Raw genomic sequence first — 71,315 nt, forward strand, 5'->3', positions numbered from 1 at the left:
TAGAACGTCACCGATACTTACAACAACAAAGCTGAATAATAAGAATAAAAAAATAAAAAAATAAATTATTCAAAATTTAATTTTTTATTAGATAAAAAATAAAAAATATAACGTGAAAACCAACCCGTGTTTTACACCAAAGAGAGGAAGAGAAGAAGCTACAAATCTCCTTTGCAAAATTTGCTACGCTCACTGGCGTGCCTCGAAGCCCGCCCAAACGACGGGAAGCACCGACTCCCGCCCCATTCGCCACCTAGCTGTACCCCACCACTCCCCGCTTTTAGTCGACAAAAACAAAATCAAACCCCCGGGAAAAGAAGAGCAAAAAAGATCGAAAAGAGCAAACCCTAGGTCCCCGTGGCGTCGACGAAATCCCAATTCGCCCCCATCAGATCGGCCTGCGCAAGGGGCTTTTGCCACAGATCGGCGCTCTCCCGTCCTCGGATTCGATTCCGCCGCCGAATTTGGCCCCGACCCGTGGTTGGATCGCCTCCGCCGCCCCATATTACTCTCCCTCTGCGAAACGCGCCGCCGCCCGTCGTCCGACCCCGACCCGGACGCCCCTCCTCGCGTCCCCCTCCGCCGCCCGTCGTCGGGCCCCGACGCCGCGCGCCACCGACCCCCGACACCGCTCGGCCTCCCCAGGTAATTTTTTTTCCCTGCACAGATCTGGAATTTCTTTTAATGATTAGATGGTAAAACGGATCGATGAGGTGATTGTGGATGAATTGCAAATGATGCTGTGGTATTTGTTGATGAAATGATGCATGGACAAATTTTTCTTTCTCTCCACTCCATCCAGTTACTTGTGGACATTTGTGCTGCGGATGTGCAGTGTTGCCCTACTAATCCAATCCTTTCCATCCATCTATAATTTGACTAGGTTCCTCTTTTTCAGCTTGCAAGAAGCCAAGATCGACAACAGTTGCCACCACAGGGCTTCTTGGTGCCCAATCAAGGCTCAGATGCTGTTTATTTTCCAAAAGTTTTGGCTGAACCCCCATGCTCCACGCCAAGTCCGCCCCTGATCTGGGTGTGGGACTTTATGTATGATGGAAGGTGAAATTCTGCGAAAATCTGTCCTTGTGATTCCTGGGTCCTTGAATGGAATCTAGTGGCAGTGATAAGCCCACTGCAACAGATGCTACTGAGTCAGTGCTGGGATTAGATGGTGAGGAGACTTTATCTGAGAGGGAATCTGTTGGAGCGAGACAAGGGCCTGGCTTACCTAATGAGGGTGTAAAGGCTGCTCCTTCAAGCAGTTCATCTGCAGGGAGTAAGAGGAGGCGCAATTGCTTGGGCTCTAATCAAGTGGAACTTAATGGGCCAGGGGTGTCGAGTTCCAGTTCTGGTGATTCCACGTGGAGTATAGATAGTTGGAATGACCGTCACCCATTCTCATCGTCGAGAAATAAGGATGACCACTCAGAGCGTTCAGTTACTTCTGCTGGAGTTGCAGTGATCAGGCAGCCTCGTGGTGTCTTGAGGTTGAGGAAGCTAGCTCAAAATGACGGTACTGAGAGTTGGACTGGAAGTCGTAATGTTCCACTATCCAATGGAGTTCCTAAGTTTAATCAATTTCCTAGGAGGAACAAGAGAAGAAAATCAAGTGTGCTCAGGGAGAACAGAGTTGATGGTGATGACCCTGTCAGTTGCTTGAAAACTGGGAATGGTATTTGTGATCAGGATAGTGGCACAAAGTTTTGTTCTGGAAATGAATTCTCAGGTGAAAAGCAGTCACATCTTTCGGGTGATGCCCCTAAAGCTGTTCATGTTGACAAGGAAAGCCGCGGGCATGTAAAAGGCGATGATGATGTTAGTTTGGAAGAAAATGCTGCTAGGATGCTCTGTTCTCTATCAGATAATAGATGTGCTGGACCACCAAGTACGAGAATGAAATCACCGAGTAGGTCGTCGAAGAGATATTTTCTTCAGCATTCAAATCATGTCAAGAATTCGTGCAAAGAAATCAAGGATCTAGCTGGTTCTGCTAGGTTGCTGCGGAAGCGTGATGGTAAAGTTCCATTCAGGAAGCGCCGTCCACGTCGGCATTTTTATGAAGTCAGTCCTCGTGATGTGGATCCATTTTGCATTGTAAAAGAGAGGATCAGGGTGTTTTGGCCTCTCGATGAGACTTGGTACTTTGGCCTGGTCAAGGAATATGACCCTGTGACAAGGTTACATCATGTCAGGTATGATGATAAGGATGAAGAATGGATCAATCTTCAAAATGAGAGGATCAAGCTCCTGCTTTTGCCTGGTGAAGCTCGCAATAGATCTAATCATAATAATTCAAGGTCACTATTTAAGCCGAGACATGAAGAGAGTGAGAGAGAAGACACAGATGGAAGTAATACAGGACGTTCGGAGTCAGAGCCCATCAGCTCATGGTTGGCTCGATCGAACCAAGCAAGATCTGCTACATCTAGTAACATCAGCAAGCAGGAACGCACTCATTCCGATATTGTTCCGTTGTTGTTTGACCAAAAGCAGTTCCAGGAATCCAATGTCAAGGAGGATAAGCTGCTGTCTAACGATGCTGTACCAGGTAGTTCACCAGAGGATAGGAGGTTTCGCTTTGTTTATTCTAGGATGCGATGTTGCAGGAAAAAGAATGGTTTTCTCAGCATTTTAGAAGAGGACTATAATCCTAGAAGTATAGCAAATTCTTCCATTATTCTTGCTGCGCTTCCTGGAATGGAGTTTGGTGCTAAAACTGATGCTTCAGTGACATACGTCATACTGCTATTGAACCTGCCACTGACACTGGTTCATAAGTTCATTTCTGAAGCCTGTAGCGTCTGGCTTTCCAATGCCCTCTTTCTTCTTTGGCATGGTACATTGGTTGCCTTATGGCCTATCGTGCATCTGGACATACTTTTTGTTGATAATGCTTTGGGTTTGAAACATTTGCTTCTTGAGACTTGTTTGAGATCAGCAGTATCTCTTTTCTGTTTACTTGTTGGAAGCTTCAATCGGTGTCCTAAGCAGAGTACTCCCAAGGAGTTGAAAATGCCTTGCACCTCAATCAGATTTCAGATATCTGGTGTGCATGGTAGGAGCCAAGTAGTGTTTGTGTTGTTCAGCTTGGTTGGTATGGGGAAATCAAAATGGAAACACCTGCAAAGAAAGCTTCAATATCACTGTTCAGGTAGCCAGTTGTCTAAAGCTAATTGCATGTATGCTAACATCAAACAACTTACCAATGGAACTGGTCAAAGAGTATTACCTTCAATGGATCTCTTCTCTAAGGTACCACACCTGCCTTACCTATGCAGATTTAAGTGATCTTCCCACATTATGATTGTTTCCTTTTGTGATATATTCTGATTATTAGATTCCCTAAAAGTTATAAAAATAACTTACTGCATATGGTTTCCACTTTATGGTCACTACACTCATGAACGAGAGGTATTACTCACCATGCAGCTGCACCCCCTAATAGGGCTGTATGTTGAGACTTAGTTCTATCTGTATTAAACAATGTGGGGATGTTAACCATTTCTTGGAAGCCAGAACATCCACAGAAGAAACCTAGGTCTGGTATGTTATGTTGCAAACTGGAATTCATCAACTGTTATGTAAAATGTCGACTTCTATTGTCTTCCCTCTACACTGTCAATACGGGCATTGTGTGCCAATTAGAGTTTAGCCAGTGCTTGGCTGAGAATTATCAGCTGAGCATCTAACTTGCACAGCGTAAAGTAGATACTGCTCAAAAGCATAATACAAGCAAGTTAAGATCGACCTGAGATTGTTTGAGCAGCGCCTTGCTTTTAGAGACCCTCAATGAGGTTTTTTTTTTCCAAATATGATTGGATGTATGCTTTGATGAATTAGATCAGCCAGCTTTCTGAATCTGCTCTAATGTTTTCTAGAATAGCAATAAAATGGTTTCATTTTTTGTTAGTGCTCTTAGAACTTGCGAGGTGACGAAATGCCAACTTCCTCTTACTGTGTATATGACTATATGTTGTGCACTTGCATGATAGTCTTTGCCCCAGAATAGCTAGGAAGACAATCATTGGTTAAATATTGCAAAAACATAGTTTGGTCATTCAGTTTCATTACACTCAATTGAATTAATATTACCCAACTGTAAATCTGTGTAAGTTGCATTAAAATCTCTACAACACTGGAATTCCCTTTATTTTTTGTGTGGATTATTGTGCAATTGTTCTGTTTACTCATTAAAGTTGAAACAGTACATGTGCTTTATTTCTGAAAGAGAGATCACAGTCAACATTTTTTGTTCATCTAGCAGGGCTTTCTACTTCCGAGTCATTGATTGAATACTGTCGTCAATTTCATATACTGTTATCTGGTTTAATCACTTTATGTGGCCCCTCAATACTATCTGCCTGTTTTAATCAAAAGTCTTCTCTTTGTTTTTGGAGTTGGATAGTGATCCATCTCTGTTATTTTTTTGCTAAATGTATTTGTGACTCAATAATCCTTTTCCCCCCTCACAAGCTCTCCATGCAGTCATGCACAACTTTTTTCCCCCTGCGTATAACTCACATGATTCAACTTATATGGATGTGAATCATTGTTATTCAATGTAAATACAATGTTTAACTGTTCGTCGTTTATTCATCTGTGCCTTTCTGAGCAATCCATTATTCTGTCTTCGACGTCTTATGTGTAGTTGTTAACATCAGTGAACATATTGCTTGGAAAATATTGTGCTTAATTTCTGCTTTCATAGTTAAAATCTTCTCTGTTAAACAGGGTTTTGATCTCCGGGACACTTGGTTCCTTTTGGAATCAAATTATTCAGATATCAACCCTGTCATTTGCTGTCTTGATGCACGGTGTGAATTTCCTCTAAATGATCTGGACGTGGTGGCTGCACCTTCACTACTGCTTTGCCGCCATCTAAAATTGCTCACTGAAAGCAATCTGACTAATGGTTCTCATCAATCCATGACATTTACTTTAGACAAGGATAAGCAGCAGTCCACAGCACAACATACATCTGATCCGGTTCATCCGGCCGCCCCTTCTGGAATTTGTTCTTTTAATCTTAGTTCATCAACTGATGGTCCCTTGTATACCGTTGAAACCACTTTAAGCTCAGAATGTAATGGCAGCCATATTGGTGATGCCAAATCAGCATGCAGAAAGTTTCCAGAACAAAATGGGCCTAATGTTTGTGCTGACAAACCATGTTCTTCCAATCTTAGGGTTATTTTCCCTTCACAAAAGTCTGAAGAGAGGCATCTTTCCATTAAAATTCCTCAACATAAGACATCAGATGCATCTAATGATAAGTCACTTAACAAAGATGAAAAAGACATGCAATCGGTATCTAATTTGGTCCAGGAATTGAACGAATATCCAATTGGTTGTGCTACACCAACTGCCCCCAGGACTACCTACCATCGGAACCGGTTTACATCCATATCACGCACTTTTGGTGATGGTTCAAAATTATTGCCAGAAGATCTCACGATGACTGGTTTTACTGGTGGTTCTAAGAGGCCGCGAAGTCAGGTTTCATACTCAGTTTCTCCTGGAAGTGAGGAATTTGGCCTAAAACACAAAGGCCATTTCCGCAAGATGCAATCTCATAGCAGTGCTAAGACAAATGATGCAAAGAGGCTTGCTGATAATTCAAGAAGCGGGCAGAGCAGCCCAGAGTCCTTGACTTGTGTTGCAAATGTCCTGGTTACAGTTGGTGATAGAGGGTGGAGGGAGTATGATACTCAGATCACAGTGGACTCTGATGGGCAGAGTGAACACAGGATATGTGTGAAGCTTGCAGATGGATCCAAGTATGCTCACAAGGTTTGTCAAGTTTTGCAGCCTGGGGCCACAAACCGCTATACACATGCTATGATATGGAAAGGTGGGGCTGAATGGTGCCTAGAATTTCCTGACAGAAGTCAGTGGTTGATTTTCAAGCAAATGCATGACGAATGCTATAGCCATAACATCAGAGCTGCGTCTGTGAGAAACATTCCAATCCCTGGTGTCTGCTTGGTTGAAGCTCATGATGATAATGGTGCTGTACCGTTTGTGCGATCCCAAGGTTATCTTGGCCATATTGGAACAGATGTTGAAATGGCTCTTGATGAATCTCGTGTTATATACGACATGGACAGTGATGATGAAGCGTGGAATTTAAGTTGGAGGAAATCCTTAGCAGGTGAGAGCATCATTGCACACGAGTTGACAGAGGACTTGTTTGAGAGGGTTATGGACAAATTAGAGAAGTTTGCATATAGCCACAACTGCAATGAGCTCACCATTGATCAGATGAAGGAACTAGATATTGATAATGTATCTCTGGAAATCATTCAAGGGATACATGCTTATTGGCAAGGCAAGAGGCAGAAAAAGGGAATGCCGCTCATTCGACATTTCCAGGTGAACATATGTTTCAACATCCTTTTTTTTAGCTAGTTGTCTTTACCTTTATATTGCTTTCATGGTGCTTTGGTTTATGTAATGCAGAAAGCACGTGAAATTGGAGAAGAGTTATCTAGTTATGTTATTTATGTTTCATGTGATGATAGTAAGCAGTCTTGGCTTCTTTATGGTCCAAGTTCCCAACATAAACTTAGATGGTTGCAGTAAATATTTAAGTAGTTTTATACAGGTGCTAATCTACACCTAGGGTGTACAAAATTTCAGTAGTAACTACAGGATGGTGACTACTGAAGGCCTATTAGTGAACCATGTTCAGTGGTAACTCCTTTCGGTTCAATATTTCACATTTTTTTCAGTAGTAACTACTGGGTTTAGAATAAAACTCTACACCTAAGGTGTAGAGTAGTTTTATCTATGTATGTATTTATTAGCTAGGCGAATAGTGGAGAATTATCCTTAACATGATTTTCCAAAAAAACATTTACATCCATTTTTTGTTCCCAGCTTTGATAGTGCCAACTAAATGAAGTAAAAGAAAGGAATTTTTTTGGCAGTTTTTATATTGATTGCTAATTAGTTGTGTTCCTGAGTATTGTTCTGGCCTTAAGTACTCATAAAAATAGATCCTCCTGGGAATTTAAGGAGCTTCCGCATTGTTTAACTAGATATGGAATTTCTATTCTGAATTGGGCCCAAATAGAGTGTCGATAATGCAATTGTTTGGTCATTGTTAATTGTTTGTGGTAACTATTTTTATGATTTCGATTAGAATTTAGAGAAATGTGAACAATGTAATTCTTCCAGGGAAGTGTTTGGTTATGTTTTTCGCAGTTATGATGGTCCACCAAATAATGTTTCAGTAATGAGTACATACTCTCTTAACTTTTATATCATTTTCAGTCTGCTATGTGGAAAATTTACGAGCAGAAGCTACATGATTGGGAATCTACAGTATACAGAATGCATGGTTCATCAAATGGGTACCAAGAAAAGAAATTGCCCCCAAAACCTGCATTGTTTGCCTTCTGTTTGAGGCCTCGTGGACTCCAAATGCCGTACAAGGGACCAAAGCAGCGTTCTCATAAGAAACTTATGTCCTCAGGGTGCCATAGCTTTTCAAGAGAGCAAGAAAGCTTTTACCGACCAGGTACTCTTCCTTAATGTCTTCTAGTCTAATATTTTTTTCTTTCCTTTTTTCCCGGTTTGCTTATGTCTATTTCTCTTGTCCAATATCAGGCAAGAGATACAATGAATATGTTGGGGATGGGAGGACATGTGAATTGTATGATAGTGGTTCTCTTTATTCACCAACAGGATATTCTCCTAGGTTCTCTATGAGAACAGATTCCCCTCGAGCATTCGATGCCACAGAAAGAAGTTATACACCAAGATACTTCAGGACCAATAGTACCAAAAGGAGTGCAAGCTTTGCATTCTCTGATGATAATCAGCCATCACCTTCCTTCCGCCATCAGAAAGTGAAGCGAGGCACCCCTGATCATTGGAACACTGCCATTCATGAATGGCAGAACTCGAAGCACCTCTTCCCGAGTGCATCCCAGAGCCACCGCGTTGATTTTGAGGAGCTTAAGCTGTGGGATGCCACGAGCGCCGCGCAGCACGCAGCAACCATGGCAAAGCTCAAGAGGGAAAGGGCCCACTGCCTGATGCACCAGGCTGATCTTGCCCTCCATAAGGCCGCCGTGGCCCTCATGATGGCTGAAGCGATCAAATCATCCAACAGCGACACATCCCGGGATGGTAGAGGGGATTTCAGGGACGAACAACACTAACCTTTTCCATTTTTTTGCCACGAGCCCATGCGCATATATGCAACTTGCTCTCGATGCATCTTTTGTTGATAGAAGGGAGTTTGTTTGCTCCATTCAATCAACTCATTAGATAGCATCCCCCTCCCTTTTTTTTTTCCTTTGATCCCTTGTACATAGGTTTTCTTTAATATCCCTTCTCTTATTTAGACCTCTCGGTTATTGCTGGCGAAGAATGGGCCAGAATGGTAGGTCAGCTATCTGTTGGTACAATCTGGCTTGTTGTCTGCACAACGGCTCTGTTCTCTCATGGTTGAGTTAGTCCATGGAATGCGACTGTTTGGGGGCTTCTGGCCGCTACGGCGCTACCCCAAAGAAACGATGGAGACATGAATGGAAGGCATAGTACAGCTTGTGCTTCTGAGATTGACGTATGGACCCCTGGTATGTCTTACTGTGTTTCTGTTTCTGTTTCTGTTTCTTTCATGGGTGCTACACGCTACAGGGATACATTCTACTATACTTAAATAGTGTGACCCGAATGCCGACACGCGCACGGTTTACATGCCACATGTAAACTGTGTGCCCAGACAACTTATGGCTTTAATGAATTTAGAAATATCCACATGGATATATGTGGCACGAAATTGGATGCTTACCGTGTGACATGGTGAGCAGTGCCAGTGTACACCACACACGGGCCACATAGGCCATGTCCATACATGGCTATCAATGAGTCTGGTAAGCTAAAGCCAATTACTTTTCTGGACGTCGCTCGTTTTTTTTCTTTTCTTCTTGAATGTATGCCCTTCATCTGAATGCATCTTCATGAAAGGGAAATGTAAATCATTTGTGGTATTAGCAAAGGTTCACTCACCTTTCCTTCTCGATCTTCCTGGTATCTGGCGAGAACAATTATGTTTGCGGGGAATCCAGGCTTGGGTGAATAGTGCATCTTCCTCGGCTTTGGTGGCTGCGAAGCTAGGGTTTAGTTCATCTGAAGCCCTACCCCTAAAGGGATATGGGTGGGTGAAGGACGGCGGTGGTGGCGATGGTTGTTGCATGGAGGACAACGATGGGTGGTGTTGGAAGCTGGCACTATGACGACAAAGGAGCAGTGGTGAACGCTAGTGGAGGATACAACATCGCTGTTGCGGAGAATAGGAAGTAGGACCATGGGGGAGGTAGAGAAGGTAGTGGACAATGCCAGTAGCTGGGTGAAGGTGAAGGGTGATGGCCTCGGGTTGGAGGGGATGGGATTAGGGTCCCATTAATGAGAAGCGGATGACATCTATATATGTCGGAAGGATTGGCTAGGGAAATGAGCATGATTAGATCTTAATCTAAATGATGAAAATAACAAAAACAAAGATTTTTTTCGGTGTGTGCCTGATGCAGAGGCTGGAACTTTATTCCAAGTTCCTTTGTTCAGTGTCCGGAGAGACTCACTTACCGAGGGCATTTGTAATGGGAGCGATAGGATTACCCGAGAATCCCAGAGGCTTGGTGATGTCCGAAGTACTGCCATGATACCGAACACTATAGCTTACCATGACAGACATAGGCCACAACAATTGTCTTATATGTTGCCTTATAGCATTCACACATAAGATTTTATATGATGAGAAAAAGACGTTTTCTCACGAAACATCTCATAATATAAAATTTAGCACTATGCGATTGACACATGCGACACATCATTGTACTGTATGTTGTCGTGATGTGTTTTCTTCATGTTACACCGATCCACAAATTAAGGGTTTGTGGATTTACTAAAAGAAAAAAGAGAACAAGTTATAGGACATTTTGCTAAGCCGTCTCAAAGATTACATGGAGGCTAACACCTATAAGACGACATCATAATACTAGTACATCAACAGTGAGTAATTTGTGGTGGTTTCTTATCCTTTACTTGCCACTTGAATATTCCCCAAACGGAAGTAACGAGCACCACAGATCAGGGATGAGTAGCTAGAATATAGAACAGCTTATGTTTAGCGATAAGCCTCAGATATCTGGGCCAGAGCAATCTGCGAAAATGTATCTCATTCGGCGAGCCTTCAGTCCTGGCCACCAAAACCAAAACAAGAAAATGACGGCACGTTAGGAAATCGTCCCGACTCTCGAGTGACCAAGAGTCCAAGATGTACTTATCAAGTACCATTCACAGCTGCTTTAGTTGACAACAAAATGTGCATATCAAATAAGGCTTTCACTCCCGGGCTCCATTTTTGAAAAATCAATCATTGCTAGTCCCTAGTCTTAACTCGAAACATCAGCTGGGTTATAATCTCAGGACAATTTTTTATTTGCCATTGCAAATTGCTCTAATCCGGATCTGCCATCACACATAGGCTAATCCCGTGCATACACTTGTGCACGGAATTTTTTATTTGCCATTGCAAATCTTATATTCACTAATTAAAGGCTCTTTTTGGTGCCTTCACGCTAATCCTAAAAAAATCCTAGAATTTTTCATAAAACAGCAAAGCATCCAACCGTCAAATTGATTGATTGACTAACTATAACCATAGATCAACAATCAGATGAAACAATATAGAAGATTAAAAAATAAATCATAGAGTTCAACCACAACACTACTTCTTCACTTACCTTTTCTTCCTTTTTTTAGATACCCTTTGTCCAACAAGTTTATGTTAGCAAACTTCAACTTAGTTACGTTAGCAATCAACACACTTTTCCAAATCAATTAAAATATGCCAATTAAATATGCGTGTAATCAAACATTACAAAATTAAAATAACAGAACGCAAACATATTACGGATTATCACATAAAAATAATATCAAAGAATTTATAATGTATTTCCAAACATAATAATATGAGATACGATGGCGAGATTAAAAATAATAATAATTTTAAAAAATCAAGAAACAAATAAAAATCAATTTGCATAACACATAAAATGAAAATTATAAATTAGATCTATTCACAAATAATAAACATGATTCTAATATTATGAACAAAAATTACATTTATATTTTACATTTCAATATTTAAATATAAATAGCTGATGTATCTTAGCATATAATCATTATTAACATAAATATCTATAATTTAACTGTAAACTAAATTTTTAGCCTATGCAATCGCATAAGTTGATGTGCTAGTTGCTCTGATCCGGATCTATCATCGCACATCGGCTAATCCTGTGCATACTACTTGCGCAAACCTAACTCTTATTTGTCATTGCCATTATGCCCATTATGCCCTTGTCTTCTTCCTCTATCCCTCAGCTATGTTACCCACTCCATTTGACCGCGTGTGGTAGTGTGTGCAGATCATGAAGGGATAGTGTTTGGGGGAGATTGCAGAAGGGGAGACCTTGAAAGATGCAGATCCTGCATAGGTCCTACGTCGGCCACGCCTCGGCTTGCTCCTTCATCTCCCTCCCCTCTCTATTCCTGATCCAGGCTAACACCCGAGGAAGCCGCTGCCGTCAATCCAAATCACACCGCTGCCATGGAGATGCTTCAAATTTTTATTTTTTATGTGAAATGGATCAAACCAAATCAAAGAGGAGAAACAAGGCTGGGGTAGACAAGTATTTTTACACTCCGCTACACGTCAATAATGGCATGTAAGGGTAAGATTTGCACGAATGGCATTTAGTGGCATACACGGAATTAGCTGATTTGCGATGGTTAAAGAAATTTGCAATAGCAAATAAAAAATTATCCCTATATTTTTCATGACCATTGTAAAGCTGTAATTAATTTTTTACTCATTCTTAACATCAGTGTTAGGCTAACGGAGAGCTCGAGTAAAATTCTAGAACCGTATCCAGAAAAAAGGCAAAATTCTAGAAAATCTACAATAATTTTACATCAACTTCAAATGAAAATGTGCAAGGATGCCTACGACGGATTGGAGGTTTGCAACAGCATTTCAATTCTCAAAATAGCCAATCCGATCGAACGGCAGCACCAATGCTCATTGTACCGTCTCGATCGGATAATCCATCAAGAACACACCGATATTAATTTGATCTTTCTTTCCCAAATAGTTACCAGAGCGGCGTTTAATCAAATCGAATCAAGATTGGCAGCAGCGTTAATACAATACTACGTCCTTGTGGACTCCATTCTACTTGGCAGCTGTTTTTTGCGGAGAGCAATGCATGCGACGTCGCAAACCAGCTAATTGCCGGCGGCCACCTGCTGCGCGACGAACGCCCTGAGGTTCCTCTCCGACGAGCCGCCTTCCGCCGCGGCGGCGCGCGCCGTCTCCCTCCACATCGCGGCCTTGGCGCGCACCATCTCGGACGTGGCGAAGTCGAGGCACCTCCGTAGCTCATCGGCCTCCAGCACGCCGTCCTTGTCGCTCACCGCGACCCTGACCCCCGTGCCGAGCCGTTCCACCAGCCACGCGTTGGTGCCTTGGTCCGTCCACTGCGGCACGCCCACGACGGGCACGCCGCACGCCACGCTCTCCAGCGTCGAGTTCCACCCACAGTGCGTCACGAAGCACCCCACAGCAGGGTGCGACAGCACCCTCACCTGGTCGCACCACTCCACCACCATGCCGCGCTCGCCGCCGAGTGCGGTGGCGTCGTTATCGCCGCCGTCTTCGATGCTGCGGTTGTCCTTACGCAGCACCCACAGGAACGGCCGGCCGCTCTCAGCCATGCCGCGCGCAACCTCCTCGATCTGCCGCTTGCTCATCACCGACAGGCTCCCGAACGAGATGTACACAACCGAGCCGGCCTCCTGCGCGTCCAGCCACTCGAGGTAGCCCTTGCCGTCCTGCTTGAACAGGTCGTTGTCGGACGGCGGCGCGGTGCCGTTCTTGGCGCCGGCAGCCGTAGCGTCGTTGAGAAAGGAGAGCACGGGGCCGACGGGGACCACGTCGAGGCCGTGCTCCCTCAGCGACGCCACCGCCCCAGGCTCCATGGCGTCAAACGTGTTGGCGAGCACGGTGGGCCTGTCCTCACGGCCGAGCGCGTCGACGAGGTCGCGAAACGCGGTGACCACGAAGGCGTAGGGGTCATTCTCGGAGGTGATGGTGATGAACGACGGCAGGTCGCGGATGCGGAGGGGTGGGAGCCCCGGCACGCGGACGGTAGCCCAGGGGTCACCCCCCGCCGCGGCAATGGCCTTGTCAACGCCGTCGGTGCCGCGGAAGAAGTGCACGTAGGCGGCGAGCACGGTGGCCGGCTGGATCCAGTAGAGCGCGGCGGGCACGCCGTGGTCGCGGGCGACGTCGGCCACCCACGACAGCAGCAGCGTGTAGACGACGCGCGTGACGGGGCGCCCCGCGTCGCGGAGGCGGTCGAGGACGCCCGCCAGCGTGCGGGAGCCCACGACCTTGATCTGGGACATGTAGTGCGTGTGGTCGTGGACGGCGCTGTCGAACCCCGCGTCGTAGCCGTCGGAGTATGGCACGTACCACACGCCCCCGGCGTCCTGGTGGCCCTCCCCCGCCTCCTCGTCGGCCACCGCGCCGGGGAACATCTTGCGGTACGCGGACACGGCCGTGGAGACGGTGACCCGCGCCCCCGTGGCGCGCAGCAGGCGGCGTGCGAGGTGGCGCGCCGGGTTGATGTGGCCCTGCGCCGGGTACGTGGCCACCAAGAAGTGCGGCTCGGGCGCCGCCGCCGAGATCTCCTCCATGGCCGGCATTGTTCGCCTATGCAAATCGCGCAACAGCCCAAGGCTCAGGACAAGCTGTTTCTGGAAGGTAGTGAGGCTGATGACGGTGGCAGGCGAGCTAGTGAGCTGGTGAACAACGATGTGGTCGTGGAGGCAGAGCGGGCGTGGCTTGCCGCGTATTTATACGGAGGGAGAAGACGCGATGACGCAAGCGGTGAGGGTAGCCGCGCCGGAACGGCCGCAGGGCGGTGCGGTCAGTAGATAAGGCTGGCCGTTGGCCTTGCTTGCTCGGTGGCGGGTGCACAGCGCAGGTCTACAGCGGCTACAGGCTACAAGTGTTTGTGTGGTGCCTGCCTGGAGCAAAATGCCAGCAAGATATCCATTTGCTGCAACTCCAAACGACTGGAGCTGACCACATGTTTCCTAGCGGTGTTACCAGCACACAGCACATTACACGAGTCTCGGAATTTGACTTGATTTAAATATACAATTTACCCAAAAAAAATAGATATACGAAATTAAATTCGACATCTGACACATATTAGGCTTAGTCGTCGATTGTCCTGTGGCGCTCGAGTCTGTAGCGTAGCGTCGTAGCTGACCTGCAGAGAGCTTAGTGTTTGTGTTTTGCCTTTGCGAGTCTGTTTACTGTGTTGCTGGGGCGCTCAATCTAAATTCTAATCACAATTTACTTTTTATGTTTAGTATTGTCCTGCGTAACAGTATAGTATTGCACTACTATTGCTATGTTTCGTAAATATATTACATCCGAAAATAGTAGCCCTCGTCCGGTGAGTTATTTGTTGATTTTTCTGAATTTTGTCCCGGTAGAAACTGGTTAGTTTCTTACTGAGCCTTCGGGATGATTTGTACAAAGTTATTTGCTTCAAAAAGACCTGAGTAATTTATCATCGGACTATCTAGTCAGTGCACAACTTATAAACTTTTTTTGAGAATACTCCGATGTGTATATTTTTCATCAACACCATACTATCTGGTGGCTTCATCTGTTTTGCTCTTTTCTACAGATTAGCTCCGGTGTGTACACTTTCTTTTACACCGGACTATACGGTGAGGGCTTTTCTCCTGTAGCTTCTCTAATTTAATCAAACTTTATTCCGGCTATTTGACTTCTTTATGTATTACATCTATGAGACCTACTAAAATATATACTTGATAAACATGTTAGTCTTATTAACTATGTTGTTATTAATAATTAAAATCATATACATACTTTAAAGATGTTTCGTTACAATCTCCTTAAAAGCATGTTCGCTATAGGGATGGGCAAACAAATATGGACATCAAAGTTGGTGAAAACTACCTGTAATTGCCAATAAATCACCTATACCGATCCCTCTCCCTTTGTACCACCCTCTGCTCCTCCTCCTCCTCCCGGTGTTCTTCCGTGTCGCCCCGTCCATCCTCCTTCGTGCCGCACCCCATGCCTCCCCCGATGCCGCCACCTTCCACATCCTCACCTCCGCGCTCTGCCACGCCCACTGTCCCTCCGCCATCGCAGACATCCTGCACTGCATGCCCGCCCTCCTCCTCGACCCCGAAGAGCACCACTGTCGCGCGATCCTCGCCTCCCTATTCCAGTGCGACCTCCCTCAAGACACGCTGATGTTCTTGGATGACATGCGACAGTGGGGCGTCTCACCGAGCAGGTCGGACCATCACGCTGTCCTGGTCGGACCATCATGTTGTCCTCAATGCGCTCCTGCGGGAGGGGATGGCGGCCAAGGCGTACGAGGCAATGGTGAAGCAGATGGATGCCGATGGGGATGTCGGTGCGCTGTGCAACAAGGGTGACCTGGCAGGCGCAGGCATGATGGTGGAGTGCATGGAGCACGTCGGCTGCCTACCGGACGTCAAGATTTTCAGTGTCGTAGTCACCGGGTGTGTGTCTTCTGGTGACACGGATGTAGCGAGGGTATGAGGAAGATGTGTTGCAATTTGCGGGAGAGGAAGACACATAGTTAATTGCATTTGGCATGCGCTAGCACTAGAAGAGTAGAAGTTAGCAGCCGCCGCCGGAGCCGAACAGGGGCTGTTGCGGGTGAGGTCACTGTTTCTGTTGTTGATCATCGGTGAGCATAATTTGTATGATTGATGTATTAGTTACTACTTGATGGTTAAAAAATAATACAATATGAATTATGTTTTATTTACTATTTTATTCTGCAAATTCGTATTTCTAAAATAGATACAAAGGAATAAACTGGATAAATATTTACTACAAAAGCTAAGAGCATTAGAGACATTACAAAACATAAGCTGTTATCTAACTCTCTCACAATCCAAATAGCCAAACAGTCATTAACTTTTGATCTTTCAACTTTTCACAATCCAATTTTCACAATTTAGCATCTAAAAACTATTTTTTCACCCTGCTGAAACCGACAGAGCTGACTCCTCTGTCGTCCTCTCCGTCAGTAACGGCCAGGTTCTAGAAGGCGTGGGCGCAGAATACAACCCGCTGCCGAGCAAGAACAAGGCACGACGGCGATGGACACCCGACTACCCAACCCGAACCCCCCATATACGCATGAGCTGGATACGGAAGACGTGACATGCGGGGTTACAATCGCAATCCAGTAACCCACACGAGGCCGGCCGGGTTAGCTGCATCTGCATGGTTGGTTCGGGCAGGCAGGTCGCCGGTGACGTGCGCGATGACGAACAGACAGAGAATGCACACGTGCACTGCAGGGTTGGCCGACCTGAGCCTGTCCGTGTTCGGTTCACTGCCACGCGCGGGCGCGGCGACGTGGAGTTCGGCGTCGGCACCTACGGCTTGCGTCTCCGGGGGCTGCTCCGCGCGCGGCCGGCGGACGTGCCGTGCCGGCCGCACGCCCAGCCGCCCGGCGACGTAAGCGCCGCCGATCGTGCTCAAATTGGGAACCACCGGTCCGAAGCTTGACGTTTTGGATCGCAAGAGACCGTCACGCTACGTGCAGGCTAGTTTACTTGGCTTGTGATCGTAGTTAAGAGAAAAAAAGTTTAAGAACGAATTTTTTCCACCTTTTAGTTAGTGGGTTTAAGAGTAGGGTTAAAACATAAATTCTAATTAATGGTGAAGGTGTAATTATTTTTTATTGAATATGTATCCCTCATTTAATTATCACTCCTCTCTCAATAAGATATTGGCGAGAATTCATCCATAAACTCTCGTTCCCGCAAAACAAACAAGAGATTTTCAAACCCTTTGTCTCTAAACTCCTATTATCTCTCACCGATTACCCCGAACCAAATCATGTTTGGTCCTACGAGATCGATCGATCATCAACCCACCGGCTGATACATCGAGCGGCCAACAGTTTAAATTTTGATCTAGACAGGTAAGCATGAACGGCAAGTGCAGACCGGGCAGTAAGACGATCTGGTCTGATCAGACAGATCTGATCTGATCTCCAATGGCTGCGCTGTGGCGTCGAGTAAGGCCACACTGGTCACATGACTTGTGTACTATGCAGGGCAGTATCTGATCTGGAATTTGTTGCTCAAGATGCGTAGTATTATTACTAGCAACAACAAGTATGTGTTCTGTATATATAAATCAATAATATTATAATAAAAATTAAAAAATTATAGAAAAATAATTAAAAAATAGAAGGTTGGACATGCATCTCTATATATGGGGAAAAATAATGATGTATTAATACTATTTAATATTGATAGCGTCTATGTTTTTAAATTAGTTGAAAGTTTCTAGATAATTGAGATAAGAGGAGACTAGTGTCCAACTTTAATTATAAATTATTTAATCGTATAAGATGTATGATATATATCGTTTAAATATATCATAATTTGTTATTTTTATAAGAGCCTAAGTTATAGATGGCTTGGCGCTCTTGTTCCAGTTTCTGACATCTTTATTGATTTCCTTCAATCATGTTCTGCATGATTGAGGCATGGAAGCGGGATTAAACTACTGAGCAAGTCGGGTTCTTTCTTACACTTCTAGAAGCCTTCAACCAGCATCGAAAGCAGCAGATGCGACGCTTCTAGAACTTGAAGCTTCCACTGATCGTCTCGTATCGTTCCACAAGAATCGTGGCGGAATCTCCATCGACGGGTACTGTTTGTCAGCGTCGGTCCAGTTGGGCTCCTCTTAACATACTCCAAAGGTCCAAATAGTGCTGGAAGCTTGAAAAACTCAACAGGTAGACAACTATTATTTCAGGTGCCCTGTATTTGTCTGTCCTTTTAGATTTGATAATCCGTGGCGCGTCCAAGACCGCAAGTATGGAGGCTATCCCTACTCTTCTTCCTTCTTCTCTTAGCGATTAAATCTAAATACCAATTAGAACGAAATGAATAAACAGTTTTAAAATTAATTATTTAGTGATTAATAAAACTTATGACAAATAACTAAAGATCACTAGAACTATGTCAAATTTTACAATCATAAGATGATATGCAACAATTTATATTTTAAAAATAAATTACATAAGGTAAATTGCATGAATATAAGTAACACAAGAGATGACATCCGAATTTTATCTTGTATATCGATGATTTACCGATCACACGTAATCCACATTGAGGTGAGTTAAGCTTCTAACTGCTTCTGTATCAAATATGCAATTCTCACACAGAGAAAAGACTTACACCGAATAACTTGATCTTAAACTAGAATAGAACAATAAACTATTCAATACCTTGATTTCACTAGACTAACACTTTAACGCTCCGATAAGACGTGCTCTAAGCCTTTCACAATTACCACCGTGACTCCTTCACAAACTTCTTGGAACGACTCAACGATGCAACCACCTCCAAGCCATCTAGAAGGAGACAATCTTCAAGAGTAACAAATCGACGATGCTTGCTTGAATGATCACTAGTGCCGCAAAGCTCAACCACTATAATGTAATACACTAGATGCTCTCACATTCTCAAATATGCAACCCCTAAGCCAAGAGAAGGAGAGGGGGAAGGAAAGTGCACAAGAGTTCAAAAATTAGATGCTTGCTTACCAATTTGTACCAGCAATGAGTCTATTTATAGCTCATAACTATAAATGCGGCCATTGCCCAAGATTTGACAACTCTGTGCATTTGGTGGTCAGACCGTAATTCACCTAGCAGTTAGACCATAGCCAATACAATGGCTATAAAAGGTGTAATAATGACTCTGACATCACTCTAGTGGTCAGACCACCACTTGTCTCGATCAGACCGCGAGCCTAGAATAGACTACCAAAACCCATTGTTCCCTAGCGGTCAGATCGGCCATGCCCGTTGGTCAGACTGCCAGACAGAGTAGAGAGTCCGAACCTCTCTGTTCCTTGACGATCAAACTGGAACACACCGCGGTCAGACCGGGTCTGAGGTCCTTCTAGAAATCTAACTTGTTTCTATAGCTGTTAGATCAGCCAAGCTCGGTGGTTAGACTAACACCTTGAACCTGAAAGAAACTACCTTGTCTATACAACGGTCAGTTTTTCTTCGACTGCCACCTCATTCTAGATGAAATACAAGTTTGAACAATTATGACACTTTTGATATCTCAAGTAAACGAACATCAACCCCTCTTAATAGTACGTCACTTATCATATCAATTTAGTTATTTCTCTTCTCTAATCACCATTAATTGGCAAAAGAAAATACCCTACATTTTACACATTTGCTTTGAGATAGCTATTTGTATATCTTCTACACATGCTTTTTCTAGCTTCACAACATCTTTGAGACTAATCTTTTAAGCCTAGATGCTTTAATCTCTCTCTTTTTGGTAATTGATGACAATAATACTAAGAAGTGATGTGATTTTAGTTTTGAGCTACTTGAAGATGAGTTTCAATAGCAAATAATTAGAGACAACAAAATTAAATAGAGATAATTGCTATCAAAACTCAAGGTGATGTAAGCTCCCTCTACACATGTGCCCATAATATTAGAGAGAAAACAATATGACACAAGTCAAATATTTGAATAAAATTTTGGCAGAGTTTAACTTGTATTTTTGGATCCGAGGAAAGAGATATTTCGATGAGATTACCATCACTAAAAACAATTTCCTCAAGATATCCAACAACAATATTAGAATACAGAAATAGAGTTGAACAAAAAGATAAACAATTTGACATAGTTCATCATATTACAATACTTAAGATTCTTAATCAACATAAAATAATAAGATCACACACAGTTCACATGCAACCATAAGAAAAATAGATGTGAGAAAGGTTTATGAGATACGATAGAACAATAGAGAGTCTCATCCCCACAAAAGCTAAACAAGGTAGATAGCTGAAAAAAGAAAAGTAGCTCCTTCTTGCGCTTCACTTCTTCCATCTTCTCCTCCGTTGGCATCAAATACTAAAAGGTCTAGTCATCCTAAGACGGAGATGGAGAAGACCTAGAATAGATGTTGTAAAAAGGATCGGTGAAGCTGGTGAACTGACTCTAAAAGCTCTACTGTTCAAGAGATAAGTTGTGAAATATGTCATTTAACTCTTGGTTTTGTTCACTAGGAGTAGCAAAGTCTTCTCGAGCAAGAGAGATGGCCTGTCGAGTAGACTAGAACTCTGTCATCATAGGCTGATAGTAGTTCTGTTGAAAGCTTGCCTGAAAAAAGTCCAAGTTTTGTTGAAAACCCTACTAGATAGATGCTATGTAGGGATCAAAGAATCTATTTGGAGGTGCCCACTAAGGTGGAACAAGCTCTGAAGCTGGCAGTGCCTAAGAAAGAAGAGGTTCCTCATGCTAATCTCCTTGAGCTGCAGGAACACTCTGATTTCCCTGCCCTCTATGAAGAATCCTAGGATTCACCCTGAAACGTCTATATCTCATATTCTTTGTCTCACAAGAGATTGGGCAAAGATATCTGTCAATTGATCTTCGGCCCTCACATTATCTACAAGGATGTCACATTTGCTCACATGATCTCTAAGAAAATGATGGTGAATATCAATATGGTTGGTTTTAAAGTGTTGGACCAGATGTGTAGCTATTTTCATGGCACTTCATTATTACACAAAGGATACACAATTTTGAATTTAACTTCATAGTCTAACAAAGTTTGTCTCGTCTATAGCAAGTGAGCATAATAGCTACCCGCGAAAACATATTCTGCTTCGGCGGTGATAGAGCTACGGAGTTTTATTTTTATGGATGATCATGAAACTAGAAATCTTCTTAGAAACTGGCAACTTTCTGATGTGCTTTTTCTATCTACTTTACAACTCGCATAATTGGAATTCCAATATCTGATCACTTCAAACTTAGCACCTTGTGGATACCAAATCCATATACTATGAGAGTATTTCAAATATCTTAAAATACACTTAACGGCTATTAAATTTTATTCTTTAGGTGATGCTTGAAACCTAAAGGTGATGGCGAATATCAATATGCTTTAAATCTACCGGTCTAGATGTGATAAGGTAAAACAAACTACATATTATAGATCTATAAAGTTTTGAATTTGGCGGTTTACCTCCCTCATCAAGATCAAGATGACTATTTGTCGCTATATGAGTCTTGATAGGCTTTTTATCCTACATGGCAAACTTATTTAATAAATCATTTGCATATTTGGTTTGGCTAATAAATATTCCTTCGTTAATTTGCTTGATTTGAGGTCCAAGAAAGAAACTTAATTTTCCAATCATAGACATTTTAAATTCCCTAGACATCATTTCTCCAAATTCTCACAAAAATCTTAGTTAGTAGAACCAAAAAATGATGTCATCAATATAAATTTGACATACAAAGAAATTATTTGCAATAGATTTAATGAACAAAGTAATATCGACTTTTCCAACTTTGAAGCCTTTTGAAACAAGAAAATCTCTAAGTTCCTTATACCACGCACGTAGGGCTTGTTTAATACTACATAGAGTTTTAGATAGTTTATACATATGATTAGCCTTTTTAAGATCTTCAAAATCGATTGGTTGTTCATCAAACACGAGTTCACAAATTTTACCATTTAAAAAATATTTTTCACATACATTTGATATAACTTAATATTATGAGATGAAGCAAATGCAAGTAAGATGCTAATAGCCTCAAGCTTTTCTATGGGAGCGAAAGTTTCACTAAAATCGAAACATTCGACTTGAGTGTATCCTTGTAAAATCAATCTTGCTTTGTTTCTTACAACAATTCCTTCTTCATCTTGCTTATTTAAAAAGATCTATTTTATTTTATGTCAATCACATTGTAATCTTTTGGAGTTAGTATTTCTACTAGTTCCCATACATCGTTGCGGGTGAAGTTGTTTAACTCTTCATGCATTGCATTCACCCAATCTGAATCATCTAGTATTTCTTCTATACGGCTAGGCTCAATAGAATATACAAAAGAATAATGTTCATAAAATGAAGCAACACGAGAACGAGTTTAAATACCCTTACTAATGCCACTAACAATTTAATCAACGGGGTAATCATTGGCAATGACATGGTGAACTTTTGGATGAACTACCGGCTCTTGTGATGTAGTTGATGAAGTGGTAGCTCGTTGTGATTGATCTTCCTCATCTTCCACATCATGAACTTAAACTTGATCATTTGTAGTGGAAGTAGATGGAATATCCCAAATTAAGGTAGAGGGATCATCTTCTTGTTCACTTTCATCTTTTGGCTTAATGCCACATATTGACATTTTTTATAGATCTTCTCAAACCTTCATTACCTATATCATCTAAATTTTTTTCTTCTTAAGAGTCATTAGTTTTTATCAAATTTAACATCATACGTCTATTCAAACATATCCGAATTTTAGTTGTAGACACAATAATCTTTACTATGAGAAGAATAATCAAGTAAAAACTTTTATCATATTTTTTTTTAGAATTTTGATAAACAAGTACCTTTCTTTCGAATGCAGCATTTGCAACCAAATACCCAAAAATATGAGTTGTTGGATTTTCTTCCAATAAAGAGCTCATGAGGTGTTTTCTTCAACAAACGGTGACAATATAACCTATTAATAGCTTCGGCCAAAAAGTTGTCCAAAATATTATATTCCAAAAGTATTGATTTTGCTATATCAATTAGAGTCCGATTCTTCTTTTCAACTACTCCATTTTGCTTTAGAGTGTATTTAGCTAAGAATTCATATTTGATTCCCTTTTCTTCAAAAAAATCTCAACCTTTGTGTTCTTGAATTCGAAGCTATTGTCACTTCTCACTTTCTTGACTTTGAACTCAAATTCATTTTCAGCTCTCTTAGCAAAACTTTTAAAAGTGTTAAATACAATAGTTTTATCATGTAGAAAGAATACCTAAGTATATCTAGAGAAATCGTCAACAATGACAAGACAATAACTATTACCTCAAATACATATATGTCGTTGAGCCAAATAGATCCATATGTAATAATTTCAATGGTCTTAATGTTGACATGGAGCTTTTGTACGGATGTGAATTTCCTACTTGCTTTCCGGCTTGACAAGCACTACATAGGTTGTTCTTCTCAAATTTCACATCATTCAATCATACTGCTAGATCATGCTTTAACAAATTTATACCAATTATGACCAAGCTTTCTATACCAAAGCCAATATTTCAATGACTTTGTAAACAAACGTGTGCTTAGGATTGCATCATTAGAAGACAAATCAACTATATAAATATTATCATGTCTAAAGCCTTTAAAAACTACACTATTATCCTTCAAACTAGATATTATCACATCATTTGGAGAGAAAATGCATGAAAGATCAATATCACATAATTGAGCAACGAGTAATAAATTTAAATTTAGAGATTCAACTAGCAAGACATTTGAAATAGTCAAATCATTTGAGACAACAATTTTATCTAGTCCTTTTATATTTCCTTTTGTATTATCTTCAAAAGTTGTTTGTCATATTCCAATCCATCATTGCTTATAGATATGAACATCATTTGATTTTCGGTCATGTGTTGAATCCATCCACTATCTAGCACCTAATATCTCTTACCGGACTTGTAGTTTACCTATAAAACAAAGTTAGGCTCTTTTAGGTACCTAAACTTGTTTTGGTCCTTGGATGTTAGTTATCAAATCTTTAGGCACCCAAATGACATTATTTTTATCACCAATTATAGAAGTGCTAATAAATCTAGCTTTAACACTATAATTTGAACATCTTTTAAGAATAGAGCATGAATCAAAAGATGCATATGATTTATCCTTAATGTTTTTGCAATTTTTTTCAATATGTCCGATTTTCTTGCATTTTATACAATAACAACTACCCTTCACAAAAGTAGTTTTATGATGGATGAAAGTTTTCTTACCCTTCTTGAGAATATACCCAAGACATTCCTTCTTGGTGGAAAACCTTTAACTATCTAAGACTTGTCTAATTTTAGACTCTCTAACATAGCATCTTGCTAGATCAGTGATTAGTTTTTCAGCTTTTTCTTTTAACTTGTTACTTTCATCAATAATCAAAATATCATTACAAGAAATAGTTTTAGGCAAAGTAAGCAAATTATTATGCAAGGTAGATGCAATTATAAGAGATAAAGTAAACATATCATCTAGAATATTGCAAGATATACTCATATCTAATTTAGTTTTGTTGATTTCATGAACAATAAGAGAGTCATGAGTTCCTTAATCATCTCATGAGTTTCTTTTAGACCATCATGAGACGTCTTTAGCTTCTCGTAGGATTCTTGTAGAGAACCGTGTTTTCTCTTCAATTCATTAAATGTTGTTCTTTCTTTGCTCATAAAATCATCAAAACTATTTATTAGCTCAACTAGATCACTATATGAATATTCATCGTCATCACATAATACCTTAGAGTCACATTTTACCATGAGATAAAAAGGTTTGGAGAAGAGTGAAGGTGCCTCCTTAACGGCTACACCGATAAGATCCTTTTGAGATGGCTTTTCATCATTGGAGTCAGAGCTTAAGCTTGCATTCAAATCCCACTCAACACAACATGCTTGATCATATTTATTCTTTTTCTAGTATTTCTTGAATACCTTATTGACATCACTCTCCTTCTTCTTCTTGGTATATTTTTCTTCTTCCTTAGTTTTGCAATGTGTGGCAACGTGTCCTTTTTCATCATATTCAAAACACCTCCTTTTTTCGAAGCGAACCCCTTTGAAAGATTATCCCTTTTTGCTATATCTACTTTGATATCTTATCTTCTTCATTAATTCCTTGAATCTTCTCACAAAGAGAGTTATTTTTCATCATCACTCTCTTCATGATCATCTTTGTCTCTTGATGCTTGAACCTTGAATGCAATATTTTTTTCTTGGCATCAGTAGCATCATCATGAAGGTCTTCTTATGAATTCTTGAAAATGTCATGAGTGAGAATTTTATTTAACATTTGCATTGGAGTTGTATCATTCAAATTATATCTCACAAGCACAGTCACAATAGTGTCATATTTGTTAGGCAAAGCTCTAAGAAATTCATGAGAGAAATCAACATCGGTTACATCCATAAAAAACCCCTTGATCTTATTTATTATGTTGTTTAAACGATTGAACATTTCGGCAATGCTTTCGTTTGGCAACATAGTAAATTTCTCAAGTTACCGTTTGTAAATAAAAAGTTTTACATCCTTAATCATGGTTGTCTCTTCATGAATTTCTTTTAGCCTTTGCTAAAAAATTTCATTAGCGATCTCAAATTTACTATTATGATTAAACACATTAAGATCTAAAGCACCATAAAGAACATTCCTATCTTGAGCATTTGTAAAAGCATTATCCCTATCTTCATTTGTAAGATTAGTACGATCAAGAATTGCAAAATCTTTATCCAGTATATCCCATAGCTTACCGCTCATAGTCGTAAGATAGACCGTCATTTTAGCATTTTAATAGGTATAGTTTGACCCCTCAAAGAATGGTTGCTTCTCCACATTGATATGAGCGTCACTAGTCACAATACTACTTCAGGATGGTTATATTCGCTATAAAAAGAGTCATAGGCTTTGATACCAATTATAGAATCTAAGTATACCGATTAGAAAGAGGTGAATTAACATTAATTGCTTAGTGATCAATAAAACTTGCGGAAAATAACTAGAGATCACTAGAAAAATATTTAGCAACTTAGAACTATTTTAAGGTTTGCAATCCTAGGATGACATGCAACAATTTTTTATATTCTAGGAAAATAATTTGTATGAGGTAAATTGTATGAATATAAATAGAACAAGAGATGCCACCCGAATTTTATCCCATAATATCGGTGATTTGTCGATCACCTATAATCCACGTTAAGGTGAGTTCAAGTTTCTAACCGCTTATCTATCAAGTATGCAATTCTCACACCGAAAAAGGATTCACACTGAGTAACTTGATCTTAAGCCAGAATAGAATAATGAACTACTCAACACATCGATTTCACTAGAGTAGCACTTTACCGTTCCGGCAAGGTGTGCTTAAAACCTTTCACAATTACCATCGTGGCTCCTTCACAAACTTCTTTGAATGACTCAATGATACAACCACCTCTAAGCTGTCTAGAAGGTGGCAGCATTCAATAGTAACAAGTCGACGATATTTGCTTGAAGGATCACTAGTGTCATAAAGCTCAACCGCTACAATGCAATGCACTATATTCTCTTACACTTTCAAATGTGCAACCACTAAGCCAAAAGAGGGAGAGGAGAAAGGCAAGTGCTCAAGAGTTTAGAAATAAGGTGCTTGCTTATCTCTTTGAACCAGCAAGGGGTCTGTTTATAGCCCACAACTCGAAATATGGTCGTTGTCTAAGATTTGACAACTATGCGCATCTGGCGGTCAGACCGTAAACCGTGAGCCAGGAACATAGTACTAAAACTCTCTATTCCTTAGCCGTCATACCAGCCATGCTCAGCGGTCAGACCAGGACTAAGGTCCTTCTAGAAATCTAACTTGTTTATACAAGATCAAACTGGCCATGCCTAGCGGTCAGACCATCACACCTAGAACCTGAAAGAAACTACCTTGTTTATATAGCGGTCAGACCGTCATGACACAAAACACACAAAAGACAGTTTTTCTTCGGTCCACCACCTCATTCTAGATGAAATGCAAGTTTGAATAATTATGACACTTTTGATATCTCAAGTAAATAAGCATCAATCCCTCTTAATAGTACGTCATTTATCTTATTAATTCGATCATTTCTCTTCTCTAATCACTATTGACCAATAAAAAAAATACCATATATTTTACACCTTTGTTTTGAGCTAATCATTTGTATATCTTCCACACATGCTTCTTCTAACTTTACAACATCTTTAGAACTAACATTTATATAGCTCAATTAAACATGTTAATTTATAAATTTTATATTATCATTAATTAACAAAACTCGAATTAAACGGCGAGATGCTTCAAACGGGAAGAGGGGCTTGAGTCCCCTCCACCCGCATGGTGGATCCACCACCGGAGATAACACAACTACATGATGAGCCGAAGCTAGACCAACAAGAGACCAAATTAACCAATTGTAATCTCTAAAAGCAAATATCTTGTGAAGTAAGTATAGTTCAGTTGGTTAGAATTTTTATGGTGTAATCTGTTCATCCAAGTTTGAGTCTCATGCTTGAAATATATATTCACATTTATAAAATGACTATGTATATTCTTGACATTTTAACATCTTGTTGGCATAGAAGCTAGAAACTATACTTCCTTCATCTTTTTTTTAAAAAGCTAGCTCATCTCTCCTGGTCAAGGGTGGCAAGTGCTTCGTCTTGGGCGTTCAATTTGTACAAGCCCATTTTTCAATTTGTTTGGTCAGAAATCTCACGCTTGGATCACAGTTTTACCCACACATGGCCATTTTTAACTTTCCCACCTCTCTGCTCGCGGTTATGCCGCTGATCCGCCGTTGGCGCCAGGCGCCCGTCGTCGCGCGCACGTACGCACCATCGCATTAGGATCGCGCGAGGTGCGTGCACGCATGCCCAGGCAGCCCAGCTGAGCAAAGCGTCGATCCGACTCACAAGCCAGACACTAAGGATGCCAATGGGTTAAGGTCGGGTAGAGCAAAATCAGATCTAATTTAAAACTTGTTAGATCTAATCTGTTCCGACCTTAAAATGCCAAAAAAAAAATAGAATCTGAACTGTACCCATGGGGTGTGACGCCAACGATTGCGATAGGAGCAGCAACGTAGATCCATCAGATACAGAAGCCATGGATACCTGAACCTTGGGTGCTATTGCCATTCCTACGGGGCACCGTGACGTCCGCATGCAGAGGCAAGGCTGCCTGCCCTGCCCCTCCTCGACGTCTCCTCTCTCGTTTCTCAGTGCCAGCGCTGAGGTACGAGCTGGAACGGATCTGGACTCATGGACTTTGTGAATTGTGATCTACCATGTATTCATGTAACGTGCTGTTTCCCTTTAACGACGCATCTCATTCGAGTGCGAATGCAAACTTGCCAAGACATGAATCAGATCAAGTCCAAACATCCGCCTCCGCAAACCAGCGGCGACAGGCAAAAAATGGCGGTCGTCTGTACAACGATGAGCTCCCTGAACTGAACTCAGCTTCACTGAACCTTGATCAGGATCTCTCATCTCTTCACCTTCTGCATGCTTAGCAAAAGGAGACAGGTGACCACCAGCTACTTCATCTCGAGGAACGCCACGCGTCACCTGAACTGATACATATAGCATCAGGCACTTCGTTTCTTTCTCTTTTCTTTTCTTCCTAGTTCTGATGCAATGCGAGTGAGGAACATCCGCGTCTACGTTGACGATCCCACCTGCCTGCTCCTCCAGATGACGGGAGCAATCATCATCCATACTGCAAGTGCAAGCATCCGTCTGTCAGTAAACATAGCGCGTGGTGGCAGTGCAGGAAAAGCGACTGCTGAAATCTTTGTGCTGCGATCACCAAACGTTCTGGCAGCGTAGGATCCAGGGATCAGTTCACTTACTGTACACGATTGCCGCCAGCCATTCGTTGCCAACACGCACCCACGTACTCGCCCAGCCGACGTCTATCGTCCACCTGAAGTTGAAGGATCGTAATGTCATCAAATGAACAAGGTGAAAATTCTCTTTTTCACTGGAAACAGAGGGAATGCTGGGTTTGCTTTTTCTGAACGAACTTCTCCATGGTTTGATGCGCGTTCCAGCCTACGAAGATCATGGCGAAGTACATGGCGCCCATGGCGAACACAAAGTGGAAGAAGCCGAAGCCGTAGGGGATGTCGTCCTCCTCGGACGCGGCTTCTGCCGTCTTGAACTGCAAACGTACGTTTCAGGCGTTTCAGTTTGAGCGGCACACCCCTGACCATATATGATGAACGATCCAGTCGAAATGAGAGCACACCTGCAGGCATTTGGAATCGATTCCGGTCGAGAAGGTCGCCGCGACGATGACGATAACCGCGATAACAAAACTCTGCCAAAGACATTACCCTTGTCAGATTCAGATGGATATTGATTCATCGGACTAGGCAATTAAGCTAGATGTCTACTATGTCCCCCCTGAGTTTGGTTAATTTCCCCTGAACTACAATTCGTATCACTAAAGGAAGAACAATCAACAAAGAGAACTACTTTACCGCGATGTTGACCCAATCTGCACTTGTTGCAACTTCTGCTTTCTTGTTGCAAATCTCCGTGTGCGGCTCACTATTAATTTTGGGGGTGAGAAACACCATATGCAATAAGAAGGAAAGAAATTGTATTACGAAAATTGAAATTTACTACTTTGATATGCAATCAAATAGCTCAGAATTTCAGATTTTGGGTCACCATCTCACCTTCTGATCGCAGACCAGCACAGAAACACAACGTACACCCCCATCAGCCCTGGAGCCAAATAGCCTGCCTTGACCTGATTTCGAGGACGAGAAAATGCGAATTTTACCATACTAACTTGGCCCATAATTCAACAGCTCAGTTGAAGACGCCATTTTTAGAGGAGTATATATACCTTGGAGCTCATGGAGACGAAGATCATGAACTGGACGAGCACCAGGGTGATGGTGATGAACAGAATGTTGAGCTTGCAAGTTGGGCTCGGTGCGTACCAGACGTACATCAGAACGATCCCCAAGATAGACCCGATGTATGCGCCAATGGAGACCACAAGAATCTGCATGTGGCTGCATGCAGGCTCAATCGTTAGATCCCAGCATCGGACGGTGACATGCATCGCAGTGACCTGAATAGTTGAGCAAGAGCAGCATGAGCAGGTTGACAGGACAAACTTACCATCTTTTCTGGTTTATCTCTGACAAGCAGCAGTCGTTGAGCCACGCGATGAATCTGGTCACGCTGACGAGCTGGATCACAAGGAACGCCCTGTGTTTGATTCCAATGCAAGTTAGGACATGTTCTCTGGAATCTGGATGCTGCACTGAAGAACAAGAAACGTCTGAAAAAATAATGCATGTACCCTGCTCCGAAATGCGCGACCTTCCCTGGAAAAAATTCAGAGAAACGAACACCACTGTCAGAGACAGCATGAGAGAGCTGTAACTGAAAACAAGATCGTCGAGGTGATCGACTGGAGACGGGCAGGTCTGCCGACCGGGACTGACCGTAGAGCTGGACGAGCGGCGACGGCGCGAAGAAGGGGATGGCCGTGAAGCCCATCCAGAGGACGATCTTGGCCGGCCACCACTCGGAGTGCCACGAGTTCCGGCAGTCGTGCACCTTCCTCGTGTTCACGGTGGACAGGAACATCACAAAGAAGAAGAGCTGAGAAAAATCAAACATGGTCAAGGGCAACATGTTCTGCTGTGCTCGTCCAAGAACTGGAAATCAAGCTTCCGAGAATCGAAACATTTTGATTCCAAGGATACAAAGCAGCCGAGGCTGATCCGCAGCACTCCTTCCGCTCCGAGGCAGTACCGCGCGCCCTGGCAAACCTTGAGCCCTGCACACGCACGCCGATGATCAGAGAAGCGAAGAATTTCTCGGCGTTTGAACGGTGCCAGCGTGTGATGCGATGAATTTGTCAGTGTGCGTGCATGGGTACGGACGTTGGAGCTCGGCGAGGAAGGAGTGGCCGTAGTCGCGGACGGTCCAGGCGAGGAGGTTGGTGACGAGGAAGATGAGCGCGTACACATAGCGCGCCATCATCGGGTTGGGCCCGAGGAAGAGCCGCGCGCAGGAGCAGCACCAGTCCTCCATGAACCGACCGCACCGCTCGTCGGCGGACCCGGCCGTGCTGCTCCGGTGATTGCCGTCCCTCTCCCCAGGCGGCGGCACGCTGTCGGCGTCGTACCCCGCCGTGCCGGCCTCGGGGTCCATGCTGCTAAGCCTCGTCCCAATTCAAGAACACCACAGTTGATGCTTCCTGCGCGCCCACACGTAGAAAAAAATATATATAAGAAGAAAAACAGATTGGTTCACACGCAAATCGTGATGCGGCATAGCTCGTAGTTCGTTACGTACGTCTCGCTCGACTGACATCCTCGGCGCGCGCGATCGAAAACGATGTGTTTCTTTGTGCAAAAGCATCATGATGCATCCTAAAGGAGTGCTCTGTTCTTGTCTTGCGTTGTGGGCAAGACTACCGCATTTTTCGACACAGTGCTCCCGATTTGACTCGCACTGACCAAATTTGTACTACGGATTTATAGTAGCTCCCCATAACTAACTAATAGAAATAACTATTTCAGTTGTACCAAAAACTAAAGCTAGTAATTTGCACGAAACAATGTTATGTTCTCCCATTCCAACATCCTTTTCTCTCAGTAGTTATGATCAGGATTATCGCGTGCTTAACTGCTAAAGAAAAGAAGCGTCAAAGGTTTCTTCCCAAAAGCCTTGCAAGCACTGCAAAAGTTATCAAATTGTGGACTCTGAATTCACTATCTTGACAGGGATAGAGGATAGATAAAGATGTGAAAGGCATTTGAAAAGCAATGTGACCAGAGAACATGTATATATGTGTGTAATTTAACAAAAATATACACCTCTTCTTGGCTTTAAAGAAAGATTAGGATTAAAGAGGTGGCAACGAAAGCTCCATGGACTACTGGAGATGATACGTGCACATGGTTTTCTGTGACTATCATGTGGAGCTTTGGATGTTTGCAGAAAAAAGAGTAAAGCAGCAGGGCAAAGCATTTGGATCATGATTGTGGAAGGGAAGAAAGCAAAGGCTGATAAGATGAATCCCTTGAGGACTGGTATCGTGTTGGGATAGTCCGGTCATAATTCAGTACATTCCTTCTTTTCGAAAAGCAATTCAGTATATTCTTTTCAAGAATTATGCTTTGCTTGTCTCGTGCAGCCAAGTGAACTCTCTTCCTCGCACTCTTCATGTTGCTAGTAGCAAACTTCGGCTAGGTTACACATAGTCTGTCACAATCTACTCAAACTAGATAATTTTGTGTATGTAATAGACGATCTTCGTTCTAGGTATTCTTTTCATTTTTGTTTGCTTTTTACTAATGAAGTAACTTCATACATCACTGCTTCGCTACATAATCACAAAAAGAGTATATGTCTGGTTTGACAAAGAGTTTATCACACAGATGGAACTACTTTTCTTTCTCTGGAGCATGTATTCAACTTTATTTGTCGAAAAAAGGAACAAGGAATACAAAGCCAGCCGATCTTCTAACCAAGACAAATTATATAACCTATGAAAGAACAAGAGCACTGATCGACATACCTTAGAGCCAGGTCGTCACATTTCCCAGTCCAGAATCCGATCGATCGCCGCTTCAGCCAGCTGATAGACGAGACAAAAAAACATGGAAGCAAGAAAGATTAGCATGCAAGAAACACATCTCTGTACCCTGTAGCTTGTACCCCTGACCACGAAAAGCAAAACCAAATGGTAGCACTTGCGTACAACACAACGATGTAGCCGGCAAGGAAACAGACACCAGAACTCGCAGCAGACAATCTCACAGGAAGACGAACAGGCCAACGACACTGATCAAGACCATGGCCATGAGCAGCAGCAGAGGAGGAGGAGGAGGAGCAAGGAGGCAACTCACCTACATAAGCAGCGGACGGAGAAGAAGCTAGCTCTTGCCTTGCTGTCGTCGCCCTCCCGGCGAGCTAAGCTACCTGGAGCCAGGCACCCATGGCGGCCACTGTTCGTAAGGCGTTCAGATCACCGGCGCCGGTTTATATTCTAGACCGCGCGGAGGGTGCGGCCGAGCTGGCGATGAGGAGGAGGAAGTGGTGGCGGTGCCCCGTTTTTTCCCTGCCGCAAGCGGGCAGGCAGGCAGGCAGGCAGGCTGCCGGCTTGTTTTGACTACCGCTCCCTGCCGGTGGTGGCCTCGTCACCCTCGCGTGTGGCTGTGTATCGCAATTGACGTCCCCCGCGCGCGCGCTGCGTGGTGCCGCTCTCTCTTTCTCGATCTCTCCACAAACGCGCGCACGGCTTTAAATCGCGCGCCGCCGGTTGCTTTTACCGTATCACCCCTCGAGTCGAGTGAACGAATCCCGGCCCTTTGCTGCGGCAGGTATGTAAAGGATCCGATTTCTGTGGTGACTTCACCTATTAAGGAATGAGGATGTAAATGAAGAGTAATCATTTTTTATTGGTCTAGCGGTGCCATAATGGTAGCAGGCTTCTATTCTCATTTTTCTCGGGGTCTTGTTCATATTATATATGAGTTAATATGTATGTATCAAATATAGTTAAGGTTTATATATCCGTTGTTCGATCCATTTCAGAGTCTAACTAGTATTAAACCTTAATATTATTGTAGCAGGAATGGGGACCCCATGAGGTATAATTTCCCGTGCTAGGATAGGGATGGGGAAAAATTATTCCCCGTATGCAGGGACAGGGATGGTTGCCTATTTCCCGCAGGAAGTTTCCCCACTGCCATCTTTGGATGCGGCGTGGCTTTAGTGTGTTTTGTTCCTAGATGAAATTTTGTAGGGTTGTATCGTCTAGTCTAGTTAAGCGAAAGGATATTGAATGGAATCATATTTGTTAAAAAAAAGAGTATTTAGTTTGTTGTATTTGTTTAGACAGACTGAGCTGAGTTTATGTTTAGTTTACTGAATCTGAAGTCACATGAATAGTTAAGATTGTAATTAGTTGTTCAGATTTTGTGACACTGATAAATTGATTTACCTTCATAAGTGGAAAAAGGAGTCTACATCCATCGAGCTAGTCTGCTGTTCTCAAGCCAGACTGAAGACATATATTTGTATCCATTGGGTCATCATTTGTTTCTAGTACTGCCTACTGGTTTGAAAAAAAATTGGACAAAGTTTATCGGGTTCCGATACACGTAAATGTCATCCTTTCATGTCTCTTTGGAACCCAAGATTTTGAAAATGGGAATATAAAAACATATAATTGAAATGCCCTAGTACCTTGAATCTTATAGAATGAAAAACACATAAAAATTGCATGAATAACCATTTGGATAGAGCGTAGGAAAAATACAGAAGTCAGATGAGAGATAGATATAAAGTAAATTTTCCATGAGGTTGGACCTCATGTTACAATTCCTCCAAAATTCTTATGAAACAAGCCATTCCATATCATTTTTATAAGAATTTGACAAGTCCATTCCTGTGTTCCAAAAAAGCCTTGTAGGAAAAATTCTAAAGGATTGAAATTCTCCAAAATTCCTATAAAAATCCTACAATCCAAATGAGGCATCAGCGTTTTCAAACTCAGATTTCTGTTTAAAAGTCCATTGCAAAAAGTTTACTACCAAGTTTATAATTCCAAACTGGTAAACGAGACCCTCCCTGGTATGGCATCATTTTCAAATGGTTTGTTTGGAGGTAAATCATTTTCTCTTGGTAGTTGATGAGTGCCGCGCACCCAGTTGCTACTGAGTCCGCACCAGCTCGTTACCAAAACCCAGTCGAAACACCTTTCATCCCTGCACTTGACGCGGATACTCTAACTTACTACACGAATATTATACGCCTGCTGATATGCAGGCTCAGGCCTCACCAAGGTTTCAAAATTCGACGGTTCCTGCTCAAAATTTGCTATAACCGACCTTATCGCTCCGAACCGATTTTAAAATACGAATGGTTATCAAATTTGAATTCAAAAAATTCAAATCAGATTTGAAAAAAATCCATAAAAAACTAGAGGCAATTCTAAGACTATCAGTAAAAACAAAATTTAAAAAAAAACATTTGCATAAAAAAATATGTACTTAAGTATTGTAACATTGGAAAAAAGGCAAAAAAAACAAAAAGACAGAAACGGGCTAAATGCACAGTGCAAACGGCCCGTTTTGTCCCAACTCAAATGGGATAAGACTTCCTGGCTTATCCCCTTCGGCCACAGCAAAAACCTTATGTTCATCGCTTTGGCCACAGCAAAAAAACTTGTGTTCATCGCTTTGGCCACAACAAAAGCATCGCCTCTGCCGTGAGCTCTGCCAGATCCGCCATGTATCCGAGGCAATCCGGAAGAGAAATGTCAGAAATTGATTGGGAGAAGGCGGTAACCGAGCACATTGGAGCTGTAACCGAGCGCATCGCAAGAAAGTTCATGCGTCTGGCGACCAAGCATATCGCAACGGTAACCGAGGCTGTGCGGGCGGTAAGTCTCTAAATCCAAGCAATTTCTTGCTTAAATAGGTCGGTTACCGCTAGTAGGAGCTCGCTAGTACGGTTCGGTGTTGATACAGTCAATTTATTGTGTGACTTGCTTGGCTATCAACCAGATGCGATTGATTTTAAATAATGTGCGCTTGGTTGGTATGTATTATGTTTGGTTAGGGTTAGTTCAAAGTGGTTAGTGTCGGTTAGGGTTCGTTTTTAGGTTGTTAGGGTTGGTTAGTGTCTGATAACTTCGGTTAGCATCTAGTACTTAGTTTGGCTCAATGTTTACTCGTTGTTGGAATTTGTGGAGTGCTAATATGATGATATATGTTGTTATGTGCAGTAATCGATGGCAGAGAGATATGGTGTGGCAGCACGGGGACAATTTGGCCTGGGGTTTAGGTGCAATTAATGCAATAAGGAAAAGAACAGTGGTGCCACAAGGTTGAAAGAATATTTGGCAGGGCACGGATCGAATGTTATATATTGCAACCTTAAAATGGTTGTCGATTACATTCAGTCGTTGTATGCCTTCCTCCGATTTGTTGATCAAGATAAGGTATCGACATTAAGTGAGGTGCTCCTGAGATACAATATTGTTTAGCAGGAGTACATTTATTGTATCACAATGATAGGGATACCTTTGAAAAGTACATGGCAACTGTTAATCCCAGAATGAATGATCTCACAAATGGGGACTAATTGAATGCCGGTGATACACTCTTACCAATTGCATCATTATTGTATTAATACTTATAGTACTAATAATTTGATCATCGACTTGCAGGGGTCTCATTGAATCCTCGGACGCACTACACGTATGGCATGGGTCCAACCTTATTAGAAGATCTCCGGGAGGCATTTGAGAGGATGACTAATGTTAGTACTGCCACGGAAGCACTTAATGAGGTTGAAATGTATCGGACAAAGTCTTGGTTATTCGCTGGTCTGCTCGCTTCACGAATGGCATGTGACGGCAAGAATCCACCTACTACGAATTGTGTTGACACATATAACCGTTACATCTATTTATCTACTTTTCTAAACGTTAGATCATTTTACCTACTTGCAGCGCAATGGTGGTCTACACTAACAATGCTTGTCAAGCACATAGTGTCTCAGTGCGCTTCATCTAGTGGGTGTGAGAGAACCTAGAGTACATTTGTATTTATCCACACGAAAGTTCATAACCGGTTAAGCTACAAGAAGCTTCATAAGTTGGTATATGTAAACTGTAACCTGAGAATACAGAATAATTTGGATGCAGACATTATGTCGACTGTTAATGATGATTCATTTCAACAGCTTATGGAGCTCACATTAAATGAGAAGAATAATCCGCTCTAGGACTGGATAGAGACCGGTAGATCAAATATTGTCCCAAAGCTTGATGAGGACACAAACAATGACATACTCCTGCCAACTCACATGGCGACAGATATAGTGAACCCACATGATTTGCAATATACACTATCACAATGGGCTGCTAAAGTGGTAGGTGACACACACACAAGAAATAGGAAGAAGCAATTTGCGCATCCAAAGAATAGCAAGAAAATTAAGCGTAAGGTCAAAAGACAAGTGCAAAGCGATGAGAGCATAGATAGTGTCTCAAAGAGTTCAACTTACCAAGAGTCTAATGACAGTAGCTCAAAGACAGATAGCAGTGACGATAACGGTCAGGGAGGTAGTGCTCCTCCACACCCATCCTCTGTCGTTGCTCCCGTGCAATTCACTGGTGAGCGTCAGTTTACACATACCACACAGGACGGAAATCCGGTGCCACATCCTCACAAATGCATGTCATACAAGGTGGGCATGATAGACCATAAGATAGTGTGAGCTATTCCAGCAACTATGACATAGAGAGTAGTTCTGAATCATATCCGTACGACTATTATGTCTCCGATGCTCAGTCAAAGCCTCCTATTCAGTGGGTATATGAGTGGAAAGACCTTAAGTTTTATATCATATTGCAAGGATAATGGCCAACCACTTCTACACGACGGATAATTCTTATGTCCACCGAGAAGTACAATACAGCGGAATTTAATTGCCCCTCCCCCCTCGTTAGAAGTTGGTGGTACTGAAAGTGATGATAATTTACTTTCTTTATCTACATACCATGATATTGTACTAATTTTTTTCATCTTGTAGGTTGCATGTGACGTAGATACTATACAAACTACAATTTAAGCATCGATCATCACTTTGGTAAGTATTGATGGATGTCATGTGATTGTGTTTCTAGTTTTGTATGGACAATTCGACAAATTTATTAATTTGAGTGGTACTTACGTAATGTATGCATATATTCGATGAAATAATTATATGGTGATGCACGTATTGCTATTAGTATCTATTCGTTTCCATGAAAATATCCAAAATATAGCAAAGATGTGCCAAAAATTTTCCTTATTTTTTACAATTTTTTCCCTCTATGTATAATATATGCAATGAGTAGATAGTATGATTAAACAAAACATAGCAAATCTCATGCCATATTTGTTTCTATTTTTCTTGACTTTTTTGTTATTTTTAATGATTTTTTAATTTTCCTCGAACTTCATGGAAATTCAAATAATGCGCTCGGTAACCGCCAAAATTCGATCGGTTATTGTGAAAAAACGCTCGAATTTCGATCAGTTCGGTTATCGTCAAAATCGGTCGATAAATAGTAGAAATCACTTGGTTACTGCTGCAATTCGCTCGGTAAGCAACAATCCAATTCGGACGGATTTTAGTACCAATTTGCAAATTTGCCCAATTAAATTTGTAAATTTTTGCCAAATTTTAAGCGTTTATCGTGATAACCGTGGTTTTTTAACCCTTAGGTCTCGATTTTCGTTCGCCAAACGAATTAGTAAACATTAGACTTCACGCATTAGTAGGCCTACAGTAAGTTAAAGCATCCGCGTCTCCCATGCACCTCCCTCCCTATCTAGTAAACTCTGCCGCTACTGCTACTGCTATTGGACACGGCCACGGGCAGGCAGCCACGCTGGGACGACCTACGCGACGAGCTCGGCAACGGAGCAGTGGCCACCGGCACGTACTCCATCCATCAGCTCACTGTCAGGAGAGGGCACCAGACCCACCCACGGCCACGGGACGTTGCATGGGTCGTTCTGAACTTTGTCAGGCCATGGCAGCGTAAGGTGGGGGTGGGGTGAGCACCAACTTACACTGAAACGGCAAGCATGCACGAGCAACATCGCCAACCGTCGTGGATCTCACCAGCGGCAGCGTCAGCGGCAGGATTAACAGTCCATGTCTGCCACAACCGCGCCAGATCTTTTCGTCGTCAGGTACGGTGCATGCTCTTCTGTATGTGCTGCGTCTGTAAAACTGCGGATCATTTTGTGTTCAGAAAATGCATGGATAATACGAACCATACGTGGTGTTCAGACTTTCCAGCGAGGATACATACAAAATCACTAGTCTGTATCGTTTGGATACGAGCACCACAATAAGACTGAACGCGATAAATCCTCGCGAATTTAAACACCGGCGAAATTTATGCGTTCCATTCCAAACAAAATACCAGACATATGGAGTATGCCAAACTAGATTGACTACTGTCCACGATTGGTCCAAAAATATCGACCAACTTGCAGAAGTGAGAACGTTGTCCATGGTGAGCCAGAAAGGATCGACCAAGAGTTTCTATGGCTGGCTTTTCGAACACCAGATAGACTCTCTGGCACTCTGAAGTGATATCTTAGCTTAGGTATCGCAATATCTGTCCTATTTTTTTGATAAAAAAAGAAAAATAATATGTGTGTCGACGAATTACCATCACAGGATGACCCCATTCTCCCAGCCAGAGGACCAGGTCCTACTACGTACTCCATTGTCGTCCAAGCTACCACAAGACGCCTGTGACTGAATTGTCAAAATTGACCCTTGCAGAAAGCTGCAGCCAGGCGAAGAAGGAGAAGCAAAAGCAGAAACACAAGCCACCACTTACTGGGTTGGCAATAATCCATATGGTCCGTGACCAAGCAAGCAATAAGCATCGATCACTTGCAAGGTAGAGCCCTTTTAATCTGGAATCCATATACTTGCTTGAAAAATCGTCACTGCAGCAACATCGTCTTGCTCTTACGTGCACTTTTGGGCCACATGTTTTTGCTGTCTGGCACGCCAAAGGAATGTCTAGCTCAAGTCGATGCGTCCAGGATTGAGGAAATCCCTGTGTGCGTGTGTGCGCGCATCTAAGTAAGATCTCGAAAAATGAGAGAATGTAGACTCACGAGCCGAGGATTTCTGATTATTTCTTAATATGAAATTGTACTATGTATCATCATTTTTTTAGTGGATGTATCCTCATTATTAAAGATTTAAAGTGTTGAAAAAATAGGGTTCAACATCTAACTAACTTTTTTAGGGAAAACATCTAACTAACTACTACTCCATCCGGTCACAAATATATGACATTTTAGACAATGTCCAATTAAACTTTTGAAACTTTGACCATCAAAAACTTTTGAATATTTAGTTTTAAAACAAAAAATTATATGCGTGGAATTGTCTTCGAACATACTTTCATAGTATCATAAACTTATTAAATTATATAGATATATTCTGATTAAAAATAGTGATCAAATATATACATCAAAAGTCCATATTATACCCAAAACGTCAAATATTTTTTACTAGAGTGAGTACTAGCCTTGAAAAAAGGAACTGAAAACATAGTTGGGCCATCAGTCAGCCCAGGATGGAACAAGTAGACGAGGCAAGGCCCAGAAGCATTCGCAGCCCAGTAAAGTAAACTCCATCATGCACTTGCACCGCCGCACCGACACCTGTTCCAGACACGTTTTAGCTTTTGATGCACCGACACTCTCACACTCGGGACAAATTCCTTCTTGTCGTAATTCTCTGGGAGGAAAGCTCTTAGGCCTCGTTTGGGATAGAAGTTCTCGTAGAAATTTGGGACGGGTCCACGTAGATTCATGTGCTTCACGTTCCAAGCACGGCCTTAGACTAGCCCATGCAAGATCATGAAACTTTTCAGCGTTCCAGATACGAGTTTGGTGAGAAAGTGGCAGATTTCCATGGCCAGGACGTGGTGGTGAGCTCGTAGTCACTCACCCAGGTAATGCATTAGTCATCCATTCTTCCCGATGATCTCGATATAGGTAGTACTACCTTGCCGCTTTAGGCCATGTTTTGGGTTTCGGAAAGCTACAAATCTAAACAAGCGAGATGTTAAAAATTATTTTTAGAAAAATTAAAAGTAGGTTTATAAGAAAATGAATTAGAAGTTTAGAAACTGTTTGAGAAGAGTTTTTCTAGCTTTTGTTGTGTTAAGAAGCTAAAATTTATTGTAAAAGGCAACAACTAAAACTAAAAAAAAAAAGCTTTTAAAAAAACAACTTCAGCTACTAAGTCAAAAACAAAAATCCAAATAAATAAGCTCTTACTTCTAGAGGCTGAGTATTGTGCTGGTACACAGCATACTTGCATGCATGACAAGAAGGAAAACAACATAAAACAAAAATCTTACTATCAGCTGTTAGTGGCCAGTTTCGCCGATATACACTTTGTATTATTAGACAGATGGAGTATGGTTTTATAACCGATGATAGTTTTTATAAAAAAACACTCGTACATTCGTAAACACACATACACACTTACACCGCCACACACAAGTATTTACATAATACCTATTAAAAACTAGAAATACAAAGCTTAAAGATTGAAGAAGTTGTATATGATGCGATAATATGAGCCTTGATATTACTCTATATGTATAAAAACAAGAGCTTAACAATAACAAATTCATACACATAAGCATAATAACATAGATTTTGTAACAACAGTAACCGTAAACATGTGTAATATATGAACAGCACACATAAGATTTTTGTAAAATTGCTCTTATAAATGATATGATAATTGGCCTCAGGACTTATATGATCCTACTTCCTAATTGTGCTAACAAGTATTTCATCGATTCGGCAATATTCCTAAAATCCTAGCTAGCAAAATTATAACTTGAGCTAAAATCTTAAAATCTGAATGCCTATCTTGGACAATGCTGTAGCCTAATATCAGAGAACACAAAATCGACACAGTAGAAACAAGATAGCTGATACTGAGATAAAAATGAACTACAAAAAACAAAAGACAATAACTGCAATTTAAGCTAGCAATCTATCTACAACCAGATGCATGCAAAGTATACTCAGATCACACTACATCACTAATTTAGGATAAGATTAATAGACAGATAGCTGTCAACCTAATTCAACAAAAGTATCCAGGTAGCACCAGATTCAACCAAACAACAAGATAAACTATAGGTATATGCTAGTGTACTCAGTGAACACGCCCAATCTCATAGAAAGAGAGAAAACCGAAATACTCACATTAAGATTGACCGCCATTGCCGCCGGTGAGGAAGTCGGAGATACAAGGCTTCACCGCACCGTATCGACGTGTGCGGGCAAGCCTCGACAAACATAGCTCCAATAAACACCAACATAGCCCACCAAATCACCTTGAGAAACCGAAGCACCAAAGCAAGATCAAAGCCATAGCTCAGAGATGACAACCAATCGAGAGATTAATGGAGAATCAAAGGGGAAAAAAAGAAGTCTTTCCTCCTGTACATAGGGAGAAGAAGCCGTCCCTCTTGTAGACACGGTGCAGCCCTCCATAGCCTCACAATCCCTATAAGAATCAGGGTTCGATTGCGCCACCGCCGCTCCAAACGAGCAGCCACCGGCCTCCTTACTCTCTCTCTTTTTTTCCTTTTCTTTTCTTCCAACAGTAGCCGAGTGGACCGGCCGGACCAACACAGCGCTCGCTCGCTCATCGGAACAAGGATCGAGAATGCCTAGTGGATTGGCCACTGCTAGAATTCACCGTAACTGAAGAGATGAGTAGCTTCATTCCCTCGTGCCAAGCGGTGAAAAACAATTCTACTATATGATCTGAATCTAATTTGTAGCGTGGTATATATCAATTTATTTTCTTTTATGTTTTCTTACACATGATTTTCTTTAGATTCACTATAAATTTTCTGATATTTTTTTTTACCATATATCAGTTTGAGTTCATGCCTTAAATAAATGAGACGTCTCGTTGGATTATGGGTCGTGGGTGCAAGTGGAACGGGAAGAAACACAACGCCCCCAGTACAAATGTACAACGGTCATCTGGGAGGGACACAAAGCAAGCGAGATCAGATAATTTTCCCTTTTCCCCTCAAAAGAACCGAAGGCTGACCACCAGAGTGTGCGTAGCAGCGCTAGCACTCACCAACCACCATGGTTAAACTTTCCTGGAGTGATTCTATTAGGTTTATTTTACCAAAGTGAGCAGTACTAGCAGGACAGCTCTCCCAGTCCCCTAAAAGCAAAAGGTTAAACAACATTATGGTCAGAAGCTTTCTGGATAAAAGGGAAGATAAACAATGGTTGCAGACTTGCAGTTCATGGCCGGCAGATATTCCAACCAACAATCAGTGGATCAAATCAGGAATTAACAAGTAATAAAAAAGGGCTTGATTGATACTAAAAAGTTTCTTGTGACTTCACAATACAAGCCTGCTCACTGCAGTAGCAGCAAACATCATGAAAACCAGTGGTAGGCCTGGCTAACATTGCTTCTGGAACAATTCTACAAGGTCAGAAATGTTCTTGGGGAAAAATATCGTATTTCTGACCAAGATACTTCAGAAGCAAGCAAGCACATGACAGGAAAGCCAGGATATCAGCACCTCGAACCATGCCTTATCAAGGCAAAGGCACTAAAAATCCTAAAGGAAGTTGCACGGGTCTTACATGTCTTTGTGTCTTCGGCAGATTCTCTTCTACAGTTGAAAGCTAAATGGCACATTACTTAAAATTCTGCTATTAATTTAAAAAGGTTCGACATTCTATGGCCAGATTGAGGTTGAATGGATTTTTTTTTTTTTTGTCAGAACAGCAATGGGACATCCAATTAAACAAGTTTCTAGCATGCACTTGAAGCTGCTCGAAGAAAACAAAAGAAGCTTTCTTAGTAGCAGGACTACTCCAGGGAGCCATTTTGATTTGAAAGAATAACATAACCTAATAAACCCTTACAATCCCTATCACAATCAGACCAACTACATAGAAAGCAAAGAAACTGAGGCCAACTAAGATTTTGAAAGCCATTCAACTCCATTGACAAACAAGGTACAGGTAAAACATGAAAAGCATTTACCCAGAGCATACTTCTGAGTTATCTGCAATGCAAAATGCAGTATGCAATGAACCACTAGCAGAAAGTCACAGCACACAGCAATAGGGAAGAAATAAAGAACGTAGATGATCAAGCTAAATAAGAATAAACAGAATCCAGAAAAGGAGAAGTAAAAAATAAGAGTGTTAATAAATTCGAACTAAATAATACTATAAGAATAGAATAACCGATAATAGCTGTGATACAAAAGAAATAAATAGCACTCGAATTTGTTGTTCTAAACTTTGTCTGACTGAACTTAACTGAACTGAACTATACACCCACATATGTCACTGCACCTACAATCCTCTCCCAAATCCTCCTGTCCCTCTCAACCACTCTTATTATTCACAACCAATTAGCCGCCAATCCACAGCCCAAATGCTCCAAAGCACCACCCATCACCTTCAATTCAATCCCTTTCAGCACCAACGGGCGGACCACTATTAGCTAAGCATGACAATGACCACGTACATTGGTGAATCTGGCAGCTGCTGTCCATTGCCGGAGAAGAGGGGCAAGAGCAAAACCAAGTGTCTTCCAAATTTCCTTCCTTTTGAGAATCTATCAATGCAGCGGAGGCGGCGGCGGTGATGCATATTGAACCGGGTGTACTGATGGCCACGGGTTGTGGTGATGCGGCGGCGGCGGTGATGCATATCGAACAGGTTCTGTGGGTGGCAATGGGCCGGGGTAATACGGTGGCGGAGGAGGCAATGGATATGTTGGCACGCAGGGTGGCGGAGGCGGCAGAACGGGGCATGGTGGGTATGGATGTGGAACAGGCAGGGGTGGTGGTGGGTGGTAGACTGGCGCAGGAGGATGTGGTGATGGTGGTGGGTGGTGGACTGGCGCAGGAGGAGGCGGTGGTGGTGGTTGCGGAGATGGCGGCGGTGGCGAAGGCGGCGGAGGTGATGGCGGCGGAGGCGATGGCGGAGGCGGAGAAAGCGGCGGTAGAGATGGCGGAGGCGGAGAAGGCGGTGGTGGTGATGGTGGAGGTGGCGAAGGCGGAGGCGGAGGCGGGGATGGGAGCGGCGGCGGCAGGGGCGGGACGAACGGCTTGCACTGGAACGCGGCGCAGTTGATGGGTGGGCGGGCGAAGAACGCGGCGCACTGCTGCGGCGTCCGCTGCGCAGGGCGGTTGGGCAGGCAGTTACTCTGGTCGCCGCCCCGTGGCACGACCCGCGCGCACGCCGGCGGTTCGCCGGTGAAGAAGTTGTACGCGAAGGTGAAGTTCCTGAGGCGCGGCAGCTCGCATATCGCCTGCGGTATCGCGCCGGTGAGCAGGTTGTGAGCGACGTTCAGTTGCTCCACCTTCCTCATCCCTGCCACCTCCGGCGGCAGCGGGCCGGCGAGCTCGTTGAAGCTGACGTCGAACACCGTAACCTCCCGCAGCCGCCCGATCTCCGGCGGTAAGCAGGACCGGATCCCATTGTTAATGAGCAAGATCTCGTTGAGCGTGCCGGACATGTTGGCAATGCTCGCCGGGAGGCATCCGCCGAAGCTGTTGTGCGCGAGGACGACGACGGATGCCGGCGAGTTGCCGAAGTTGTCCGGGAGCTGGAAACGGAGGCGGTTGTGGTTGAGGAAGATAGCGTCGAGCGGCCTGTCGAAGAGGCGGCTGGGCACGCCGCCCTCGAAGTCGTTGAAGCGGAGGTCGAGGAAACGGAGCGCGGGGAGGTCGAGGACGACGTCAGGGAACGGCCCGACGAATCGGTTGTTGCTGAGGTCGAGCTCGTGGATGAGGCGGAGGCGGCGGAGAGTGGGCGGGAGGACGCCGCAGAAGCGGTTGGAGTTGAGGTGCAGCAGCGCGAGGTCGGCGAGGAGACCGAGCTCCGGCGGGAGGTAGCCCGCGATGTCGCCGTGGTTGAGGTCGACGCCGGCGACGGCGAGCGCGCGGCGGTCCCACGGCAGCGGCGCGCAGAAGACACCGGTGTAGTTGCAGACCCCCGGGCCCACCCAGTCGGCGGTGAGGTTCTTGGGGTCGGAGAAGATGGCCTGCCGCTTCCACGTCTGCAGCGCGACGTACGCGTCCCGCAGCCGCCGGCTCGGGAACCGCCACGACGGGTCCACCTCCACCGCCGCCGGCCGCCCCTCGCCGCCGAAGAACTCCTCGGCCGCCGCCGCCCCGCCGGCTAAGACGGCGGCGGCGGCGGCGGCAAGGAGCGCCACAAAGACTGCTCCTTTCATCTCATCTCCGGTGCAGCGGCGATCTCTCGGTGCTGCGGAGTGCTGTTTGCGCGTATAGAGAGGGGTGAGGAGGAGACAGCTATAAACACGCGCAGCGGCGCAGCTGCCTCAGAGGCAAGGAGAAGAAGACAAATGACGGAGTGAAGGAAGTGTGACAGAGGCGGGGCGCGGCGAAGGATTTATGGGTGGAGCGGGACGCGAGGCGGCCAAGGGTCCCCCGTGTTCGTCTCCGGATTTGCGTCCGAAAATTAGTGCCAGTGCTACTGGTGTGTGATGGGCAAGTGCAGTAGAAAAGAAATCCGCGAGTCTTGTTCAAACTTCGCAGCTCGAGGAGAGAGAAAGGCCTCAAAATAAATAAATAAAACTCGAGGAGAGAGAAAGGGAGAGAGCGAAGGATCGTGTTGAGAGGGTTGGCTCCTATGACTTTGCTAAAAAAGGCAGAGACAAATAATAATTTGGGAGAAAATAAACAGTAATTTACAGTAAAATACATTAATATAAACATCGTAGTGTTATTGCAGCGCTAAATTTGGACAGTCCATTTCCAAACTAACGAGCACAGCGGGACAAGATCACGGTTCCTGTTGTTGAGAGTGACTGTCTGTCACAGCGCGTGGGAAAAAAGTGACAAAAAGAAATTACGAAAAGCGAAAGGGTGTTAGCACAGAATATTCCCGTGTGAATGGGCTTTGTGCAAAGGAAGAAAGTTCTAGCAGCGAAGAAGCGTGAAGTTGTAATTTTTGAAGATTATAGTATTACCATGAAAATGTCTTCCAAGATTATACAGTTTCAATTTAGAGTTTTATTTGAAGTATTATAATTCATAACCCTCTCTTTGGTGGTAAATTCTTGTTTTTTTTATTAGCGGACCATATTTGCAGACTATAATACTATAAAAGTCCACTGAAACTGAAAATATCTTTATCGAACCATTTACGATTACTCCTATGTCGTCTTCGTAGATTTGCGGTACTATTAGTAAACATTCTGGAAAATAAGCAAGGATGCATACTAAAAATCCGGTGTTTTCAAACAACCACGGCAGAGTAGCTAGAAAATATTCTTGTATTTGAGCCAATCATGGCAGGTGGAATTCCCCGCAAAAAAAAAATTACAACAAAATGTAAGAAAACGTGAGAGGAATAAAAATAAGTATATGATAAAAAAATGTAAGAAAATAGTGAGTGAGGAAAAGTCAATAAAAAAAAAGAAATAGTAAATGATTCTGCCACCAGAGATATAACTAGTATTATTGTTAGAATTAAGATCATCTTCAACAGATACTTAAAAGTCTATCTCATATAATACTATTATAGCATCTCTTAACACTATTACGGTATTCTCTATTTTTTCATCTCCAACAGCTACCTTATTTTCTACCTTACATTACTCTTCTTCTCCCCTCGGACCCACGTGCATACTCAAGGAGCAGTGATGGAGGCTCCTTTTTCTATCGGCATATTTGCCGCTGCCGTTTCCCTGTCTTTCCACTCCTGCATCACTGTAGAGCCTGTTTCTGACTCTGTTGGAGAGCAAGCCGAAGCACCACGATCAACATTTCTAGTGCTACAGTACTTTACGGTATGAAAACTAACTCGCTTGGAGATGACATAAAAAAGATAATTGGTATTTAGATTCATCCATTTGCACCCTATATGCAGCTCACTGGACTGACAGAGTGTACACAGTACAGTGCCGTATTGGTCAAGGTCTCAAGGAGGAATTAAAGGACGCCATAGGGAATCATAAACAACCCTATCGATACTTACCAACACCCAAACCAACCACACAGAAGCATATAAAATAACAATCGCTACGTTCTAAATATATGTCCATTAGATTTTGGTGCTGTTGCATTTTGTTCATTGTGCACGTTTGTCCTCTCGATATCTAGTAGTATAAATAATTCTGAATTGGCAAAATGGAAGGATGTGAGAGCCTGAGAGGCACAGGCCTAGCAGCTGGGGATGTGGGGATTGACCATCTTATCCCCAACGGGGATTTGCCTCGAGAAGGAAAATCTGATAAAAAATAATCGAAGATATGAGTCATGAACAAAGGAAGCATTATAAACCTTGCGCAGCTAGCGAATTTCTTCCTTGCTTTCAGCTGTGGAAGAAAAAGAGCGAAAGGAATTTTGATCATCTAATTTATGCGCCCGAACATGAGACAAATCCATGACGTGTTGTTAGATCCATTAGCTGTTTCCTGGTGGATTCAAGATACTTTGGGGGTATTTGTTTTTCGAACGGGATTTTACAGAACAGTATCGTATAGTTTGATTGAATAGAGTTATATTTATTAAAAATAAAAGTGTTTGATTGGTTAGGTCTGTCTGATAGATTAGACTGAGTTTCTATTTAATTGATCAAATATAAGATCATAAAAATGATTGTAAGAGTTAAGATTATAATTGTTACTTGTATAAGATGATTTTAAACATTAATAGTGAATCTACCTATATAAGTGGATACAGAAACTTGCGTTAGCCACGCTAGACTACATAGAGCTTCATTCTGGAGCCAAGCTAAATATATATATTTGTATTCAACAACTTAGATTAAAACAGAGTGAATATAAATAACTAAATATATATCTCTTTAACATTATATATATTCACTAGACTAGACGTTGACAATTTCGGACAACCTACCACGCCTTTCATGTTGCTGCATGACGCTAAGAATTCTAAACAAGCTATTCATGTGATTTAAAATGTTACTACTTGAATATTTCTTTTTAGGGCTGTTACCTGAATGCTCATGCCTTCATTGGAAAAGACGATCACACCCACACGGCATGCGAGTAGTAACGTGGCTGTGCTGTGACTGTGATAGTACGTGAGGGCAGTATGGTCATTTGGGAACATCATTTTCCATGCAGAACGGACAACGTACACGCGACGCCGGGCTAGAGTTAGCCCACCCGCAGGCCGCGCCCACGCCCCCGGCCACGACACGTCGGCGTCGGTCCTCCAAACGCCGCGCCGCGCCCCGTCCCGTTCCACCCGTGAGTGGGCCCCACGTGGTGCGTGTGTGAGACTTCACCCCCCGTTGCGAGGAACCGATCGGACGGCGATGGCTGGCGGTAGTTGCTCGATCGGACGGGTTTGCCACTTGGGGAGCAGGGGAGCGTCAGGACTCGGGGCTTATTTGGTAGGATTCCCATAGCAACTTTTATAGTAGAATTCGAAGAGTTTTTTCAAATAATAGTTTTAGCTTTTAGCTTTTTAAGATAGTGATTTTTAAATAAATTAAATATTGAGAGCTGAAAAAAATAATTTCTCCTGATTTATTTCTTACACAGAATCACCTCCTCCATAAAGTTATTTTAAAAAATCACTAGAGAATCACATTTAACCGCATAATCAATTTTCTTATAAAATTATTCCCTATAGAGAATTTGGATCAGAGAGTTTTAGCAAACAACAGGTTTTAGTTTTTAGCTTCTCGAGTGGAATCTGTAGGAGTAATTATTTAAAATAAATTAGATATTATAAGTAAAAAATAGTTTTCACTGATTTACTTCCTACGAAGAATAATTTTTTCCATAAAATTTATCTAAAAAATCACTAGAGAATCACTTTCAGCCATATAATCAGTTTTATCAAAGAATCATTTTCTTAAAAAGAAATTAAAATCGAGGAAGCTCTAGATCGGTTTTTAGATTCCAAATGTAAAACCAACTTTTAATTCTCATAATCATTTTTCAGAATCAAATTATTTACTTCATTTTTTTATTCTATGACCGAATAAAAAAATAAAAAACTGAAACAAATATGCCAATAACGGGTTGCCGATTCAGTCCTTGCTCCTTCAATTCATACAGGAGCGACGGACAAGAACATGCAGACGGCCACATCAACAGTGGAACTGAGTTTAATTATTATGTATTTTATTTTATTTTTCTATTCTAACATTAATTTTAATTATTATGTATTTTATTTTATTTGACTCTTTATTAAGATATTTTGCTTCTCAAACCATATGCATATCGAACTCCTCATTTTCCATAATTTTGTATTTCTAATTTAGGTATTTATTAATCATATTGATATGGCCTAATTGGTTTCTAAATTAGCTATTTATTAATTATATCTGATATGAGCTTTTTAGTTTAATCTAGTTTGTTAGATATTTATAATAATGAGTGGTCTAGATTTTTTTTTAAGTTAATGTGGTAATTTTGTGACTTTGAGAACGAATATGGTAGCTCTTTTTTCCTAAAGTAATAATATAATAGATAAAATATATAATTATATAATACATATATTATTAGTCTAAGAATATCATTCATCAGAATCCATAAAAGCACCTCCATACTAGTTTTTAGATTCTAGTTATAAAACTAGCTTTTAATTCTCATAATCATTTTAAAAAATCAGACTGTCTGTTTTAATTTTTATTCCGGGACAAAATAAAGAATCAAAAGCTGAAACAAAGTAACGGGTTGCCGATTCAGTCCTTACTCCAATTCATACAGGAGCGACGGACAAGAGCATGCAGGCGGCCACGTCAACGGTGGAACAGAGTACCACTGCTACTGCCACGTACACGTGTCAATGGCAACAGACTCAAGAACTGTACGCCTTATTCAGTGCCAGCTCCTCCTCGGCCGAGAATGGAAACCGAGATCTGCCACTACGTGTCTTCTCACGCTTGCTGCCTTCGTCACCGTTCATGCTTCGAAGTGTCTTCCGTAGCGTTACACTATTTCGTTCGAGACAGCCTCACGTACGTAAGTCCTCTAGTCTAGTCTAGTCTTTTGAGAGCGAAGAAGGACGCTCCTTTTATTAACTAATAATTCTAGGTCTTAAGAACGAAGAAAAATGCATTTTTTGTTGACCAATGTCTAAGTCTTTATAGCCAAGGAGAAAACTTATTTTGTTGGCGAAAGCCGTGGCGCGTCCAACAGCTGCAGCCCTGCACTCTACCTACACCCATCTCCTCCTCGTCCATTCACCTGCAAATCTGCGATCGCTTTCGTACTCGACCTGTATATCTACGTACGCCACGTGGCCTGGATTCGTCCAACAGTCTGGTGACGCACGAACCAGCTGCCTGGATCCTACGGAGGTGACCTCAATCTTGTTTACTTCTGCTGATATAGAAGCTAGGTTAGTGATTAGAGACGGTGATTTTGATGTTTTAATAAAGGTGATCAGATGTTTTAATAAATTTTTTTTTAAATCGATTGTCGTCTCCTATTTAGATCGTTTAATGTCCATCAAAACTCAAGCGAAAACAAAAATATATAGATGATTTAATAAGAGAAAATCGAGGCAACACGACTCCACGTATGGTATATAAATAACATGTTATATTTAAGATCAATTTATATATCTTAACACTTGAAAGATCATAACTTACAAAAAAAAAAAAAAAAAGATGAACACCGAGCAATAAAATTCTTCAAATTAATTGTCTAGAAATAAGAAAATTCAAGACCTCATAACATAAGCGTGTGTATTCGAATTCTATATCTTTAGAAAAAAATGATCTCATAAGGTGTTAAAATTTCAACCCAAAAATCAAATCTGGATACCGAAAAACTTGCAAACTTGCAAGGGAACCAATAGAGAGAAACTAGAAGTAGGTGAGCACAATAATATAAAGAAAAATAAACTTTATTACAGCAGAGATCAGCCTTATTTTAAATAGATTATAAAGATTTTTTCTCATAAAACTCACATCTAATACATAGGCTAAGCACTCTTCTTCATCACCTTAAAAATATAGCGTAAGGCTCTCATATGGATGACATAAGAGACTCAAAATGGCTGGTTTATCTCCTCTCATAGCCATACTCTTCTATTTATAAGTCTAAGAAATTTGACATTAAATTTTCTAGCTTTTTACCAAAATATCCTTTCTTATAGTATACTCTTACCTACTATTGACGGTATTTTGTTTCATTTTCTTTTCAATTCATCGAACGACCGTGTTGCCTTCATGACTTAGTTTCGCCTCGACGCAAGCTTCGCAATGTTGCCATGTACTCCTCCAGCCCTCCCACGGTTTTGAGACCAAACCGTAAAACGCTAGCATGCTTCTCAAAGCGTGATTCCCTATTTGCTTACACCTTAAGTAAGCGCTTCGATGTCAACGCGTGTACACTCCGTATTGCAATCCTGACCGCCGGCAAGTCTCTCCCACTCTCGATCCCTCGAGCCGCTTTATCACTTACACCAGTATCCTCTTCGCTCGATTTTATTAACACGTCATCTCTATTCGTCTTTCATGCTTTGCTTAACTTCACATATTCAGCTAGCATCAACTTTAACTCCGTTTGGCCTCCTTATCATCCAGCACTTAGCACTCATCACTCAGCTTGGCCCCAATTATCCCGTCATCAACTGTCAAATTGTATCTATCACCTGCACACCATAAAAAAACAAACACACATCTCAAACTCTAATTCTAATTAATCCATAATCAATTTGCTCGAATAAAATTAAAATCAATTTAAATTACATCAAAACTCATACAAAATTAAAGATCATCAAACAAATAAATACAATATCAATCGGCTATCACAAATAAACCAAAATATATTTTAACTTAATTTATCCGCTGCTTTTACTCGGTATCTTCTTTTTCCTCTCCTCTTTTTCCTTGGACGCTATCTTCCTTTTGACAAGAAGAGAAGAGCGGGCGCACCACATATGGGTACATAGAATCGTCGAGTGTAGGGACGGGCCCTATTTCGTGACGCTCGCATTGCCGCTTGCCGCCTCCCAACAGAAGGGATGACGATCGATATCGTATCAATCTCTGGAAGATCGATGATGATCGCGATCCTTGCATATATGTACACAAGTTCCTACTGAAATCCCGTATCAGTGAGCGGAAATCTGAGCGATATTTGTCGCCTCTAGCTAAGCTACGTACAGCTCGACCTTTCCCTGCACGGCCAGGCATACTCTGCTCTGCTCCATCTCTGTTCGTTTGCTGTGCAGGGCATTGCCGTATGAACCTGAGCATTCTGTTTCGCGTGTAGGGCTGGGCAAGAAAAACATGCAGATACTACGGCTAAACACTGAAAGTCAACAATCGATGGAGCAAGGAAACCGGAAACACGAATCTTAGAGCAGAATCGGTCTGTCTAAAAACAAACCGACGAGAGATCTATCCATTCTTTAGCTGTTTATCTTGTGCATCGGTACATATTATTTCCCTCGAAAGTAAGATCATGCCCAAGGGAATCCCTTCACAGGCAGATTCCCGTCGTGAAGGGATTCCCGTTCCCTTCAGCGCTCCCAACGGATTCCCTTCACGGTTCCTTTCACGACGGGATTCTCAGGGTCATTCCCTTCAGGACGGGATTCTCTCTCCGTTCCTTTCGCGATTCCCCTCGAAGGGAAGCTGTTGGAGATGAAAGAAAATAAAAGGAATGAGAACGGGAAAGGAATCGGGAAGGGAACGAAATGAAAGGAATATGGTTAGGGATAGTCTAACATTGGGCATGAGCAATGGCCTCGCGCAGTGACAGACGTAGAGCTGATACGAAGGAGACTCCCTTCTTCGCACTCCACCCTCTCTTTCTCTTTTTCTTCATCCTCCTCCTTCACCCCTTATTTTTCTGTGTTCCGATGGGTAGCCCCCATGATACACCGCTGGCCTCGCGCCCTAATATATATAGTGGTAAAATATTCTCTTTAGATATATATGTTAAATAAAAATTTATCATAATACTGTAAACTTGTAGACATTTTATTACAAGATGTGCTCATATACAACATTTGAATAATAACTGTTGCAACTTATTTTGGTCCTCATATTAAATAACACCAATTAACTTCTAGTTAAATAACAAAACATAAATAGTATATGTAGCATTTTTGGGAGTCCACGATCATATGATTCGGCACCACAATTCGACTATGTGAGAAGGAAGACGGATCCGACTCAGTTCTTAGCTTACAAGTTCTGGTTTCTCTTATTTTGTCACATTTTTCCTACGAGCAACTAGCTACAGCTTTCATGTCAAGAAGAGAAGACGCGTTCAGAGAAGAAATGCTTGATTCCTCTTGAAGAACCACTAAAATCATCTGGTTTCCTGGCAGACAATTGCTGTGCCAAACTAAATGTGTAACTTTTGAACCAGCCACTCCTGGCGCCGTTCTTCAAGAGGAAATATGTAACTAAATTTCAGCCCATTAATTGTTTCTTTTACATATTTGGACGCTGCACCTTTTTTGATAAGAAGAGAACAGCGGCAGCACTACAAATGGGACTGGATAGATACGCCGAGACCCGAGAGTAGGGACAGGCAGGGGCGTGCAACGTATACTGTCTCGCTACACTCGCATTGCCAAGCTTGGCTACCAACAGAAACGATGACGATATGATATCTCTGGCAACGCCGGGAGGCGATAATCATATACTGCATCGCGATCCTTGTGTGCAAAAGTTCCAACTGAAATTCCTTATGGGTAAGCAGAAATCCGAGCGATGTTCGAAGCCGCTACAGCCCGAACTCTCTCCCTGCGAGGCCAGACGCATGGTGCTACATCTCTGCTCGTTTTCTGTGCAGGCTATTGCCGTTTGAACTTGAGCATTCCGTTTTGCGTGTAGGGATGGGCAATAAAAACCTGCGAATACTACGACCAGTAGGAGCTGAGTTCTGACCAACTTGGCATGGCAGGAGAAGCAAAAGCAAAAAGGAGAACCCAACAGCTTCTACCAGCTGCAAACGCAGGCTATTGAAGCAATGCGCAATGCTCCGGTGTAGAAGCAGCAGTGCTGTCTACCAACAATAGCAGTCATCCTGTCCCCAGAGTCATGTGGCAGCGATTGAGCTCGTTTAGACTATCTCTAACCATATTTTTTTCATTTCGTTTCTTTTCTAATTCTCTTACCTGTTCTTATTCCTTTTATTTTCTCTCATTTTTAACAGCTTCACTTCAAGTGAAATCGCGAAGGGAAATGAGATAGAATATTATTCTAGAGTGAATGACGCTGAGAATTCCTTCATGACAAAAATCGTGAAGTGAAACCGTTGGAGCGCTGAATAAAATGCTGAATGAAACAAACGATTGGCAATGGTCTTACAGCTCAAAATTTTCATGTGAACTTACAGGAAACGGAGCACTGCCGGTTGGTAGAACAGAACCCATCAAGAACAGAAACAGATGATTCTTGTAGAAAATTTGCATTTGCAAGACAAGAAGTAAAGAACTGGCTGGCACGCTGTACCTACGGCGACGTCGCACCAGAACGAGCCGATACCGAGATGGAATAAATGGTTGGTCCGGCGGACGCTGACACGACGACGCACATGCATGTGCACACGTCCAGACGACGGGCGGAGCACGGCAGAGGCATGGGCCGCCCGGCAGCGACTCCTCGCAGCAAAGGCACAGGGAGACGGTTCGATTTGGCCGGGACTTGGGATAGGCAACTGTGCGTAGTACCACTCTGAATGATCCAATACAGCTTACACCATCAAGCTGCTCGGTGCCGACTGTGGCAAAACAGGGGAGCAGGCGAGATGGACGTGCATGAATGCTTGGGCAGAGCTGGCCGATCCATTTCGATCACTGGTGCATGCAAAATCCCATGCCGGACATGCGCTCATCGATAGGGAGGCCAAGCAGCCAAAGGTGAGGCTGGCTGGAGCAATGGGTAGCTGCCCCTGGAAACAACCTAAAATCAAGACTGTGAAGAGAGTCTCTACCCTCAATTGATGAGAACGTGACAAGAACACTAAAAAAAATATGTTAAGAATTTATGAGAGTTGACGAAATTTTTTTTTTCACGGTGCATAAAGTAGGGAGGAGTTAATTTTCGAAGAGACCGGGTAGTGATGAGGGAGGGAGAGAGATTTGATCCACGGTATTGCCACCAAAATGGATTAGTACGGAGAAATCACCAATTACATGGGAGGAGTAGAATTAGGAGGCAAGGAGTTTTTTTTCTTCTCAAAGATAAGTGTAGTGCTTACTTGAACAATTTTTAGTATAGCTATCACCTAATAGCTAAGTAGTTAAGTAAGATTTAGGACACCTAACGTTTGGGGCCCTGTGCGGTTGGGCACCGTGCACCCCAAATTGACCCAAGATCCTTTTCTGAGCGCGCCCGCTACTTACCAAGTCGCGCGTGTCTCCGACAGCGTCTCTCCTTCCGTTTGTGGTAACGGGCGGTTCGGTCCATCAGCTCCTTTTTTGTTCGTGCGCATCCCTTTTTGAGTTCTGGTTTTGCGAGAGGCTAGGGGACGAGCCCATTGAGATTCGTTCCCCTTCCTCCTCTTCCATTTCATCGATTCGATTTGATCCGCTATGATGGGCCCTCTCTCTCTCTCTTCGTTCCACTTCCTCCTCTTTCGTTTCAGAGCCCATTTTGGGTCGAGAGGAAGAATGTGAGTCACTGGTGTTCGGTTTTTATGATTCGGGGCGAGAGATTTAGATCGTGCTGCTTGCTCGCTCGCACCCTTCGAAGTTTTTTTGTGGATTTTTTTGTTGTGGATTTTTGAAACATTGATTTGATTTGATCCGTCGTCAATTTGTACGCTTCCTAGGGTCCTATTTTGGCATCCTTTTTACGTGAAGTTTGTTTAAGTTCTTGTGATTCTATGGTTACGGGAATTCCTCTTCTGTTTCAGAGGCGATCTCTTGTCGAGAGGAAGAAGGTGAATCACTGGTGTTTGTTTTTTTACGGTTCGGGAGCAAGAATTTTGGGTCGTGCTTCTCGCTCGCTCGCACCATTTGAAGTTATTTTTTGTCATTTTTTGCTCTGGATTTTCCAAATATCAATTCGATTTGATCTGTCATTGCTTTTGTACGCTTCCTAGGGTTCTATTTTGTGGTCATTTTTACGGGAAGTTTGTTTCAGTTCTACAGTTTCTAGGGTTATAGCGATTTTGGTTTTTTTATCACATATCAGGGGCATGAATGCCTGCATGTTTTTTTTATTAGTCAAAATGAAGCCTTCTAGTTCCGATGTGCCCTTGTCATGCAAGAGTGTTGACGCTGATCCATCAAGCAATGTGGTATGTGTTTTTATATTTAATACATCGATTACTTTATTTCTTAGTTTCATAACGAGTTGTGTAGCTAGGAGCTTGATTATATTTTTCTTTGTACATGAAATGTTTGTGTAATCTTAATACATGGATCATCTTTTTAACTGTGGTTTTTTAAATCATGATTCACCATAAGTAACATTTTTTTTTATTTGTATCTTTTTTTTCACAGAAAACCAGTGACTTGACTTAATCTGATCCAGATGATAGTGTGTTTTCATCAACTATGGATGTTGAAGAACAGACATACGCCACACAGTTCTCACTCAATAGGATGAAGAACTTAATTGATAAGTTGAGAGATCCATAGAAAGAGATTATAAGGAACTGTGGTTTTGGATCTTTGCTACATCTCAAGTGCACCCCTCTTCCAGGGGTCTTGTGTATTGGCTTGCCAAGAATTATGATGCATGAAGTAGGTCAGTCAAAATCCCATATATGGGCTCTTTTAAGCTTCATTCGCTTATTATGCATCAAATATTGGGGATTCCTTTTGGCGGTAATCTTGTGCCAGAAAAAGCAAATATACATGCCAATGATGTCATTGCAAGGGATACTTTGCAGGGAAGTTTGGGAGCTAAATTTGATGACTTGATCAAACTTGTCACTACAGAGTTGATTGGTGATAACTTTGCGAGAACTTTCATGCCGATTGTCCTGTCCATTTTCTTGTGCCCATCAAGTAACACTCGCACAAGCCTTAAGTTTTACTCAGCTCTGTGTGTTGTCAAAGACATCAAGTTATATGATTGGAGAAGTATGGTTTTTGAGCGGCTTCATTCAAATATTCAGAATTCCCAGTTTGGTCTTACTAAGGGAAATTCATGTGGGAAAGTTTCTCTTGGTGGTTGTATATTCATTCTTCCTGTGAGTACATTTTTTCTTTAAATCTAATATTTGCTTACATGTTTAAGTTATGTAAGAATACTACATAATTCATTCCTATCATTTCTTTTTTCGTTTACAAAATAAATATCATTACAGGATGCATACTTTGATTACTTGGTTATTCTTGAAGCTGAAGCACATGTTGACAATTCAATCCCTCGGCTACTTGTTTGGAATAACAAAGCAATTGATTTGTATTGAACTACTGAGTCCAAACTTGACAAGATCTAGGTACTTTTTTTTTTCATTTTCTACATGTGCAATTTCGAGACACTGCTATCCCCATTTTTAAATTTTTTGTAGGTTAAATCCATTTGTATGACACTGTTTGAGAAGAATTATTCCAATCCTTCAAATTTTTGGGGGATTTCTGTTTCTAGAGGAGGCAATTCAAACCGTGAGCATGTCACAAAAAAGGTCTCACATCTTTATCTTTTTTTTGTCATGTTTTATTCCCATAATATGTTATGCCCTGCTTTATGTAACTATAATATGTCTCCCTCACTTGTCTACAGGGGACATCTATTCACAGGAGGTGTAGCAAAGAAGATAATTTGGATTCAAATATTGGCACCTCTCATGACATACATTCAGTTGAAAGGCCAATGTGTGGGTCATCTAAATCATCACCACGTGTTCTTTGTGGGGAAGACATTCATCCTGATGTTGTTCATTTCATAAAATCAACAATAACAGATGATGAGAATGAAGTTGTAAGTACATGTTACTTTTTTTTTGTCTTTTTGCAGATGACTTTGTATATAGTTTATTTTTATCTGTTTATGAATGTTAAGATTAATAATATCAGATAGATTTATTTGGAATAAACTTTGTGAGTTCAAGTTTTATAGTTTATTCACAACTATAAAAAGTTTTCTAGCATAACTTCTCTGGATAAGTTCTATAGGAAAACATTTTTCAATGTAAGTCTCAAAAAGTTTAGGGAAAGAGGTTTATGATAAAGTTATTTTTTAAGCTTATCCAAAAGTTATGGGTTCATCATAAAGTTATCGGTAAGAGTTCTATCGATTAGTTTCTTTGATAATTTATCGTTTAAATCTTTTTTTATCTTTTTTGAAAAAAGTCTTGCAGTACAAGTTTTGTGGAAAAGTTTTCTAGGAAATATTTCAACCACGGACTTTTATGAGCTACTTAGTGCTAGAATTTCACAAGTGTGCATCAAACCAAGTCTAGATTTAACTATGTTAAGCTACTACTCTTAACCACATTTTATTGTACGGTCAAAAGACTAAGAAAAAAGACATATACTATTATAAGTATCATTCATCTCCTTTGTGACACTTAGAACTAGAAGATTCTTAATTTTGATGCACATGACTTTTGATCGATCAGATTATCGCTTTAGAGACCAAGAGTACTCAAATATCATTGTATATTAAATTTTTGATTCCCTTTAAAATAAATTGTTAATCACAATGATACGATTATCATTAATCACCAAAATACTTACCAGTTACCTAGGAATCTAGATACTGCTACACGCCCTCGTAGAGAGGTTAGGCACGCATGGATCGGTCCTCTAATTAGCGTCGTTGCTTTGTTCCATCTATTGTAGTTCCTTTCATGTAATAGTTCATGAACGATGTAAGCTATAATACTAGACCGGACCATGATCGTTGTAAAAGTACATTGTTCTTCTATTTATTACAAAGATACGCAGCTACCTTGCGTATTCGAGAAAAAAAAAACCAATAACGCAAGACATAACTTATTTACCTTCACCTTCAACAATAGCTTTTCTTGATTGCAAATAAAGTGTGACATCGAATGGAAAATGTGTGTTGTACAGCGTAAACTGGAAGCTCTTTGATACCAGTTCGATGCAGAATCAAGATAACCCTGCGATCAATGATGATGTTAATGTATTCGATGAAAACCACTGTAACACTAACTTTAGGTGTAGTATGATAAGAAATACTGCTATTAAGGAGAAGCTATAGGGTGTATGCTTGCAAAATGAATAATGCGGACTAATGAGTCATGGGGACAAAAAGACACAGCAAGTTCAATAACGGCTCCCGATCTTCCATACTGACCTAGTTAGATAAGCTGAACATGAAACCTCAAGCTTTTGAACCCTATCGAAATTGGACAAAACCTTCGTTTTTACAGTTAAACCAAATGTGTTTCAACACTATCGATGATTATGCGAAGACAAGAGAGAGAACATTGGCGTGGCTACTAGGGTGCTAGTTGAAGACATGGAAATCGAATATCCTTTCAATTGTCTGAAGAATTGTTGACGACAAGGAACGAATTTAACTGCAGCCAATATCTGAAGCCCCAAGGTATGACACTAAAGATCAGCAACATTCAAGCCCTATCTGGATCTAGTTAACGAAATCGCTACAATTTATCAGTAAGTTTCACTAAATTAGGAATAATATTTTAAGCAAATACTCATTTTTGCAAAAAAAAAATTAACAGTACGATCCATTTCCACGGTCTTCTTTCGGAGGCTGGGTCGAGAGAGATCGTTCCGTACGCGCCCGCTCCGTGCGAGCGCTCACGCCCAAGCCGTGAGAGCGCCATCTTTACCAACTAGCGCCCGGATGCCTCATTTTTGCAGTTTTAAGCAGGCTGCCTGAGTGGGCAACTAATTCTGTGTTTTCACTGCCCAAAATGGAAAACAACGACATCTAGGGCTTTACCAATAAAGGTGAAATAAATGCATCATTATTCACAACCGAAAGAAAATACCCTTGATCATTTTCAACTAGTGCAGCCAAAAAGCATAGCTTCTGCGTGCATGAAATGCATGATACATGGAGCCAATAGCTTAATTATTAGAAGCAAAGAAAAGTAGGCCAAGACAGGAGGTCAAGGGGAAAGGGATTGATTGAGGAATAACCTAACCCGGCAAAGTACCCTATTGGTTGTTTGCCTATTCAGCCTACTCACCACTAAGATTAGTAATATTTAACTTTTATCACTCTATCGGAATGATAATTTCTCGTTAATGATAATGAATAAGTTTCCTTAAATCTATGACAGTGGACTGGTGATAAATTAACTACTTTACCGGATAACAGAGTGACAAAAAATCAAATGCCTCTGAGACTACTGTTCCAAAATACACTGGTTTGCCACTTGTGTACCAATGTACCATGGCCAGGAGTCATTTAGCCAATTACTACCCCAACAGCGTATCAAATGATTTCGGTCCGTTCATTCCTTCGATGTATATATCTTACAGCTTACAAGAGTATATCACGGTATGCATATCATAAGCATGAGGCATTACTGACTACTGATAAAATGAATATTGTTGTTCTACTTTTTTAGATTCTGGTATGCTTTGTTGATTTTTTTTCTAGTTATGAAAAACCAAGAAGAACATCATAACAGCTTCGTATACTGGCTAATGAAAGTAGGATAATGGTTTGTCTTTAGAAGGGACCATATGGCAAAAGAAACATGTGCATAGTAGAATATAGTACTACTATGGAGTGAAGCATCCATCTCTTCCTTTCATTTCCTTGTCAGCCCTGGTCCTGCTGGTAGAGCCATAATTAAACAAGGTGGTCCTCACGATTAATTAAATAGGTAGACAAAGAATGGCTGACAATGTAGCGCAGCAAGAAACAGTCATTTGTAATAAAATGTACCTCGAATGTTTTAAGATCAAAAAATATATTACTACATGGATATCTTGTAGACTTGTAAAAATATCCATCAGGTCTACATTCTTGTTATGAATAGCAACAAATCAACCGTCAGGATACAATAAAGCACTGCGAGGTACTTCGAGACTTTTAGTGTGGGACACCATGTCTCCCAGAAATCAAATGGCTACAGCAGACAATAGTATTTTGGTATTTCAACAGTAAGTAATGACCCAGTGTGAGGAATATAGTCATAAACATTAAATGCATAGACAGCAAACGTTACATACATACATACATATATACATATATATATCAAAAAGGGTTCATTGGATGATTATTACTTTTTTTTCCAAAATATCACAGGGAGTGATTAGAAGGTAGGTTAACCCAAAAGAATATGAGTTATTAAGTAGGTAATGCTACTTTGACTCGAATCAATAACTGTAGACAGATAGTTAATCGAAAACTTCTCTGAGTTAACAATAGTAAACTGTGATCTAGATAAGTATAAAAACGAGTAATAATATGGTGCAGAACTCAGTATAACTACATATAGAAGCACTCTTCCTGACGTTGGCCGTTCAGTAACTCATCTCTACACGTATAGATCCTCAATTTTCCAATAACTTAACAAAATACAGCAAAGAACTGAAATACTACACAAGGCAAATGTAAATAACAATGGAACGGTTATTGATGCTATTTTGCAAAGGATGAAAATTTCAAAAATGAAGAAATAATGGATGAGTAAATAGGAAGGCATGAAAAGATGGTTCTTGTTTGGGCTTCCAAAGCACACTCATGTCGAAGCGCCACCTTTTCTTCTCCTTGCAGTCCTTTTCGCAGAATGCGTAGTTCCAGCAGCAACTCCACTGGTCGTCTCGTTATGATCATTCAAAGGTTGCTCTTTCATAGTCTCATTAGTCTCTGGTGGTGCACTTGTTCTGGGAAGTGTTCTTGGTTTTGGAGACCTATTTGCACTAATCTGCCTTCTTAGGCGCAGTATATCGCCCTTTGCTAGCGCCAGTTCCTCTTCAAGATGTCTAGACCTCAGTTCAAAACTCTCCTTCTCTGTCTGAAGCCTTGTGATAAGATTCTGAGCATCCTCAGTGTTTTCCTGAGCTTCAGCTGTGATTTTCATTTGTTCAGCTAGAGCCTTTGATAGCATTTCTTTCTCAGCTTCAAGAGTGTCATTCCTAGAATGCGTGCTCTCTAGTTCCTTAGTCAGTGACAACGCACTACTGTTCATCTCGTCTAGTGATTTTGTTGCCTCATCCAGGTCTGCTTCAAGAGCTTTTCGTGCTTCAGAATCTACCTGCAATTGTTTTGCCAACGCTTCAAGCTCCCTATTCAAGGTTGTCACAATTTTCCTTTCCTCAACAAGCTCATGTGTGGTAGACTCCAAATTCTTGTACACATCCAGCAATTCTTTCTTCAAGTTGTCGCGAGCTTCAGCAACAGATGCCAGCTCATTAGAGGTGGCTTCAAGTTCTTCATGTCCCTTTTGAAACATTTCCTTTACAGAGACCAGCTCATCTGACAGTGCTTTGGATATTGACTCTGCCTCTCCTAGTTTATTTGTCAGACCTTCTTGCATCTCATTGAACTCATCTCGGAGTTTTGAAATCTGTGATACCAGGTCCTGATTTGATTTATGTGCTTCCTCAAGTTCATTGGAAAGTTTGGAAGCCTCACTTCTGGAATCCTTTAGAGCCTCCTCAGATGATCGAATCGAACCTTTTAAATTTTCCATGGCCGCAAGTTCATTCTCTAGCATCACTTTGGTGGCATGCAATTCCTTGTTCAACTCAGCAATTGTTTCATGATCTTTGCTAGAGTCAGTTAATGCAACACAGAGTTTTTCTTCAAGCTGTTTCATCTGATCATCTCTCTCTGATAGTAGTTTCGAATCATGACTTGCTCTTGTCTCAAAAGTAGCCTTCAGGTCTGTATACTCTTGTCTTAACTCATTAATTTTTTTGTCAGCTTCTTCCTTTGCAGAGTTCAATGTTTGAAGTTTCACATTCAATGAATCAATCGAAGATATCTTAGAAGCGAGAACATTTTTAGTTCTCTGAAGCTCTTCCTCCAGTTGTTGTATCTTAGAATTTGCAAGCTCAAGGCTCCTTCTAGTTTGATTAGTAAAAGAGGAAAGCTTCTGGTAATCTACTTCCTTCGAGGAAAGTGATGCGCTGAGTTCCCTGATGTGCTTCTCCTTATCATCAATTTCTTGGCTGAGCGAACTTATTTTTTCCTGCAAAACACTAATCTCACCCAACTTTTCTTGCAGTTTAGTTTCAAGCACATCTTTATCTTCCCCAGCTTGTGTGATACTAGTCTCTAATCTCTGTATTTCATCCCTAAGCTCCTCAGCTAGTCTCTTCTCCTTTCTGAATTCTTCACTCAGTGACATCAAAGTCTTCTTTGTTGAAGTCAATTGATCTGAAAGAGAAGCTTCCTGCTCCTGGAATTTCATAGATTGCTTCTTTTGTGCTGATTGTTGCTCCAGTAACCTTTTCTCATAGGTATCCCTCATCAAAGAGAGTGATGCCTCATTTTCAGCCAATTTGCTCTCCATCTGAAGAAAGTAGCACATAAAATATATCAGGTACATATATTATTTTCATAGATCAATTTTAGCAAATACAACTTCAGTATATCAAATGTGTTCAAAGTACTTTTGTGAGCTTGTTGTATTCATAAGACTTTGCATATGTCTATTTTCTTGAGAATTATGGTGGAACACGAGAGTACTGTTAATGTTAGCGTAATCCTTGTGTGTAGTTTAATCTTTTTGCTGTCGTCTACTGTAGCAACAGTATGCCTGCTGGGAACAATATGCCGGTTACTGTAGCATCAGTGTGTCGATTACTGTGTCTACAGTATGTCGGCTTTGTGTCTATATATATATATGTGCTGACCCCCTACAACATGATTTAGATGCTTTCTAAATACATCAAAAGCTGTTAGCAACGACCAAACTCATGTGTCCACTATGTACTCGCATGTGTTCTTACAACCCACCTCCCGCATGATCGAATCCAACAGTTAACCCATTAGGTTTTCACTGATTTCTATCCTCTTGAAGATTCCGACACACACGCTAAATAAAAGCTGAACCTGAAGAAACATATCATCTGCACTGATTACCCTCAGACACCAATCGTTAAGCAAAGGAAAGAAAGTAGTGGGTACCTCGTAGAGGCATAATTTGGATTTGGGATTTAAGCTCTGCGTATTTTGCCTGAAACTCTTTTCCTTCCGATTTTGAAGGATACTAAACAAATTTCATTTTACAAGGATCAGGATATGCATTTTCTAATATTATCGTAATTTGAGTGTAGCTAATGTTAGGTGAAATAGTAAGCCCACTTTTGGTGGACTAACGCGCACACACACAACTTCTGTTATATATATACATGATTACTTGGTGTAAAATTCTCCTTTTAATTCTCTCTTGACAAAGGCTATAAAAGTATACTATTGAGCACTTTGAAATGGTGTCGAAATTTGGAGATCAAACAAAAATGCTTCATGGAGGCCTATGAAACCAAATAAGCTAGACATGTGTAATAAAAACGACTGATTAAAGCAGAACCCTCATAATATATGGGCTAACAGACAAACACTAATAAGAAAGAAGGATCAAGATCAAAAGAGTTTGAAAGATGCATGCTCAACCTTCTTGAACATCTTAAGAGTACTTTTGTGTTAATTTAGTGCCTCAACTCTCAACTTCAGGTTTGTATATTTTGGCCCCAAAACAGTGTGCATACTTCACAGGACATACCACTTATTTTTCACTAGATACAAACGGATACTGCAGAGCACTTTTAAAGAGCCAAAAAAGTGTAGGGCGTTCTAAAAAGGAAACAAATTCGAGCACATCCAGCGGATACAGATAAAATAATGAATCAAACCCATATATATGATCCTAACAATATGTAAAGTTCCATATAGAAAATGCCAGTCCGTTATAGCATACCTGCCTTAATGACAATATATGCAAAATGCACAACTAATATGAAGACAAGATCATGAGCAGGTTTAGAGAAATTGTTGCATGCTGGATCTTCATGATTGTGATTCAGGCTATATGAAATTAAGAATCATTATATCTCAACCAAAAAATAACAGCAGAATAAACTAATTACAGGTTTGTAGATGATTTACAGATGAGATGAGTGATTGCAGGGCCTTGTTTTCTTGTCGGGAAGTACCATACAATCCAGCAAGAACACCAGAGGCAGCAACTGCAATTGTATTCAAAAGGCCAAACAGTAGATTCCCTGGAGGTTGTTCTTGCACCGATTGTAAGGATGATTGAGGCTGACGAGCTTCAGGAGTAGTAGTTTCAGCAGTTCCTTCAGGCTGAGGGTTGTCAGACTTCACAACACCCTTTGTCCCTTCAGACGGAGGGCCATCAGGCTTTGAGACATCCTTTGTCTCTACAGAGAAAAGCAATATCAACTACTTATCTATGTTTGTGAAGCAACCACACAGGGATAAATAAACCTTTGATGAACAAAAAAGCATTATTATACATATGCACAAAATATTCTCATGCACTAACGTAGTAATGCAGTTATGCCAATGAGGAAGCACCGCCAACTTAATTGATTCAATACAATCTCATATCAAAGTAAAATGCATTAGTGATCCTGGTGCTACTTTACAAACATAAAACAGATCCGTATGGTCAGTTCAGCCCATCCATGTGGTTACAAGCAGTCAGGTGTCAGGGGACTTTGCGAGTACAACAGAAAAGTGTTTATGCAAGACAGCAAATTTAAAAGACACTCATGATGGTGGATTTGATAGGTTCTGTAGTAGTGACAAATCCTATATGTCATACAAACTACTCATACAAGGAGGAAGTTCTGACCATCAAACTTAGCATCCTTAGGTCTACAGATGACGGAATTATGTCCAATCTTGAAAGTTTTGTAGCAATTCTCAGCTTGATGATTTACCCTTGGGGCATCGATCACCTTTCTTCTAATAAACCCTTTGGGTAACAACATGCCATAAACTGCGGGAAAATGAGAAAAGGTGACATCTGATCATATGCCACAAGCAAACTAAAAAATCACTAGGATCACTCATGTTAGTAATGAGTGTGGCATTACTTCAGATATTTTTCCCCATCAGAATGTTAAGTTTTTTTTAAAAAAAAAAACACTAATGCAAGACTGCACATTGTTTGTATATTATGATTTTTTTTTTTCAAAACATCCATTGCCCATAACATTAAGAACTAGTACATCTGAATATCGTACAAAGAAGGTCCAGCAAATGGAGCAATGACTATAAGGCACTGTTTGAAATATTACTTTAATTAGTAAAGATCCCCGCAGCAAACTAGATTCCGCAGCGCTGCTCAGCACAACAATCACAAACCAACCCTAAATCATTCCTTTGCAGTCAACTACAGGGTCTTTTCCATCTACGAACAGAGCTACATTATGCATACAAACCTCTTCTGCACAAAATATACTCAACAACTTCGATAGGAGGGTACAAAGGGGTAGTTAGTGCAGTTCAAGCGTATGATTTAGTTCGAGTTTTTTTTTTCCTTTTGATGAAGGGTTTGAGGAATTATCAATGGTCAAGAGCACCTTTTTGTATAAGTATGATATATACCTAAAATGTTTCTATTTCCAAACCCTTTGGCATGTAATACCTGGCACAAGGTCGTATTTAAAATTTGAATGTTTGTATATATACACTCAACTGTGGACACTATTCCAACATCTATATCCTTTTCCATCAATGCATGCCCTGCTCAGAAAAGGAAAACCATGCATGCGCCAAGCACCCAAAGTTGCTTGGAGGCTTGGAGCCTTGGTGGCATTCTACAAAACACTGATACGCCGCTGATCGATAGTATCCGTATCTGATATGGTATTCGATACGGATATGGTATCCGATACAGATACGGCTCTGATATAGCTAGGATACGTATCTATCGCATATCGGGGAAAAAAGAAAACAAAGAAAAATCCGATACATGCTAGATACTTGGGCGGTACATCTTCGATACGGCCCAGCCCAAGTCGACAGGGTCCCTTCTGTGACCTAATGCATGACCCTCTCGGTCTATCTCCATCTCTCAACACTCGACACCCAGCTGCCTCTCTCCGCAACCGCAGCGAGCGCCCGGCGGCAGGCCGCGCGACCACGTGCCGGCAGTGACCGGCGACGACCTCCACCAGCAAGGACTATCGCACAGGCTTCCATTCTTTTCCTCGACTGGACCACGCAGTCACTCACTGCCGCCTGACCTGCCTACAGTGGCAACGAGCGAGCAACTGCGAGCACCCCTCCTCACCTCCTGCAGCCACGACCGCGAGCTGGCGCCCGGCGATGACCGCCTAACTGGTGAGTTCTTCTCCCCCTTTCCCCCCTCCCAATTGATTTGTGAAGTGCTATGTGCTATGTTAATCTCAATATATTATGCTATTTTGTGAACTCCAATATGCAGTAGCTATGTGCTATGTTATCTGATTGACTGATTCTATAAGAGAAGAAAATTCGGCTGAAGGGGAAGGCTCCTCATCCTCAAAGGTGATGTAATTCAATCTGTTTTCCCTCACTTTTATAAACTATGCACTTGTGGTTTGTAATTGTAACCCTCTTCTACATTCTTTTTCAGCCTTGGATGTTGGCTACTTGGGTAATTGGAATGATTGTTGAAAAAGAGAGAAGAAATGGCACAGGAACAAGGTAATTTGTTCCTACTATTATTATATGCACCATATGAATTATTATTTTAAAAAAAGTAAAACACATCTGTGTATCGAGGGTTTTAGTAAAATGGCGTACCTGCGTATCCGTATCGGTACAGCCTAGGTGGCATTCAATATCCTGTGTATTCTAAACTCTCCTATCGATATTTGAATATAAAATTGCAAACTCTCATTTTTACAGTCGGCAAATGCACACTGGAGCCAAGCCCGAACATCTCATATCCCTACAAGGCTACAGTGCAAGTGCAACACTACAGTAATGTCCTCTACAGAACGCCACGTATCACTTGAATATTGCAAAATAATTTATATGCCTAATCCCAGTCCTTAGAATTGCATACGGAGATTTCAAAGGCAAACACTAGTCACTAGTGTAAGATAGGACTAGGACCGAAGCTAAGAGGGACATTGAGCTCGAAACGAAATTTTACACAACCCCTCGCAGGGATAACGGCGCTAACCCGTTAGGAGGTCCCCGGGCGTGGGCGCTGCCGCGGCACCGCGGAGGCGAACGAGCGGGATGGCCGAGGCGCCGAGGAGCACCGCCCGCCGCGCCAGCACGTACGCCTCCGCCGCCGTGGACGACGAAGGAGACGGGCCGCCATCGGAAGGCGAGGCGGACGACGCGACGACGAAGGCCGCACCTCTCCGCGCGCGGTGGCGGCATGCGCTGCCGCCGCCGCTGCCGGAGGAGGAGGAGAGCCGGAAGGCGAGCGGCGGCGACGGCGAGAGGAGGAGGTACCCCATCCAACCCCGTAAACCCTAGCTCCCCGCCTCCCGCGTACCAACGCGTTTGAACTTTGAGGTGATTGTGGTAACGGAAGCGGTGGCGGTGGCGGTGGCGGTGAGGGGATTAGGACTCGGCCATCTCGGAGTCGGAGGGGAAGCTGGGGACGGAGCAGCAGGAGACGGTGGGTCTCCACTCTCCAGTCTCCACCGGAGAAATGGCCCTTTTGGGCCGCAGTTACCTTTCTGCCCCTCTCGTTTTGGCTTCGCACGAATCTCAAAGCGCTTGCCGGTGAGGGTGGTTTGGGGTGTTATCTGGGTGGGGAGCCATCAACCGTGCGCGTAAACAAGTTGGGTTACTGGAATGACAAAACTATCCTAGAGAGTGGCGCATGAAGCTTAAAGAGGCGATACTTTTGAAGGGTGTTTTGGGGATTTCGTACGGACGGTGAGGTGACAGGTCCCACGAGCAGTCTGATCCGGAGTGTGTGTGAGAGATTTGGCCACGTGCCGATGGGGCCCGGCCCAGTAGGCCCAGGGGAGTTCCCTAGTGTGGGCTCTTGTTGTTTTTCTGGGCTTTAGCTTGAAGCCCTAGGCCTGCTAGTTGTCTTTATTGGGCCTCACATTGAGTTCGAGCCTTTTCAATTTTCCTAATCGGAGCACTTGAGCTCATGTCACGACAAATATATTAACATTGCAAAACTTGATGAGGAATTCTGTAATAGGATTAAACTTGTAGGGAAATAAATGCAACAATTTACTAATAGATGGCATTTGTAACTTGAAGTGACTAATAGGGGTTATTTGCAATTTCCCAAAATTTTGGCACCGAGTAAATTTCACAACTACGTATAGTTTTGCAAAATTCAAAACTACATATTTAAAAGTTATATTACAAATCTATAGATTTAATGTGCCAATATATTACAAAATTATAGATATAAGAAATATTCTAAAAACCACAGGTTTAGTGTGCAAATTGTCTCAAAACCACATATTTAGTGTGTTGACAAATCACAAAACTACAAATTTTAGCCCTATAAATTCTATATTTTTGTGATAGGTACAATAAATATGTAGTTTTGATATAAAACTCATTAAATCTATAGTTTTGTGTTACATTGGCAAATTAAATCTAAAGGTTTGCGATACGACTTCTTAAATATATACTAGTTTTATGATAATTTTATCAAGCTATCTGTAATTTTGCAAAAAATTACTCATTCGGTATCAAATCTTCTTATCAGTCCCTTTCCATCTCTTCCTCCTGGCGAAAATGGCCGGCACCAGATTCAAATTTGAAACCGGCTTTCGGTGGAAAACGTCACCTGCATCGGCAAATGCTGAGGCAGTGATGCACCCGTGGTTTGCAGAAGCGCAGACGCATCCAACGACATATGCCGTCCAAATAAAAGACGCAGACGCAGACGCTGCTCCGAGTGCAGCGTGCATAATGGCAGCGAGGTATGGGCGCCTCTGAAATCTGAATTCAATACAAGTAGCGCCTTCCGAACGCAACGGCTGCTCTGTTCTGCTCTGTTCAGGCTTATTTTCCCTGATCAGCAGAGCCCATTTGTGGAAACAGGCGAGTAGGCGAGAAATTGGATCCATCCTCCTCCATGCTTGCTGCAATCACCTGATCCGATCATGGATTTCAGCGATGCTTCCTTGATTCTTCCTTGCATCATCGCCGCCGTCGGTCACGGAAATTCAGTCCTCAATTGGTTCCAGATCAAAATTAGCATTAGCCACTTAGGCTCTTTTTTTCCCCGAAATGACCATAGGAGCATTATCGAATTTTTTATAGAATAAGAGAATTGGCTTAATTTATAAGTAAAATTGGATCCGAAAATCTTACAATTGTATAGTCTAAAGAAAACCGACAGACAATCTCAAGACGATAATATGATCATAACTTCACAGACAATGCTCATACCAAAAGCACAAACCCAATAACAGAAAGAACCAACCCAATTCAACTCGTGCACTAACCAAACCAAACAACTAATACCCTCACAACTCGGTCAGCGAAGCTCTGCTCTCACGCCGCACCTCTCTGACACACAAGTCGGTAGCACATCGTTTTGGAGGAGTCCGCATTGGACCAAAACTCTATCGTGAAGCGCTAAACTGAATGCAAAGCCGTCGTGAAGCGAGGACATAGAGGTGAACCTACAGAAGAAGTTAACGAAAATGACACCGAACAACACAGCGACGCACACAACACATGATGCAACCAACAAACACCCGAGCGCAACCTAACTCAACTCGCATACCAAACCAATATTCTGAACATCCACCAACAGCAATTTGGTTGACGGAGCCCTGCTTCCACGCCGAACCAAACCCCCAGATAGTCAGCAAGAGTGGGCATCAAGCAACAACCAAATTTGAGAACACCACATGATCTGGAAAACGCCATCGCACTAAGTGGAGGCGTAAGGGCTAACTTGCAGAAGAAGTCGGAGGCACCAAAGGCGCGGTACATCTTGAACAGAAGAACTAGATGCTGCCAACGAGTGCATGAGGGCTTTCAGAGACGACATCGATGGCTTCCAGAGACGATACCTTTAGGAAGGTAGCGACGTCAAACACCGCCATCACCCAACCGAAAATCAGGGCAAGTTTTACACCCAGAGATGCCCAAGGGCAGGAGAGATGCTACAGTATCGACTCTAGAGAGGAAATGGCGT

The 71,315-nt window shown here is 42.0% G+C and overlaps 6 protein-coding genes across 9 annotated transcripts in view; 2 read left to right on the forward strand and 4 right to left on the reverse strand.

Annotated features, from left to right (window-relative positions):
- The first annotated feature begins 202 nt into the window (after positions 1-202).
- LOC133897821 (uncharacterized) lies at positions 203-8,565 on the forward strand. 3 transcript variants are annotated; one of them, XM_062338665.1, is made up of 5 exons: positions 203-645; positions 899-3,252; positions 4,732-6,372; positions 7,276-7,522; positions 7,690-8,565. In XM_062338665.1, the coding sequence occupies exons 2-5, from the start codon at positions 1,105-1,107 to the stop codon at positions 8,166-8,168; spliced, it is 4,515 nt and encodes a 1,504-aa protein (XP_062194649.1). In that variant the 5' UTR covers positions 203-645; positions 899-1,104; the 3' UTR covers positions 8,169-8,565. The 3 variants fall into 3 exon arrangements, with proteins under 3 accessions (XP_062194649.1, XP_062194643.1, XP_062194637.1); XM_062338659.1 differs by having other exon boundaries at positions 205-645; positions 884-3,252; positions 7,612-8,565; XM_062338653.1 differs by having other exon boundaries at positions 205-645; positions 7,612-8,565.
- Positions 8,566-12,143: 3,578 nt separating this feature from the next.
- On the reverse strand, positions 12,144-14,060 carry LOC133897839 (UDP-glycosyltransferase 75C1-like). The gene has a single exon (XM_062338671.1). It carries the CDS (start codon positions 13,783-13,785, stop codon positions 12,304-12,306), a length of 1,482 nt encoding a protein of 493 aa, XP_062194655.1. The 5' UTR covers positions 13,786-14,060; the 3' UTR covers positions 12,144-12,303.
- A 13,994-nt stretch (positions 14,061-28,054) lies between these two features.
- Positions 28,055-33,035, reverse strand: LOC133897849 (uncharacterized). Its single transcript, XM_062338683.1, has 14 exons — positions 32,654-33,035; positions 32,323-32,382; positions 30,680-30,996; positions 30,500-30,573; positions 30,236-30,395; positions 30,091-30,115; positions 29,907-29,996; positions 29,626-29,797; positions 29,453-29,526; positions 29,252-29,321; positions 29,017-29,088; positions 28,793-28,929; positions 28,619-28,692; positions 28,055-28,485 (listed from the first exon to the last, which is right to left on the reverse strand). Exons 3-14 carry the CDS (start codon positions 30,948-30,950, stop codon positions 28,427-28,429), a joined length of 1,278 nt encoding a protein of 425 aa, XP_062194667.1. The 5' UTR covers positions 30,951-30,996; positions 32,323-32,382; positions 32,654-33,035; the 3' UTR covers positions 28,055-28,426.
- Positions 33,036-43,568: 10,533 nt separating this feature from the next.
- LOC133897857 (leucine-rich repeat extensin-like protein 3) lies at positions 43,569-45,873 on the reverse strand. Its single transcript, XM_062338689.1, has one exon. The coding sequence runs from the start codon at positions 45,606-45,608 to the stop codon at positions 43,986-43,988; it is 1,623 nt and encodes a 540-aa protein (XP_062194673.1). The 5' UTR covers positions 45,609-45,873; the 3' UTR covers positions 43,569-43,985.
- A 15,772-nt stretch (positions 45,874-61,645) lies between these two features.
- LOC133897864 (MAR-binding filament-like protein 1) lies at positions 61,646-68,878 on the reverse strand. Of its 2 annotated transcripts, XM_062338696.1 has the most exons (4): positions 68,358-68,878; positions 66,033-66,179; positions 65,321-65,595; positions 61,646-63,725 (listed from the first exon to the last, which is right to left on the reverse strand). In XM_062338696.1, exons 1-4 carry the CDS (start codon positions 68,641-68,643, stop codon positions 61,947-61,949), a joined length of 2,487 nt encoding a protein of 828 aa, XP_062194680.1. In that variant the 5' UTR covers positions 68,644-68,878; the 3' UTR covers positions 61,646-61,946. The 2 variants fall into 2 exon arrangements, with proteins under 2 accessions (XP_062194680.1, XP_062194684.1); XM_062338700.1 differs by lacking the exon at positions 66,033-66,179 and having other exon boundaries at positions 61,674-63,725; positions 68,358-68,875.
- Positions 68,879-71,261: 2,383 nt separating this feature from the next.
- LOC133902325 (uncharacterized) overlaps positions 71,262-71,315 on the forward strand; it is a 5,156-nt gene continuing 5,102 nt past the window's right edge. Inside the window, exon 1 of the mRNA XM_062343924.1 lies at positions 71,262-71,288. Within this exon, the coding sequence (XP_062199908.1) occupies positions 71,262-71,288 (27 nt within the window). The remainder of the gene's footprint in view (positions 71,289-71,315) is intronic.

This window comes from Phragmites australis, chromosome 2 (genome assembly GCF_958298935.1).
Source record: "Phragmites australis chromosome 2, lpPhrAust1.1, whole genome shotgun sequence".
In the NCBI taxonomy this organism is placed as follows: Eukaryota; Viridiplantae; Streptophyta; class Magnoliopsida; order Poales; family Poaceae; genus Phragmites; species Phragmites australis.

Coding starts and splice junctions, on each gene's coding strand:
- LOC133897821 (XM_062338659.1), top strand. CDS start 1,105: ATGGAATCTAGTGGCAGTGATAAGCCCACTGCAACAGATGCTACTGAG. Junction 3,253..4,731: donor CAATGGATCTCTTCTCTAAG/GTACCACACCTG, acceptor TCTGTTAAACAG/GGTTTTGATCTCCGGGACAC. Junction 7,523..7,611: donor AGAAAGCTTTTACCGACCAG/GTACTCTTCCTT, acceptor GTCCAATATCAG/GCAAGAGATACAATGAATAT.
- LOC133897839 (XM_062338671.1), bottom strand. CDS start 13,785: ATGCCGGCCATGGAGGAGATCTCGGCGGCGGCGCCCGAGCCGCACTTC.
- LOC133897849 (XM_062338683.1), bottom strand. CDS start 30,950: ATGGACCCCGAGGCCGGCACGGCGGGGTACGACGCCGACAGCGTGCCG. Junction 29,798..29,906: donor GAGATAAACCAGAAAAGATG/GTAAGTTTGTCC, acceptor GCCTGCATGCAG/CCACATGCAGATTCTTGTGG. Junction 28,930..29,016: donor TCGATTCCAAATGCCTGCAG/GTGTGCTCTCAT, acceptor GTACGTTTGCAG/TTCAAGACGGCAGAAGCCGC.
- LOC133897857 (XM_062338689.1), bottom strand. CDS start 45,608: ATGAAAGGAGCAGTCTTTGTGGCGCTCCTTGCCGCCGCCGCCGCCGCC.
- LOC133897864 (XM_062338696.1), bottom strand. CDS start 68,643: ATGGGGTACCTCCTCCTCTCGCCGTCGCCGCCGCTCGCCTTCCGGCTC. Junction 65,596..66,032: donor TAAGGATGCTAAGTTTGATG/GTCAGAACTTCC, acceptor TTTTCTCTGTAG/AGACAAAGGATGTCTCAAAG. Junction 63,726..65,320: donor TGCAATCACTCATCTCATCT/GTAAATCATCTA, acceptor TACTTTCTTCAG/ATGGAGAGCAAATTGGCTGA.